General features: G+C 43.0%; 2 protein-coding genes across 2 annotated transcripts; one reads left to right on the forward strand and one right to left on the reverse strand.

Moving 5' to 3' along the window:
* Positions 1-18,459: 18,459 nt before the first annotated feature.
* Positions 18,460-23,118, reverse strand: LOC120707079. Its single transcript, XM_039991857.1, has 2 exons — positions 20,208-23,118; positions 18,460-19,906 (listed from the first exon to the last, which is right to left on the reverse strand). The coding sequence occupies exon 1, from the start codon at positions 22,559-22,561 to the stop codon at positions 20,903-20,905; it is 1,659 nt and encodes a 552-aa protein (XP_039847791.1). The 5' UTR covers positions 22,562-23,118; the 3' UTR covers positions 18,460-19,906; positions 20,208-20,902.
* A 6,089-nt stretch (positions 23,119-29,207) lies between these two features.
* Positions 29,208-31,014, forward strand: LOC120707080. Its single transcript, XM_039991858.1, has 2 exons — positions 29,208-29,643; positions 29,961-31,014. Exon 2 carries the CDS (start codon positions 29,963-29,965, stop codon positions 30,797-30,799), a length of 837 nt encoding a protein of 278 aa, XP_039847792.1. The 5' UTR covers positions 29,208-29,643; positions 29,961-29,962; the 3' UTR covers positions 30,800-31,014.
* Positions 31,015-72,089: the final 41,075 nt, after the last annotated feature.

Below are 72,089 nucleotides of genomic sequence, written 5' to 3' on the forward strand. Positions count from 1 at the left end.
CTCCAAGAGGGGGATCCATCCAAGATAGCTCTTATCAGGGGCAGATCTGGATGACAAATAGGAAAGCGCGCTTGTCAGCTTTCTACAGGAGAACCGAGACATTTTCGCTTGGAAACCAGTAGATATGCTAGGAGTACCCAGGGAACTGATCGAGCACACCCTAAAAGTCAATCCTAAAGCTTCCCCAAAGAAGCAACTCCTCTGACAATTCGCCCAAGACAAATGAGAGGCAATCAAAAAAGAACTCGCTAAACTACTCGCAGCAGGCTTCATCAAAAAAGTATACCACCAGAGTGGCTAGCCAACCCCGTCTTGGTCAAAAAGAAAAATAGCAATGAATGGAGAATGTGCATTGACTATACAGATCTAAACAAACATTGCCCAAAAGATCCTTTTGGGCTACCACGTATAGATCAAGTCATTGACTCGACAGCCGGGTGCACACTACTCTCATTCCTTGACTACTACTTGGGGTACTATCAGATCACCCTCAAGAAGGAAGATCAAATCAAGACAGCTTTCATCACACCCTATGGGGCCTACTACTACAAGACCATGTCATTTGGTCTAAAGAATGTAGGGGCAACCTACCAAAGGGCAATACAACTATGCTTCACCAATCAGTTGCACCACAATGTTGAAGCTTACATGGACGACGTGGTTGTCAAGACCAGAAATCCCCATGACTTCATCAAAGACATGGAAGAAACTTTTGAAAGTTTGAGTAGATTCTGATGGAAGCTCAACCCCACCTAATGTGTCTTCAGTGTCCCATCAGGGAAACTACTCGGTTTCATCATTAGCAACCAAGGCATCAAGGCTAACCCAAAAAAAGTGACAGCCATCACTCAAATGGGACCACCAACCAGCATCAAGGATGTCCAAAAACTCACTGGCTGCATGGCAGCACTAAATAGATTCATCTCAAGGATGGGCGAATGAGGTCAACCATTCTTCAAACTACTAAAAGGACAAGAAAAATTCATGTGGACAGAAGAAGCCAATGCCACCCTAGAAGACCTCAAGCACCACTTGGAGTCTCCACCAATACTCACAGCTCCAACAGAAGGCAAGAATCTATTTCTCTACATCGCCACTACAACCCACGTGGTCAGCACCGCCATCGTCGTAGAACACCCTCAGGAAGGACACGCATACCCGGTACAAAGGCCAGTCTACTACATCAGCGAAGTACTTTCCGACTCCAAGGTCCATTACCTCGCAGTCCATAAATTATGATATGCCATCCTAATGACTTCAAGAAAGCTCCGGCACTACTTCGAAGCATATCAAGTGTCGGTGGTCACCGAATTCCCGTTGGCGGATATACTCCACAACTCGGAGGCCACCGGTAGAATAGCCAAATGGGCAATGGAACTCGGAGCGCTCCACCTCAACTTCAAACCAAGAACCGCCATCAAGTCACAAGCTCTAGTCGACTTCATGCCAGAATGGAGGGAAAATTAGATCCCCACTCCAGCAAACAAGTTGAAACACTGGACGATGTACTTCGATGGCTCCCTAAAACTAGACGGAGGAGGAGCAGGTGTCCTTTTCATCTCCCCTAAGGGAGACTAGCTTAAGTACATCCTACAAATCCTTTTTGAAGTCTCCAGTAATGAAGCCGAATACGAGGCGTTATTGTACGGGCTCCGCCTGAAAATCTCCCTGTTGACGTTCGCTAATGACTCATTTCAAGCGCCATATTGAGCCTAAAATCATGAGAATAAAAGTCTCATAACTGCTGATGTTATCCAGAAAGAGCCAATTCCATGTTTCCTCTTAGAAATATTGCTATATTGGAATTCGGGCAGAAATACAAGTAAAACAGGCTTCAAGCGTCAGGATACAAACTCGACAATCAGAACAAGCTATTAGCTCCTGCATGAGCGTATGAAAGACGAGTGTCAACACTAGTGGTAGGAGTTATTGCTAACAAATTTCACAAAGTGTTAGTGTACATTTATGTGCAGGTTGCTTATGCTTGGAAATGAGAGGAGAATGCAGCCCAAAAGCAAGGTGACACATTGTCAATCCGAGGCAAAATCTTCTCGACGAATCAGACGCGTTCACGAGGATCTACGAGCCCACCAGAGCTACCAAACCGACTCAAGACAAGCCATGACCCACATACATAACATGAGGGCCCACCTAGCAGCCTTCAGACCAAGAACCGGGCCAAACGGGCTCGGCCCATGGCCGGTCGACCATCATGGTCGGCCGACCATGTGGTGGCAGCCCACGGGTCCCACCGACTCTCAGCTAACATGTGGCGTCTTGTGGTTGGCCCTCCATGGCGGTTTGGCTCAATCCCCGGGTGAATGGCAGGTGGTTCCCTCCTATAAATATGAAGGGAGGGGCTCCAAATGAAGACACATGTCACACCATCAACAATTCACTCTTCTCTTGAGTTCTCACTTGAGTGAGAGTTGTCTTAGGGAGTTTAGGGGTAGAGGTACTCAAGAGGGGCGCTAGTAACGGCACTCTTCTCCAATTTGTACCTCTACAAGAGAGTGAGGGGGAGTCGGTGGAAGTGCCGGGTCTGTCGGCACTCTTCTCCGCTTGTACCTCGACGGATGCTTATTCGGTTGTAAGTGTTTGAGACTTTCTTATTTAGAATTAGAGTTTCCTTGCAAGTTATTTCTTCTGCCTTATATAAGTTGAGTGTATGCTTAGAGTAGCATTTGATCCTAGCTTAAGACTCCGGATAGAAAAGGATAGTCTTGATCGGGGTTAGGATTAGTAGGGAATAGCGTAGATGTGGTGTCTAGGCTAGACTATACCACTCAGTTGTATGATAGTCCCACGGTTTGTAGAGGTAGCCGGCAGGTGGTGACAGCCCTGTTCGAGCCCTAGTAACCCTCCTCGTCCGGATATTGGATAGAGCATTATTACCGGAGCTATCGGCTTGTTTAAGCAGGTCAAAACCGGTAGCTCGAAGTATAACGGCGAAGTATCTCTTCCTCTAAACATAGATTCTAAATCTTAGGAAGTCCTCTCTATCCTATACCTCCTACACCAGTGTGTGTGTCCTTGGATGAGCCTGAACCCGTAGATAGTGTACTCACGTTCCTCAGTGGATACGATACCCTGGAATACTCTTGGGTGAAAGCTACAGTGGTATCCATGCGCCTGCGAATTTTATTTGTGACATTACAAAATACCAACACTCCCTCAGAATCAAAAGACTACTCGTCTTTGGTGACTCCAGACTAGTCGTCCAACAAGTCAACAAGGAATAGGATCGAAACAACGAGAGAATGGATGACTATGTTGCAGAAGTCCGCAAGCTGGAAAACAAATTCACCTGATTGGAAATTCATCATGTCATACGTGATAACAACATAGGGGCAGATATCCTCTCTAAACTTGGATCAACTCGAGCCCAAGTCCCCTCCAGCATATTTGCCCAAGAGTTGCATCATCCATCCATCAAGAAAACTGAATCCATTGACCAAGTCCCTGAGGACCAAGGTCGAGAGGTGATAATGATCGATGAAGATTGGAGAGCCAAAATCATCGACTACATCACCGACAAAAAACTTCCAATAGACAAGACAAAGGCGATAACAATCGCCACAAGAAGCAAAGGTTATGTCCTAGTTGGAAGTAAGCTCTACAAGAGAGGTTCCTACTCAGGAGTACTCATGAAGTGCATCCCTCGGGAAGAAGGCAAAGAACTACTCGAAGAAATCCACTTTGTGGTTTGTAGTAATCATGTAGCATCTAAAACCCTAGTGGGGAAAGTTTTCTGAGCAGGGTTCTATTGGCCTACGGCACTCAAAGATGCTGAAATTCTTGTAAAACAATGCACAAAATGCCAGTTCTTTGGCAAACAAGCAAAAGTACCAGCCTACAACTTGATCACCATACCACCTTCATGGCCCTTTGCATGCTGGGGGCTCGACATGATTGGACCCCTCGCCAAAGCCCCAGGAGGATTCACCTACGTTCTGGTCGCAATAGACAAGTTCACAAAGTGGATTGAGTACAAGCCCGTCACCACTCAAAGTGCTGACAGAGTTGTCGATTTCATCTGCGACATCCTATATAGATTCGGATTACCAAATACCATCATCACATATCTGGGATCTAACTTTACTTCAGACGCCTTCTGGGACTTCTGCGAGCGAAGCGCCATCAACATCAAATACGTCTCCGTAGTCCACCCACGGGCTAATGGACAAGTGGAACGTGCAAATGGTATGATCCTAGAAGGCTTGAAGAACAAACTCTACGAGGCCAACAGCAAGAAAGGAGGCAAGTGGCTATCAGAAATTCCTCACGTCATCTGGGGGCTCAGAACTCAACCGTGCAAGTCAACGGGGCAAACTCCATTCTTTCTAGTTTACGGATCGGAAGCAATCCTCCCGGCAGACATAATGTGGCAGTCCGCCAGACTAGAAGCATATGAAGAAGAAGCCAAAGAAGCCAGACAACTAGAACTAGATTCAGTTGAGGAAGCCAGATGCAATGCACTAGTACAAATCGCCCGGTATCTGCATGGAGTGCGTCGCTACCACGATCAAAACGTACAAGAAAGATCCTTCAACATCGGAGATATGGTCCTGCGCCAAATCCAGAACAAAGAAGGCCTCCACAAGCTTAACTCAAGGTGGGAAGGACCATTCATCGTTTCCATGGTGACAAGGCCAGGATCCTATCGGCTACAACAAAACTATAAGAGCGCGTTGCCAGCAGAATAAAGATTTCTTACTGTGACATCATTGATGTAGGAGAGAGTTTTATTGTTTGTAATGATCTGCAAATGATTGTCTTTCTTCTATAATATATAGTTGGTGGAGCTGTTTAAACTGTGTCGTGATTTGATTCTATATGATTCAAGGCATACAGAAATTTCTTGGTTGGCCTTCTCTTCTTTGACTACATGGTCAAATATGAAATATTCTTGATCACTTCATATATAGTAAAAGAGAAGAAATGTAGTTATGAGAAGCCACGTACAATATGAAATGACTAGCTATACACTTCTTTACTTGTTATATTGGTTGGCATCATCACATCATATCATAATTCTTTTTCCTTCTCCTATAATTTTCTTATAAATTCTATGGCTCCACAGTTTTCATTAGGCATATCTCATGCTGTGTTCTTTAATATTCTTCTAATATGAAGTTAGGTTCTCAAAAATTTCTTTGTGGTCATAAAAATAATAGTGATATTGTCTAAGAGGAAAGGTTGCAATAGATCAGCCACATAAAAGGAATAGGAGCTGATTAGTTATCCATTACATTTTTTTAGATATCTTTAAGTCCCATTTTAATTTTCATACATGCATATGCCCTATTTGTCGCCTACAAGTTTCATGCTGAACTGTGTTCCCTTTTACATGATTTTCTCAAATCAAGAATGATTTAGCATTGATTTGTATGCAAGTCCTATATATCCGTAATATGATACTATATTGTCTTTGGACACCCCCATGAGTTTTGCCAGATATGAAAATTAACAAACCATATTTTTAGGGATGGCAGAAAATTAAACTAGCAATAATCAGCTGTCAGTATAGGTTATTATTAACAGTTTGCCTTGTCCCACACCTTAGCTTACTCAGCTTTTGCAGTTTTAGCTTTTCCACGTTTCCTTGTGCCACTGGGTTCTCGCTCCTTGGTCTACAGCAGCCAAAATTTCTAAACGGACGGGCACGGGATCGTGCCTATTTCATTGATAAAGTAGGAGTACAAAGCCGGTTAACTGGCAAAGAATTATTTACAATTATTCTCGCACTAATAAATTCGCAAGTGGCCGCTTACAGAGATATGTAATGATTTGGCACTATCTTGGAGAGGGAAATATTCTACAACTATTAATTGATGATTTCTATCACGGGGTCCGAATATATTATTTTCACAGTTTGTGACTTGATCGCTAAACTTGAACATGCTTTTCCATTCACTACTACAAAAACGTTGATTTGTCCCGGTTGGGAAACTGCTGTTGTCCTGGTTTCCCAACCGGGAACGCCTGTCCGGGACAAAAGGGGGTGCCCTTTTGTCCCGGGTGTGGCAACCGGGACAAAAGATGACCTTTTGTCCCGGCTGGTAACACCAACCGGGACAAAAGGTGCAGCCAGCGCCCACGTGGCTGGCGCACCCTTTTGTCCCGGTTGGTGTTACCAACCGGGACAAAAGGTCTCTTTTTTTTCATGTTTTTTTTTCTCAATTCTTTTTCTATTTCAATTATACTTTTGTATTTCAATTAAACTTATGTATTGGAATTCAGTGTGTATGATCTCCACTAATATATACATATATATATAGTTACTTATATAATATTTGTCCTAGATAGTTTTCATATATAAATTAATTCACTTATATATATATATGTATACACATATCTATACATGTGAATTCCTTTACATATGAAAATGTCTAGGACCAATATTATATAAATATATATATACACATATATATTATTGGAGTGCTTATATATATAATACATACATACTCCATCATATTTGCATAGGTATATTCGTTCTTAATTACATAGTAGAATTTGCCTTTTGGAAATTTAATACATACATACTCATAAATAGAAATTTAATACATAGACACACATATATATTTACATAGTTATATTCGTTCTTAATTACATATATACGCGTATATTGTCATATTTACTGTGATTGTCAATATTAGATATTCCATCATAGTAGAATTCGCCTTTTGGATCGAGGACTTGCTCAATAATAAATCCGGAGAATTGTTCTTGAATCGCCATAATCTTTTCCTCCGGTATGAGTTTATCGCGCATCTCCCCGACCTATGGAAAAAGGGGATAATTAATTTCGACTAATTAAAATACGAATTCAAATATTAACAAGTTTTTTTACTTACTTCCTCCTCCCAATCTGTCCAGCCCTTTGGAGGACCTACCAGACCATGGATGTTCTCGTATACATAGTATGCGCACAATACAATGCCTGGTTTCTGCCTCATACACTTTAAGAGAGAAGAAATTATCAGGTATTTACATGAATATATAATAAAACTAATGAATCGTGCAACGAATCATCCAAGCGCGTACCGTAAAATCTGTCTTGATCTTCAATTCCTTGTCAAATTTGCCTGGATGATTTTTAGCGAATTCTTTCCAAACCCTGTGCATGATTAGAACAATTATAGTCAAGTAACAAAGTGATTCAAATTATCGGTCATGGACGGAGTAGTGGTAGAATTACTTTTTCATCATGTTAAGAAGATTTTCGTATTGTTCTGGAGGTCTCATCAATGAGTCCATAACCACGAGTAGGCTCTTCTCGGGAATTATGACAATTAGGACAAAGTGTTCACTGCAAGATTATACGGAGGCAGTTCTTGGTAGTTAAGGTTTAAACAATTCGATTATAGAATAGAAAGAGTTAGACGGAAGGAATCACTCACGCAAAGTTGTAAGGAAACAATATCATTTGCTTGTTGTGATGAACGCTTATGTACTTGAACAAGTTTTGGAATATGTCATCGGGATTGTCCCGTAAAAGCCTCCAATTACAAGTAATTGGGTCGATGAAGCCGAGGTGAGAGTATCCCTTTCTTCTGCAAGTATGTATCTCCATTCTACATGATACCGAATAAATCAAGAGATCAGTATGTTGAGATCATGCAAAACAATACGTAAGGAGAGTAAAATACTTACAGAACCCACAAGCCGACCATAGAGATGTCGAGGGCCTCCTGATGGAATAGTTGGTAAATTTCTTCCCAGTTTATCCATATAATGGCCTCCCCCCGTAAGAAATCGTCATCTTTAATCTTTGCGCCCTGCATGAAGATGCAATCGGCCATTGCACGCATGTAGTGCTGGTGCAGCTTATACATTTGCGTTGGAAGCACAGACACTACTTTGGGGGGTACAAGAGTTTTGCCGATCTCAAACGTCCATTTGACGACCACATCGGCCTTTGGAATATCTTCTCCCCTTGCAATCTGAGCAGGCCGTCAGGTTTGATTCTTTCAGAAATGTAACAAAGTCTTGTTCTTGCGTCGTCTGTCCCACTACGAGAGGCTCTATTGATTGTTTCTTTTGGGCTCCGAGCTGTGGAACGTCGGACGACGACTGACTTTGATTGTCTCTTCTTTTTCTCAGTAGTTTTGATAATTGTGCATTCGTAGTCTGAAGGGGGGTCTCTTGGAATGAATTTTCTCTTATTTGCTTCGCACATTCCCTTAAAAAATTTCAAATCTATCGGATTTATGACTTTCTCGGGCTCCGGCTTCGGCTTCGGCTTGAAGTGCTCTTTAACTCTTTCTTGAGTTATCCGATCGCATTCTTCAAGGCTCATGTCCCAGGGTTTAATAGGAGCCTCCTTGGTTTTCTTCTTCTTTTCCTTCTTCTTTGGAGGCTCCCTAGCCGGTGCAGCTACCTTCTTTGCCGGCGGCCGTTTCTGCTTCTTTGCCGGCGGCGGAGGGGGTGACCATGGAGGCGACGGTGACGCTTGAGTGTTCATCGGTGCATGAGATGATGGTGATGGAGAATGTGCCGGTGAACCTTGCCGAGACAGTGCTGCCCTTGGGGAGTTTTGCAGAGATGCCGGTCTTGGAGAGGCATGCTGAGATGCCGGTCTTGGTGTTTGATCATCCGACTTTAGGACAATGTAGCGCTTATCCCATAGGATGTAGCCATGAATGGCTTCTGCTAGTGTCCTCTCCCCATCGCCTCCAGGAATATCAAGCTCGAGCGTCTCCCAACCCTGGCACACCTGCTCCACGCCAACTCTTGTGTATCTAGGCGGAATTTGCTGCCCGTGGTACACGTCGCCTGGTTCGGTTGGCATGGCGGTACCGTACGCAACAGTGAACATTAAGTTTATAATGGCAGTCTGCAGGTCACAAGGTGTCCGGTGGGTGATCTCATCCACTGGAAATCGCTGCGGGGCCGACGCTTCAACTGCGGCCTGGATCCCCGTGGGCTCGGCGGCGGCGACGTCTGTGGAAGCGCAGCTGCTTTTCCGCTGAGACAGGTGATCGGCTGCGACACTAGGCTCTGGAGGCAACATTTGCGCTTGCTGCTGCTGGCTCATTGCTACGGCCACTTGGCGTTGAACCTCTTCCTCCAGTCTTTGATCGTGTGACATGAGCCGTTCCTCTAGCCTTCGCAGGTGCTCCCGCTCATCATTCTTTCTTCTTTGCCGGCTTCTATATGATTTGTAAATATACCTTTATTTACACAATAAATTATGATTTCACTCTTAACAACAAATTATGATTTCACTCTAAATAACATGAACTCTAAATTATGATTTCAAATTATGAGCATGTCCCAAAGTTACATGAGTGTAGCTTCCTAGCTACTGAAAATGAGCCATAATTGGTCGACGATGTCGATCTCAGTGCTGCAAACACTCGATACACTCTGAAAACTAAAAATTAAAGAACATTGGGGAACTATACAGAGGCAGGAGCTTCCCAACGTAGCGAGAGGTTCTGGGGTTCAATGGAATGGAGAAGGTGTTGAGGGGCTCTCGTAGTAGGACGATCTTTTAGGAGATGAAACCTCGGTGTCAAATGCAGTGGGATTTGGCCTTTCTCCAGTATGATTCCATCTATTTTTAGGTACAGGCAGCTTTAGTAGTTTATGTACCAGGCTGCTGCATTACTTTTACCTTTTAGGTATAACAAATGTATTGTTGAATGATTGATCGCTCTTATACTAGTTTACCATGCTTCTTAGTACACAATTCTCGTAATTTTCTAGACCTTCATTGATCCTGTACAATGCTAAATTAACCATATAATTTGCTACTTTCTTTGAATTGTGCCGATTTCATCAGGTTCTTTTGTTGTGGTTGATTTTATGGACTTAGGTCTAAGTAGCACGAAACTAAAAGTTTTTTTATTAGTAAATGTTATAGAAAATTTATGGATCCATGTTACTTACTTGCCAAGAGTTTTCTTTCTAGTAAATCGAAGTCAGCAATTTACGTCAATTAAGTTGGACCCTGAATGTTATTATAGTAAATTCATAGATTCATGTCAATTACTTATCAATAATTTTTCTCTCATGCAGATCATAATTAGAAAGTTATGTTAGTCATTGTTGTGGTACTGTAAGTTTGACAGATGATTTACACGGTGCATTTGTGTCGATCCGTGAGCTTACTTCCTTCCATTTCCTATTTGTGACAGATGATTTAAGTCAGATTCAGGGTGAACACTATAATAGTTTTGTGAAGCCTCATATCAATGCACCTACATTTGAGAGCAGCAGAGACAAGCATGCATGGTGATTCTGTTAGTGTTGGAGGGGACGAGATCGAGCTCTACCTTTGGGTACGCGGCGTGGGCTGGGATGGCCTGTAGCGGCGGGTCGACGGCGAACAGGGGATGGTGGCGAGGGCGTTACGGCGGCGGCGGTGGCTCTGGGCGGCGGCGTGAGGTCGGGGCGGGCTCTGGGCGGCGGCGATGTCGATGGCGGTGGTGCTCGGCTCGCGCGGTGGGGGGAGCAGGACGGCGGCGGCGGTGGCTCTGGGCGGCGGCGTGAGGTCGGGGCTCTGGGCGGCGGCGACGTCGATGGCGGCGGTGCTCGGATCGCGCGGTGGGGGGAGCAGGATGGGCGCAGATGAGAAGTGTTAGGAGAAGGGCGAAGGAGGAAGGAAATATATGGGGGGGGGGCCTTTTGTCCCTGGTGAAGCCACGACCCGGGACAAAAGGACCTTTTGTCCCGGGTGGTGGCTTCACCCGGGACAAAAGGGGTTTTTGGGCGGGCCGGGAAAATTCCCAGCCCGCGGCCCACTTTTAGTCCCGGGTGGATCTACCACCCGGGACAAAAGGGGCCCGTTTTCCCTCGTTCCCGCCTAATGTTATGTTTGTTTTTGTTTCTTTTTTACTTCACTTTTAAAATTGGCTTTCATTTGTTAATTCAGTTAATAAAATTATGATTCCAAAAATTATGGAACAAAATTTCTTATCTCTATATAAACTTGATACACGCAACAAAAATAATTAATTTTCATTCAAGTGATTGGGTCAATGAAATATCTAACTTTTTTGAAATCATATTTGTTATTTTGACCATGCAAAAATATATTAGGTGAATTTTTTTCAAACTGTTGCTTTTCGATAGAAAGTGGATTCTATCACGATATTAACATTTAAAAAGTGAATTTTAGATAAAATTAAGCAATTTCATGATATTAATGAGTAGTGTGTGAGTTTGAGAGATAGTGTGTGTTAGTGAGAGAGTATAGTGTGTTAATGTGAATGTAATTTCATGAAATAAATAAAATTAGTTGAGTAATCCATTATTGAATGAAAATTATAATTGAGTCTAGTAATTAAGTGAAAAATATATAAAATAATATAAATAACACATAAAGTATAATTGTACAGTACATATATAATAAAAGTATTCGAATTGCGATTATGTTTTTATACAATAATATAAAATGATTCAAGTACATGAAGGATTAGCGGTAACAGACTTTCTCTTCACAAATGTCCCTTGATTATGATCACGGCGCAAGTATGGAGCATCATCATTGGCTAGCAGGATGCATGGATCAGCATTTACTTCGAAAGGTGGAATGGCAACAAAATTATTATATTCTTCTGAAAAGTCTGTCTTGTCCTCCACTCCAACGATGTTTCTCTTTCCTGATAGAACTTTGTGTCGCTTAGGCTCATCCTTTTGCTTGTTGATCCCCTTCTTTGGCTTGCTGGACATGTCCTTAATGTAGAAAACCTGAGCGACATCCTGGGCTAGGACAAATGGCTCGTCTCTATACCCAAGATTGTTGAGATCAACTATTGTCATCCCATACTCATCTTTTGTTACCCCTCCTCCAGATAGCTTAACCCATTGGCAACGAAATAGAGGCACCTTGAAATTGGGACCGTAATCCAGCTCTCATATCTCTTCAATGTAGCCGTAATATGTGTCTTTTTTTCCATTATTGTCCGTGGCATCCATACAAACACCTGCTGTTTTGGTTGGTACTCTTTTTATCTTGGGCTATCGTATAAAATGTGTTTCCATTTATCTCGTACCCTTGGTATGTTAAGATATTCCAAGATGGTCCCCTAGCCAATAAGAACAGTTGTTCACTTATATCCATGTTATGCATTAGATGCTTCCGCAACCAGCTGCAGAAAGTGTTCATGTGCTCACGTGTAATCCATGCCTCAGACTTTTCCGGGAAATTGGAGAGCAGAATTTTCTTGTGTTCCTCGATATATGGGTCAACCAAGGATGATTGTTGAAGAACCGTATAATGCGCTTTCTTGAATGAGAAATCATCTGTGCAGACATAAGATTTCTTTCCTAATGTACCCTTTCCAGTTAGTCTCCCCTCATATCGCGATTCAGGGACTCCAATCGGTTTAAGGTCATCAATAAAGTCAACACAAAAGTCAATGACCTCCTCAGTTCCGTAGGCACTGGCGATGCTTCCTTCTGGACGAGCTCTATTACGAACACATTTCTTGAGTACCCCCATGAACCTTTCGAATGGGAACATGTTGTGTAGAAATACTGGTCCGAGAATATCAATCTTTTTGACAAGGTGCACTAGAAGATGTGTCATGATGTTGAAGAAAGATGGTGGAAATATCATCTCAAAGCCAACACATCGTTTTGCAGCTTTATCAAATTCTCCGGGTCAATTATCTTCTGAGAAACTGCGTTGAGGAAGGCACATATCTTCACGATGGTTAACCGGACGTTATCAGGCAAAATCCCCCGCAGCACAACCGGAAGAAGTTCGGTCATAAGCACATGGCAGTCATGGGACTTGAGATTTGTAAATTTCTTCTCTGCCAAATTTAAGATTCCTTTTATATTGGATGAGTATCCAGATGGACCCTTTATACTGCTCAAGCAGTCAAACATGGTTTCTTTCTCTTCCTTGCTAAGAGTATAGCTGGCAGGACTTAAGTATTGTCGTCCATTATCTCGCTGTTGTGGATGTAAGGCATCTCGTTCTTCCATACGTTGCAATTCTTGACGTGCTTCTACTGTATCTTTTGTCTTTCCGTACACTCCCAAGAATGCTATCAGGTTGACGCAAAAATTCTTCGTGAGGTGCATCACATCAATTGCATGACGAACATCTAAGACTTCCCAATATGGTAGCTCCCAAAATATAGATTTCTTCTTCCACATGGGCGCCATTCCGTTTTCGTTCGGAACAAGTTGGCTACCAGATCCCTTTCCAAAAACAACTTCTAGATCTTTTACCATGTTGAAGACGTCTTTACCACTACGGTGCATCGATTTTGTTCGGTGGTCTGCTTGGCCTTTGAAATGCTTGCCCTTCTTTCGTACCGCATGCCTGATGGGAAGAAACCGACGATGACCCATGTATACAACCTTCTTACAGTGAGTCAACCATATATTATCGGTATCATCTAAACAGTGTGTGCATGCTTTGTATCCCTTGTTCGAATGTCCTGACAAGTTACTAAGAGCAGGCCAGTCATTGATCGTTACGAACAGCAATGCTCGTAGGTTGAAGTTTTCCTGTTTGTATTCATCCCACATCCGTACACCTTCATCGCCCCAGAGCAATAAGAGTTCTTCGACCAATGGTCTTAGGTACACATCAATGTCATTTCCGGGCTGCTTTGGACCCGGGATAAGCACTGGCATCATGATGAACTTTCGTTTCATGCAGAGCCATGGTGGAAGATTGTACAGACAAAGAGTCACAGGCCAAGTGCTATGACCACTGCTCATCTCACCAAAAGGATTCATGCCATCCGTACTCAAACCGAACCTTATGTTTCTCGCATCCAAATCAAATTTAGGGTACGTTCTATCTATTTTTCTCCACTGCGACCCATCAGCGGGGTGTCTCAACATCGAGTCTTTCTTGCGTTCCTCTTTGTGCCATCGCATCAACTTAGCATTATCTTTATTTCTAAACAGACGCTTCAAACGTGGTATTATAGGCAAATACCACATGACCTTCGCAGGAACTCTCTTTCGGGGAGGCTCCCCCTCGACATCTCCAGGATCATCTTTTCTAATCTTGTAACGCAATGCACTGCATACGGGACATGCATCCAAATTCTCGTACTCGCCTCGGTAGAGGATGCAGTCGTTGGGGCATGCATGTATCTTTTGCACTTCCAGTCCCAAAGGGCAAACAAGTTGTTTGGCTTCATACGTTGTGGCAGGCAATTCATTGTCCTTAGGAAGCATTTTTTTAACAAGTTTGAGTAATTCACCAAATCCCTTGTCAGATACACCATTTGTCGCCTTCCATTGCAGCAACTCCAAGGTGGTGCCAAGTTTCTTAAATCCATTTTGACAATCTGGGTATAACAACTTATGGTGGTCCTCTAACAACTTCTGGAACTTCAACCTCTCCGTTTCACTCTCACAGTCTGCCTGCACATTGTGCAATGCTTGCCCCAGATCGTCGCTGGGATCATTTTCTGCTACATCTACTTCGGGCTCTTCCATGGGAATATCGTCATCGAATGCACCGATTCCAGCATTCCCGGGAAAGTGGTCGTCAAAATCTTCTTCTTCATTGTCTTCCATGGTAACCCCCTGTTCTCCGTGCTTCGTCCAACAAACATACTTTTTCATGAAACCATTTGCGAAAATGTGGCTGTGTAGGATTCTTGAAGATGAGTAATCCTTGTTATTGTTGCAATGAACACACGGGCAGCACATAAAACCATTCTGCTTGTTTGCCTCACCCACAGACAAAAAATAATGCAGGCCATCAATGAATTCTTTTGAACGTCGGTCAGCATTGTACATCCATTGCCGGTCCATCTGCATTTTAAATAAATCGATTTGAATTCTTTACACGTATCGAATAAATAAAATATATCAAACCTAAATTAAACTAAATGTAACATAACATGAATAATTAAAAGATATGCAATATTCATCATACATCTTGATTAATTAAAAGGGGTACTTAATCCATTACAGAACTTAACAAAGGAGTACTATACATGAAATTTAAAAATTCGGTCAACAACACATAGGTTTTCAACCGTCCTTGCGTTGGAACGCAGAATGTTCTAACGGATTTCTTGCTAGCGCAGAAGAAGATGGCGGAGCTGAAACCTCCGAGTTTGGTGGTGACGAACCGTAACGCCGCAATAAATCCTCAAGATCAAACGGAGGTTCCTCGCCCCTTGCCATGCATTCTCTATATTCTTTTTCCAAATAACGGAGCGCTGCCCTATGAAAAGCACTAGGTTTTTTGGACCGACGACCTACTCGAGTTGTGCCCTTCTCTCCAGAAGGACAACGATCACCCCCACCGGCGCCACTCCCTCCAGCTGCTGAAGCCATATTTTACTGAAAAATACCTTTATTTTCCACAAAATTATAAATTCTTACCATTACAAAGCAAAAATTATTTACTATTACAATTACAATGATCAGATTAATAACTCTTGCAAATAACAATGAAATTATATAAAAAAGATGAAATGTATCATTAATCCTCAAGAAATCTCTAATTAATTGAAAGAAATCTCTATAACTTCTAATTACTTTGACACCCTTCAGTTCCAGGAGTACACTCTTTTCAATATCCAGAAACCCTCTAGAAGAAAAATAAACCTTTATTTCTGAAAATGTATATGTCAGTAACCTCAACCCTGCGGTGATGACACTGCCTTTCGGGGGGACACGGTGCGGTACAAGGATGTCACCAATCGGCTAGTCGCAGCACCAACATTTACGATTAATAGGCACAGCACTTGGCACAGGTAGCATGCTCGTTGATATGCTCTCAGTACAACAACGGGCATGCTGACTGCGTCAAATGCTGTCTTCTTATCAATCGGAAGTGCTGGTGATGCGACCAACCGATTTGCGACGTCCTTATAGCGCATCGTGTATCCCTGAAAGGTAGTGCCATCACCGTTGGATGGAGATTAACGACGTATACTTGTTTCGAAATAAAGATTTTTTTAGCTTCTAGATGGTTTCAATGTGAGCCTGATTAAATACATCACTAGAGTGTCAAAATAATCCATTCATAATACAAAAAATTCTATAATATACTCATTTCATTAATTCATTCACGAATAAAAAAATCAACTATCCACAATATGGTCATATATACAAGTACATCACATGAAGTATCTACACTCATTCTAAAAATTTCTACTATCCATATACTCATCTAAATCTAAAAGAAAATTACACCTACATATATATGCAATCTAGCTAGCTAAATGTCCAAGAAATGAGCTAGCTACACATTTTCTCTATTTCTAAAGTATGAAATGAGCTATACAAGCCAAGGAAGAAGAGAAAAACAAGTCCCAAACCTTTAGAGCAGATGGATGGACGGGGAATCAAAGATCTTCACAAATGTGGTGAAGAAATGAGCAAGAACTCCTCTATCCCGAGCCAAGAACATCAAGAAAACAAGTGAGCTGAATGGCTCGGGCGGGGGGAGAGGGAAGGGGATAAGGGGCGCAAGGCCTTTTGTCCCGGTTGGAGGCACGAACCGGGACAAAAGGGGGGACTTTTGTCCCGGTTGGTGGTTCCAACCGGGACAAAAGGCTACGCGGGCCTTTTGTCCCGGTTGGAACTACCAACCGGGACAAAAGGCTCCCATTTTGTCCCGGTTGGTGTCTCCAACCGGGACAAAAGGCCCCCGTCCCCCCCCCCCCCCCCCCCCCCGCTGGCCCGGCTAGCCGTTGGACCCGGGACAAAAGCCACCTATTGTCCCGGGCCCAAAGGCTACCGGGACAAATGGCCAGAAACAAAGGCCTGTTTTGTAATAGTGATTGGACCATTGAACTGATCATTGCAATACTGTATCTTTAACTTTGCCATTGGAATTGTTATGAACAGAACGTATATGTTTTCCAACACTATTCTCAAATCAAACAGTCCCCTCCACCTGATTGTGTAAAATCTTGATTATATATCTGTCTGCATTGAAAATATAGTTTTTGAATTTTTATCTATGTACTACTTATATAAGGTTCTTGTCGAATACTGATCAGGCATTCAAAGTTAAACTGCTGAATGTTAATTGTGCATTTTCAGTTAATTAGGTCCTCCTCTGAGAATATTTAGTTAGTTTTTTTTATTTTTGATATCTTCTATTTTGGGAGAGTGTGTTTCCCCCTGCTGGTATCACAGGTTATTCCACATAGTGCATTCCTGATGCAAAATTCATGAGATCATACGATGCACGATTAATTACCGATCTTCAACACCAGGAAGAAGAATATGTTAAACATTTGTTCTCGCACTGCCCTTTGTTTAGGATTGATGGAATGTCAATGCACCACAAGTATATATACTTATGCTATATATTAGATCCACTTTAAATTATTCTTTAAATTTCCTCTGGCCTTCGGCATGCAGATAGTCTTGATGGAGTGGAACATTTGGACAGTGGGAAATGGTAGGATTTTCAAACAAGTGCGTGGCACCTACTGTAGGAGCACGCAAAAGGTCAATTACAATGTGAATTCGCCATAGTTCGTTATCAATTGCATGAAATCAAGATGCCTTCCAGAAATCAATATCCATGTTAATCAGTACGGTCACCCCACTTTTATTTTCATAAATATCAATACCCAGCTAGATTAAAAGGGAGCACATATTGTACTCTAAAAAATACCACAAATTCCCTTAAATTTAAATTTTAATAACCTCAGCTCTGATACCAGTAGTACAAAAGAACACGGGGATTCGAAATTCAAATTCAAAATCACGAGTTACTATTCACGACACTATTCAAATTCAGCCGTTACTATTCAAATTCGTGGCACTATTCAAAATATCAGATACTATTCAAATTCCGAATATGAATAGCGCTCGAGCACTTCAACTGAGTGGCTCAGGCACCCAAATTCACTCACTATTCGATGCACTATGCAGAGCACTTTTTGTGATTATGCAAATTATATGGCACTTGATTATGATGAGTGGATGCAGTATGGGTGTGCGATGCTATTCAACGATAGCGACCTTCGTGGATGGTGGATGAGTGCATGATTCTTATGCAGGTGATTAGCAGAGTAAAAATTCAAGGCTAATGAGGCAGCAGCTATTGGGTGATAGCGACGTATGCGGATAGTGCGTGATTAGTGATTGCAGAGTATGGGTAATGTGTGATTCTCAGGATCTTGGCAGGTTGGCGAAACCAAAATTTCAGCCGGTGGAGTGTCTTATGCTTGTGTAAGTCCTACTCGGTACTCACCGCATGCATCGCTAGCTTGCTTTAGAACCAGGCCTACCCGGTCTTCTCCCGAACTAACCCCGGCCACGCGTACACAGGACTCAGGCCCTACCGTCTCCCCAGGCAGTTCCACCCGAAGGGAACACTTCTCTGCGGACACAGGCTCTCTCAGACGCCTCTCCATGGGCTAAACGAGAGCAACTCAACGCAGAGGTTTCTCCTCTAGGGTCCCTAGCGTAGAGACATCACCCCGTGTGCACGAGCTCAAAGGAAAGCAGGGAAATTCACACGAAAGCTTAATCCATTTCCACAGAGCAAACTTACATACGGCTTTCCCTTTCGGGAAACCCCAAGCACTTACACAACCGTGGATTACCTTACAGGCGAAGGGCGACTACAGCAGCTCCCTTATTTCTATATTACAATGGGAGTGAGATGGCTACTAATTAGGTGGAGTGGTGGTGGATGCGCTCTGAGTATTAGGCTCGGTGTCTTCTCTCCTCTTCTTTGTCCGGCCCATGGTCCGTTGCATGCGTCTGGCTTCTCCTTTTATAGACGGGAGGAGCCTTCAGGCTTAAGGAAGCGCTGGACACCCGGTGTCTTCAATTATCCTTCTTTACTGTTGCCTGGACAGCTGGACGATAACGCTGCCTTCAATAATTGTACTGGCTACAGTAGAACTCACTGTTGATATTACTGTTTATTCCTTTTGCATTGTCCACTTCCTTCACGTGATATTCTCTAGATATATTCGGGAATATATTCGGTGTATAGTCTTCCACGCCCGAATGATTGATGTCGCAGACATCAAGCAAACACTCTGGCATGCTTATCCTTATCCCACGGTGAAATTGTTGATAACTCCTTATCAACACAGATAGGTATCTTAAGTATTAACACATATTTAATTTTCATAATATATAATTCTTAATACTCTTGTTGCTGCCCATGACCACGAATATCCAGCATATCATCATCAGATATTGGCATATTCATTTTTGATTCATAATCCTTCTTTATATTTTCTTCATAGTCCTTCTTTATGGCATCAAAATTTTCCTTTATATCATGCTTCACTTCTTGCCATATTTCTTCTTTTATATCTTTCTTCAATTGAGGAATTATTGAATCTAGCCTTTCTTTGATCTTCTTTTCAACATATTCTTCATTTGATGCTTCTTTTTTTACAGCATCCTTATATGTGGGTATTCTTGAAGGTCCATCTTCTCTTATATTTATTCCAGGCAAGTTTGTCTTTACCTCATTTGCCTTTCTGTATTTTTGAATATATTCTTTTGCTGCAGGCTCTAGGAAATAATTTATTCCTAAAATATTTCTTGCATATGATAGGGCTTGATCAATATCTAGATATTTTTTTCCATGATATTCCTCCATCTTTTTCTCTTTCTATTTGCTGGGCTATAACTTCTTCAAAAGTTACATATATTCCTGGTGTCTTTCCCCTATATATGACATATATGAGTTTCTTTTCTATATTGCTAGATGGATCTTTTGGCTGTATCTTCCCGTTGATCATATGAAAATATTCAGCTAAACTATTTAATATTGCAAGCATATAACCTCTATCATCTCTCTTATTATTATATTGGAACAAAAAATTATCTAAAACACATTCTTGTATTTCATCTAAGACAATATGGTCTTTAGGCTTAAATTTATAAGTATTTGGTGGAAAGATTCTTAATCTGTTTTCAGTTCCAAAGCTGAAACTTTCACCACCAGTAGGACTCATTCCTCTCTTCATTCCTGCAAAATAGATGATCGTGAAAATATATCAGGCAAGGTATTATCTTTACCTTTTATATGCTCGAAGATTACTTTATAACCATTTCCTGTAATGATATCTTCAAATAAAACCCATCTCCTAGTTGAACTTTTCTTACTATTGATTTTATTATAATATTTACATATAGCTTCAAAGTCTGTTCTTACTGTGAACTCTTTGAATCCTAAATATAATCTAAAAGCATTTATTGCATTTATTATAGCTAATATTTCTCTATCAGTGTTATTTATAGCCTTTAACTTATATTTCCCTGAAGCGTACCTACATATTCTTTCTTCTGTTTTTGGAGAATACTTGTTCGGCTTTTGCTTTAATATAGCTCCCCATCCTATTTCAGATGCATCTGTCTCTATTATAAAATAATAGTCATCTAAAGGTAATTCTAAAGGTTTTAGTTCTTTGACCTTTTCTTTTATAACTCTTACTAATCTTATATCTTCAGAATTAAAATGCTTCTGCCCATTTTTTCTTAACTTTGCATACAATGGTCCAGCCAACTTGGCTAAGTTTTCAATATAATTTCTAGCATAATTTACTATTCCTAAAAACTGTTGCAATGTCTTCTTGTCATTCATAACATCAGGAAACTGTAAAATTTTCTTTGCAATATGATCTTGTAAATAAATTTTTCCTTCCCCAATTTCATGACCTAAAAAATTTATCTTTTCTTTGCATATTTCCATTTTCTTTTTAGAAAGTATTAATCCATGCTGCTCTACCTTTCTAAAAAATGTTTCTAAATGAGCTATATGTTCTTTATAGGATTTTGAAAAGATTAACAAATCATCAATGTAGACCAGTATAAATTCTTGGTTTTCATTAAAGATATTCTGCATCTTTCTTTGAAATAAAGCAGGGGCATTTTTTAATCCTAAAGGCATAACAAGCCACTCAAAATGGCCTTGAGGACACGTAAAAGCTGTCCACTCTATTGATTCTTCTGCCATCTTTACTTGCTAAAACCCAGCTTTTAAATCAAACTTTGAGAAATATTTACTTCCTTGTATTCTATTAATCCATTCTTGCTTATTAGGGATGTTATAACCATCATCTATAGTGTTATCATTCAATCTTTTATAATTAATAACCATTCTTGATTTTCCTCTAACTATTTCTGCATGATTTCTTACTATAAATGCAGCTGACCTATGAGGGCTTTTGCTTTCTCTTATGGCTCTTAATTTTAGTAGCTCTTCAATATGCATCTTGAATTCTTCTATATCCTTAGGTGTAGCTTCAATAGGACTTGTCTTAATTATATAGTTAGGATTTATTATATTAATTTTACACACAATACCATTCTTTTCCCAATATTTCATTGGTATTTCTCCAATTATTTGAATATCTTCTAATCTTTGCACAATTTTATCTATATCTTTTTTAGATTTTATATCTCTATACCAATTGGGTGCAAAAGATTGTAAACTAATACATTCTATACATGAGTTTGCCATATGAAACTCTTCTATATTTTCACCTAACTCCTCGTCTGTATGATCATCAAGGTCATTATCATCAGCTCCTTGGAGTTCTAAATTGGACTTTCCGGTATTGGTACTTATAGTCTTACGTACTTCTGTTATGTATGGGATATTATCTTGATAAGGAATAAATGTAATTCCTTGCTCATGTATGATCGTTGTTTGCAACGAGAATTGTAAAAACCTTAGTCCTAAGATCATATCATCATGTATCATAGATAGGTCTCTTATTGTAATCTCATCCATAATATATTTAGTATTATTTATTTGTACCTCAATATTGTAGGCTAACTGATTATGAAGCTTCTTTATTCCAGACATGTCAGTGGATATATCTGCCTTTTCTTGATCTATTGTATGAACTATTTCTGGGCATCTCGCAAAATATTTATCATGCATAATATTTTTAGTACAGCCAGTATCAACTAATGCTAAAATTTTATAAGTGATAGTAGGTGTTAATTTTACCTTCACAGGTATTCTTATTCCTACAATTTCTTTAAATGGCAATTTGACTATATATTTGCTACCAAAGTTTATTATAGCATCCTTTAACTGTATGGTACTATTATCTTTGTTGTTTGACTGTATTGCACTATTATCCTTGTTGCTTATTATCGTCTGGTCCTTTAACTCAATATTCTTATCAGCCTTTTCTTCAGCCTTTTGTACCTCACTGAATTCTAACTTACTTCTTAGTTCTTCTAGTTCCACTTCTAAACTATTTATTCTATTCTCTAAATTTCTAACTCTTCTTGTTAATAATTTATCTTCTTCTTCTAATTCTACTTCCTGTCTCCATCTTTGATTTCCAGCTTTTAAACATGAAGCACATGCTTGCTTTAAGCATATACTACAAGTAAATCTATTTTCTTGACTAGGATAATAAATGCAAAAAGCACATTTAATATTATAGTCACCTCTTCCTTGAATCCAATCATGATCGCAATTTCCTTGATCCATTAATTCAGTTTTAACCTCCTCTAAGGTATTAATTCTTTCACTATTTATTTCTAATGCATCCATAGCATTATCCAGATTATATAAACTTTCATCATCTAGAGAGTCTATAAAGTCTCCGTATTGTTGGGTATTATTTTCTTCGTCTTCATAACTTTCTAAAAGCTTAATCATCAACTCTGGTTGTCTGTCCTCTTTTAACACATTATCTATAATATTACCTTTATGAGTGTCTGGATCCCTTTTGGCTTTATGATTCTGCACATCTTTTGGGGTTGACTCATCTTCCCACTTCTTTTATCACAACTGACGCTTTATATTTCTTATCATTTAGCTCTCTTTCTTTAGATATCTTTTTTAAATAAGCTATCTTTCTAATGAAATAAATTTCTTTTTCTCTAATAGCAGACCATTCACATAACATAGAAGTATTATATTCATCAAGAATTTTACTTAGTTTAAATTCGTACTGCTTAATTTCATTTTCTAAAGCTTCCATTTTAAGCACAACTGAGATATTCTACTGATTTTTGTACTCTAAAAAATACCACAAATTCCCTTAAATTTAAATTTTAATAACCTCGGCTCTGATACTAGTAGTACAAAAGGAAACGGGGATTCAAAATTCAAATTCAAAATCACGAGTTACTATTCACGACACTATTCAAATTCGTGGCACTATTTAAAATATCAGGTACTATTCAAATTCCGAATATGAATAGCGCTCGAGCACTTCAACTGAGTGGCTCAGGCACCCAAATTCACTCACTATTCGATGCACTATGCAGAGCACTTCTTGTGATTATGCAAATTATATGGCACTTGATTATGATGAGTGGATGCAGTATGGGTGTGCGATGCTATTCAATGATAGCGACCTTCGTGGATGGTGGATGAGTGCGTGATTCTTATGCAGGTGATTAGCAGAGTAAAAATTCAAGGCTAATGAGGCAGCAGCTATTGGGTGATAGCGACGTATGCGGATAGTGCGTGATTAGTGATTGCAGAGTATGGGTAATGCGTGATTCTCAGGATCTTGGCAGGTTGGCGAAACCAAAATTTCAGCCGGTGGAGTGTCTTATGCTTGTGTAAGTCCTACTCGGTACTCACCGCATGCATCGCTAGCTTGCTTTAGAACCAGGCCTACCCGGCCTTCTCCCGAACTAACCCCGGCCACGCGTACACAGGACTCAGGCCCTACCGTCTCCCCAGGCAGTTCCACCCGAAGGGAACACTTCTCTGCGGACACAGGCTCTCTCAGACGCCTCTCCATGGGCTAAACGAGAGCAACTCAACGCAGAGGTTTCTCCTCTAGGGTCCCTAGCGTAGAGACATCACCCCGTGTGCACGAGCTCAAAGGAAAGCAGGGAAATTCACAGGAAAGCTTAATCCATTTCCACAAAGCAAACTTACATACGGCTTTCCCTTTCGGGAAACCCCAAGCACTTACACAACCGTGGATTACCTTACAGGCGAAGGGCGATTATAGCAGCTCCCTTATTTCTATATTACAATGGGAGTGAGATGGCTACTAATTAGGTGGAGTGGTGGCGGATGCACTCTGAGTATTAGGCTCGGTGTCTTCTCTCCTCTTCTCTGTCCGGCCCATGGTCCGTTGCATGCGTCTGGCTTCTCCTTTTATAGACGGGAGGAGCCTTCAGGCTTAAGGAAGCGCTGGACACCCGGTGTCTTCAATTATCCTTCTTTACTGTTGCCTGGACAGCTGGACGATAACGCTGCCTTCAATAATTGTACTGGCTACAGTAGAACTCACTGTTGATATTACTGTTTATTCCTTTTGCATTGTCCACTTCCTTCACGTGATATTCTCTGGATATATTCGGTGTATAGTCTTCCACGCCCGAATGATTGATGTCGCAGACATCAAGCAAACACTCTGGCATGCTTATCCTTATCCCACGGCGAAATTGTTGATAACACCTTATCAACATTCTAGAAACATTAATATTAATCTTGCTGATATTCTTCTTGTAATATTTCTTCCACTTCAGTATCAGCATCTTCTGGCTGCCATATTTCATACCATGCCAACAATTCTCGATATTCCTTTCTTAGTTCACATTCTGTACCATAATTAGGCTTTATCAATCTTCCCACTTCTCTTTGTATGATACTATTTTTGCCATAATTTTCTCGTAGGAATATTTTTGTTATCTTATTTTGATACATCATGTAATATTCAGGATCAAATTTTGTATTTCCTTCTATTTCTCTTGCTTCAGTAAATATCCTCCACTTGTCATGATTTGTATTATTGGCAAATAACTCTTCATAATTCTGCCATATATCAGAAGAACAAGTAGTAGGAAATTTATATGATCCTTTTGTAATATAAATATCATGGCTTGCTGGTCTTATAGGTTGTGTAAATTTTAGTGGATTAGAGCAGAATCTAATTCTATATCTACCTTGGACACAAGCTAATTTTTTAGCTGCTTCTTTAATAGCCATTCTAAGATCTGATTGACATAATTCTCCAAGTGTTCCATATATATCATGAGCTAAACCATGGTCTATAATAGTTTGTAAAGAGATATCATTACCAGTATTTCTTTGTATACTTCTGAAGTATTTTAAATTTATATCAGCCTTGAATATTATAAATTTATGACGAGGCTTGACAATTAATTTATCATCAATATGGAGTAAAGGAAAGATATTTGCTTTGGCAATTATTCCTAGTTGCCTTTCTTTTCCTTGATATAATTTTATAAAATAATTTTGTATATCAAGAAAGGTTTTGTATTGTCTTTCAGCATATTTTGTCCATATTAGATCTATGATATCCTGCGTGAAACATGACAGGACTTGCTCAGTCTTAAAACTTATTCTAGGAACTAAAAACTCTTGTGGAGTATTGCCTAAATATTTGTACTCCTTCTTATCTTTCTCTAAACTAACTTCTTCTACTAATTCTAACTTATTTTCCACTTTCTCATTATTTTTCTGCTCTAGACATGCCATACAGGCTTGTCTTAAACAAAGACTACATGTTGCTCTTTCTCCTGGGTCTTGATAATATATGCAATATACACATTTTATGCTAGACGTACCTTCTTTATAATCACATTCATGATTGCAAATCACTTGATCCATCATTTCTATTTTTAGACCAGCTAAATCATCAATTAAATCTAATTCTTCCTCACTTGATTCATTTTCTTCATCATATTCTACTTCATCTGTCTCTATTATAGAATATATTGACTCATCGTCCATTATATCATCATCACAAACTAAAATATTCTCATTCACACTATCTATTATTAACACCTTTTCATGTTCTTCTTGCTTACTAGAATACCTTTTCTTATCTTTATTAGGGCAAGTTTTACTTAAATGATCTGGTGAGTTGCATATAAAACACCTACATGTGCTATCATAATTCTTTCTAGGATTATATCTTCGTACATTTCTTTTATGAAGGAAAGGAGCTCTATTATCTGATCTCCTCAGAAAATATCTCTTCTTTGTTTTTACATTTCCCATCTTGTAATTCTTTGGATACCTTTTATTTCTAGATCTCTCTTCTCCATATGTCAATGGTATTTGAACTATCTTGTTGCAAAAATTATAATCTGATTGTTTCATTGACCTTTGGGCTTGTATATTTGTGCATATCTTTCTAAGCTGCTTAAAAACAAATGTTATAGTTTGAGAAATATTATATTCTTTGCATTCCTTTTTATATTCTTCGAATATCATAGACCCTAAAGGGTCTGGCAACTTATTAAAGTATCTTTCGACTATTCCTTTATTATATCCTTGCTTAGCAGTTGTAGCATTATACAAGTAGTGCTGAGAGAATTCCTTTATTCCTTTCCAATTTGTTAAAGTTAACTTTTCTATTTCTTTTAATCTTTCATTCTGCAAAGTAGTATATCCTAATTCAGGATCTTCTCCTATAACAATGCTTGAAATAATATTTGCAAAATTATATGGATTACTACCAGCTCTTTTTAACTCTTCATAATAATTAGGAAATGCTTCTATCCATTGTTCCCATAAAACCTTAGCTGATTCTCCTAAAAATGTTTCTAAATATGTAAGCATATCTTCTACTCTATTTCCAATATTATGCTGATTTTGTATGTATTTTTGCACTATCAATCCTTTCCATATACTGATTATATTCGGCCAATCTATAGGGTCATGTGCTGCTAAGTTTAATATAGCGCCATCACTTCTAGAATTTTGAAATTGAACTGTCTTTTCAAATTGTCTTCCTTTTGAACCCATATATTTATATTGTCCAGGTATATAGCTATATGAAGGTTCTTCCTTTTCTGGTGGCCAAGTTCTTGACATTCTAGAATGTCTTTCTTTTTCTTCTTCAGTTTTTATTTCTGGACCTCGTCTTCTTTTAGATGAACTAGAGTCAAGATCCATTGCTTCTATAGCATTATCTTTGTCTTGTAAAGACATATGTATTTCTAAATCGTTGCTATATGACTCATTCATATCTTCATCCTTTTCCTCATAACTTTCTAATAAATACTTGTTATTAATTTCCCACTGTTCATCTTCACTAATAACATCTTCTTCTGTATTCTTTATCTTTACTTCATTTTCCTTTTGCAACTTTAGTTCTTTATTATCTATCATAACATTACCTTTATGAGTGTCTAGATCACTTTTGGCTTTATGATTCTGCACGTCTTTTGGGTATGACTCATCTTTCCACTTCTTTATAACAACTGACGCTTTATATTTCTTATCATTTAGCTCTCTTTCTTTTTTAATTTTGTTAAGCCTATAAATTTCTCATCTAAAGTAAATCTCCTTTTCTCTTATAGCAGACCATTCACATAACATAGAAGTATTATATTCATCAGGAATTTTACTTAGCTTTTGCTCATAATGTTTTATTTCATTATCAATGTCTAATTTTTCCATAAATTCACATACACTATGTCTTCTATTTTCTTCTATATTTGATTCAGAACTAGATGCTTCTAAATCATCCAGACTTTTTTCTTTATAATCTACAAACCTAATACAAGTTTGCCCTTTTCTATTTTCATAGCTTATGTAATCTTCAGGCTGTTTTAAAGTCTTTGATTCTATTAAAGCAGCAATATTCCATTCTTCTCCTGCTCTTTCTTCAGAGCTGATTTTAAGAGGACTCCTAAAATTTATTCCTTTGGATTGCATACTTTCTATTACATTATTCACATTTACTTTATATCGAGTTCCACTTCTATTGGTTAGTCTTCCAATGAATTCTATGCTTACTAATAAATTGGTACCTTTAAAGTCTTCATAACCTTTGGTCTGAAAAGCAAATACCATTTTGTCTATAAATTCTTTTATTGGCATTATTAAATCTGGAGCTATATATGTTATTAGCATATTTTCATTCATGTCTCCTTCTAAGAATCCTAATGATGCCTTGTGTACTGATTCCCATCTTTTATCTAATAGAGTGACTAAAACTTTTGTTCCTAATTTCTTCCTTGTCATTCCTTTAATTCCTATAATATACATCCCTTGATGTATGTATTTATATCCTGTATATTTCAATCTTTTCTCAATTTGCTTACTAACAATTCTTAGCTGAACAGGTTCTGTTAAAACACTTAATTCAACTTCTCTAGATATTCTGTATAATCCACTTTTATACTCAAACCAACCCATTTGATATAATTGTTGAGGTCTTATTTTCCTTAAAGTGTCCTTCTGGTATCTTTCAAGGTCACTTTCTACATCTATCATTTCTTCTAAGGTTTCAATTTCGTCACATCCTCCTTTTAATTTATCCATTAGGCTTAAAGGCCTAGTATCTTTTTGCACTACCTGGAGACACTGGTCTCCTCTAGTGAGGCTGTCAGATACTTCCATTTATCCGAATTTAATGATCTAGTAACCTCTAGTATTCCAGATGATGACAACACAATTTCTTTACTATGCTCAGTAATATTAGTACTTTCTAGTTTATTGAATAAATAAGATATATCCCTTTTAATATAATCACTATTTTGACTAATCTTTCCCAGAAATATTTTGCTTTCTTCCAAAGCTTGCAAAGCTAATTCTAATTTTTTATTTGCTACCAAATATTGCTCTTCTAGATGCTTATGTTCTTTCTGTAATTTTTCAAATTTTAATTCTAAATCGTCTTGTCTTTTACCCCAAGTTATGTAAAAGTAATGAATTAAATCAACTATTAAATTTATCTGACCGTGAGAGGTATGCCATGTATGCTCTTCAGAACCATTTATCCTGCACCTAATATTTATATTTTCTTTATTACTAACAGCCTTTCCGGTATTGACCTCTAAATTCAAATAATGTAGCTTTTCAATTTTGACAACGTATTGAAATTCCCTTAAATTCAAATTTTAATAACCTCGGCTCTGATACCAGTAATACAAAAGGAAACGCGAATTCAAATTTCAAATTCAAAATCACGAGTTACTATTCACGACACTATTCAAATTCAGCAGTTGCTACTCAAATTCGTGGCACTATTCAAAATATCAGGTACTATTCAAATTCCGAATATGAATAGCGCTCGAGCACTTCAACCGAGTGGCTCAGGCACCCAAATTCACTCACTATTCGATGCACTATGCAGAGCATTTCTTGTGATTATGCAAATTATATGGCACTTGATTATGATGAGTGGATGCAGTATGGGTGTGCGATGCTATTCAACGATAGCGACCTTCGTGGATGGTGGATGAGTGCGTGATTCTTATGCAGGTGATTAGCAGAGTAAAAATTCAAGGCTAATGAGGCAGCAGCTATTGGGTGATAGCGACGTATGCGGATAGTGCGTGATTAGTGATTTTAATACTTTCTAAAAAGAAAATGGAAATATGCAAAGAAAAGATAAATTTTTTAGGTCATGAAATTGGGGAAGGAAAAATTTATTTACAAGATCATATTGCAAAGAAAATTTTACAGTTTCCTGATGTTATGAATGACAAGAAGACATTGCAACAGTTTTTAGGAATAGTAAATTATGCTAGAAATTATATTGAAAACTTAGCCAAGTTGGCTGGACCATTGTATGCAAAGTTAAGAAAAAATGGGCAGAAGCATTTTAATTCTGAAGATATAAGATTAGTAAGAGTTATAAAAGAAAAGGTCAAAGAACTAAAACCTTTAGAATTACCTTTAGATGACTATTATTTTATAATAGAGACAGATGCATCTGAAATAGGATGGGGAGCTATATTAAAGCAAAAGCCGAACAAGTATTCTCCAAAAACAGAAGAAAGAATATGTAGGTACGCTTCAGGGAAATATAAGTTAAAGGCTATAATAACGTTAAACGGTAAACTAACACTGATAGAGAATATTAGCTGTAATAAATGCAATAAATGCTTTTAGATTATATTTAGGATTCAAAGAGTTCACAGTAAGAACAGACTTTGAAGCTATATGTAAATATTATAATAAAATCAATAGTAAGAAAAGTTCAACTAGGAGATGGGTTTTATTTGAAGATATCATTACAGGAAATGGTTATAAAGTAATCTTCGAGCATATAAAAGGTAAAGATAATACCTTGCCTGATATATTTTCACGATCATCTATTTTGCAGGAATGAAGAGAGGAATGAGTCCTACTGGTGGTGAAAGTTTCAGCTTTGGAACTGAAAACAGATTAAGAATCTTTCCACCAAATACTTATAAATTTAAGCCTAAAGACCATATTGTCTTAGATGAAATACAAGAATGTGTTTTAGATAATTTTTGGTTCCAATATAATAATAAGAGAGATGATAGAGGTTATATGCTTGCAATATTAAATAGTTTAGCTGAATATTTTCATATGATCAACGGGAAGATACAGCCAAAAGATCCATCTAGCAATATAGAAAAGAAACTCATATATGTCATATATAGGGGAAAGACACCAGGAATATATGTAACTTTTGAAGAAGTTATAGCCCAGCAAATAGAAAGAGAAAAAGATGGAGGAATATCATGGAAAAAATATCTAGATATTGATCAAGCCCTATCATATGCAAGAAATATTTTAGGAATAAATTATTTCCTAGAGCCTGCAGCAAAAGAATATATTCAAAAATACAGAAAGGCAAATGAGGTAAAGACAAACTTGCCTGGAATAAATATAAGAGAAGATGGACCTTCAAGAATACCCACATATAAGGATGCTGTAAAAAAAGAAGCATCAAATGAAGAATATGTTGAAAAGAAGATCAAAGAAAGGCTAGATTCAATAATTCCTCAATTGAAGAAAGATATAAAAGAAGAAATATGGCAAGAAGTGAAGCATGATATAAAGGAAAATTTTGATGCCATAAAGAAGGACTATGAAGAAAATAAAAAGAAGGATTATGAATCAAAAATGAATATGCCAATATCTGATGATGATATGCTGGATATTCGTGGTCATGGGCAGCAACAAGAGTATTAAGAATTATATATTATGAAAATTAAATATGTGTTAATACTTAAGATACCTATCTGTGTTGATAAGGAGTTATCAACAATTTCACCGTGGGATAAGGATAAGCATGCCAGAGTGTTTGCTTGATGTCTGCGACATCAATCATTCGGGCGTGGAAGACTATACACCGAATATATTCCCGAATATATCCAGAGAATATCACGTGAAGGAAGTGGACAATGCAAAAGGAATAAACAGTATAATCAACAGTGAGTTCTACTGTAGCCAGTACAATTATTGAAGGCAGCGTTATCGTCCAGCTGTCCAGGCAACAGTAAAGAAGGATAATTGAAGACACCGGGTGTCCAGCGCTTCCTTAAGCTTGAAGGTTCCTCCCGTCTATAAAAGGAGAAGCCAGACGCATGCAACGGACCATGGGCCGGACAGAGAAGAGGAGAGAAGACACCGAGCCTAATACTCAGAGCGCATCCGCCACCACTCCACCTAATTAGTAGCCATCTCACTCCCATTGTAATATAGAAATAAGGGAGCTGCGGTAATTGCCCTTCGCCTGTAAGGTAATCCACGGTTGTGTAAGTGCTTGGGGTTTCCCGAAAGGGAAAGCCATATGTAAGTTTGCTCTGTGGAAATGGATTAAGCTTTCCTGTGAATTTCCCTGCTTTCCTTTGAGCTCGTGCACACGGGGTGATGTCTTTACGCTAGGGACCCTAGAGGAGAAACCTCTGCGTTGAGTTGCTCTCGTTTAGCCCATGGAGAGGCGTCTGAGAGAGCCTGTGTCCGCAGAGAAGTGTTCCCTTCGGGTGGAACTGCCTGGGGAGATGGTAGGGCCTGAGTCCTATGTACGCGTGGCCGGGGTTAGTTCGGGAGAAGACCGGGTAGGCCTGGTTCTGAAGCAAGCTAGCGATGCATGCGGTGAGTACCGAGTAGGACTTACACAAGCATAAGACACTCCACCGGCTGAAATTTTGCAGACTATACACCGAATATATCCAGAGAATATCATGTGAAGGAAGTGGACTATGCAAAAGGAATAAACAGTAATATCAACAGTGAGTTCTACTGTAGCCAGTACAATTATTGAAGGCAGCGTTATCGTCCAGCTTTCCAGGCAACAGTAAAGAAGGATAATTGAAGACACCGGGTGTCCAGCGCTTCCTTAAGCCTGAAGGCTCCTCCCGTCTATAAAAGGAGAAGCCAGACGCATGCAACGGACCATGGGCCGGACAGAGAAGAGGAGAGAAGACACCGAGCCTAATACTCAGAGTGCATCCGCCACCACTCCACCTAATTAGTAGCCATCTCACTCCCATTGTAATATAGAAATAAGGGAGCTGCTGTAATCGCCCTTCGCCTGTAAGGTAATCCACGGTTGTGTAAGTGCTTGGGGTTTCCCGAAAGGGAAAGCCGTATGTAAGTTTGCTATGTGGAAATGGATTAAGCTTTCCTGTGAATTTCCCTGCTTTCCTTTGAGCTCGTGCACACGGGGTGATGTCTCTACGCTATGGACCCTAGAGGAGAAACCTCTGCGTTGAGTTGCTCTCGTTTAGCCCATGGAGAGGCGTCTGAGAGAGCCTGTGTCCGCAGAGAAGTGTTCCCTTCGGGTGGAACTGCCTGGGGAGACGGTAGGGCCTGAGTCCTGTGTACGCGTGGCCGGGGTTAGTTCGGGAGAAGACCGGGTAGGCCTGGTTCTGAAGCAAGCTAGCGATGCATGCGGTGAGTACCGAGTAGGACTTACACAAGCATAAGACACTCCTCCGGCTGAAATTTTGGTTTCGCCAACCTGCCAAGATCCTGAGAATCACGCATTACCCATACTCTGCAATCACTAATCACGCACTATCCGCATACGTCGCTATCACCCAATAGCTGCTGCCTCATTAGCCTTGAATTTTTACTCTGCTAATCACCTGCATAAGAATCACGCACTCATCCACCATCCACGAAGGTCGCTATCGTTGAATAGCATCGCACACCCATACTGCATCCACTCATCATAATCAAGTGCCATATAATTTGCATAATCACAAGAAGTGCTCTGCATAGTGCATCGAATAGTGAGTGAATTTGGGTGCCTGAGCCACTCAGTTGAAGTGCTCGAGCGCTATTCATATTCGGAATTTGAATAGTACCTGATATTTTGAATAGTGCCACGAATTTGAATAGTAACTGCTGAATTTGAATAGTGTCGTGAATAGTAACTCGTGATTTTGAATTTGATTATTGTTTTTATTTCACAAATGACCAATATGTTGATGTGGTTTAGTTAAATACTTCCTGGAAGATAAGACCTGAATCTTGTCTGAAAAATATACAGGCTTAAGGAGGAGAGATGGATCATATTTTTGAGAAAAAAAAGAAAACTCTATGAACTAGTGTGCACGTATTCTTACCTGTGTACAATTTGGACTAAACTCCAGTACTATACCAGAGTACGTCATACAAAATCCTAATATAAATTACGCATGAATGTAACTAACCTCCAAAATAGCTTGCTTACAGCCATTACAAGAAAATCTAGCAGGAACATTAATCTTAAGTGAACCTTCTCTAAACGTTTTAATAATTTGCATAACACAATAGGCTATTACAAATTCCAGATAGTGAGCAAGCAAGTGCCTTTTTCAGTGAAGGAAAAATATATAAAATTCTGCCTCCCCTAACTATAGATAGGGATATGCACACAACCATTGAACTCCCAGCATCTAATAAATAAGTGTAGATCAGGTTTAGAACCGTAATCACTACAGGACACAGACGCTTTGCCGAGTGCCCAAAACACTCGGCAAAAGCCCTTATGCACTCGGCAAAGGCTTTACTGAGTGCAGCACTCGGCAAACAGAACATGGAAAAAAAGTGACAGCGAAGCCATCTTTGCCGAGTGCCTTTTCTCGGGCACTCAGCAAAGTTCTGCCGTGTGCCAAACCGCCCTCGGCAAAGAAAAGTAAAAACGCTGGGGAAGTGTCCGTTAACGGATGCTTTGCCGAGTGCTAGACGGAAGACACTCGGCAAAAACGGGGACTTTGCCGAGTGCCAGATCTTTGGCACTCGGCAAACTAGGTGACTTTGCCGAGTGCCAAAGATCTGTCACTCGGCAAAGTCCCCGTTTTTGCCGAGTGCCATTGCCTTTACACTCGGAAAGACAGGGCACTTTGCCGAGTGTATTTACCCTGGCACTCGGCAAAGTCCTGTCCCAGGAACCTGGGAATGGTGACTTTGCCGAGTGTCAGGGTAAATGCACTCGGCAAAGTGTTCATTTTTTTTATTTTTCCTATTTTCTCGCGTATATGAGCCCCACTCATTCAAAATCAAACATAGCACAATATATACATCACAGGCATTTAATATATGATATTGGCATGGCACATACATCACAAACATCGCATGTATAGCACAAATATCTCATAATGTTTTAATTTAGTCCACAAATCTGAGTCGAACATCCACAAGCACAAGTCCAACATCCACAAGTCTAACATCGACAAGTCCAACATCCACAAGTCTAACAACCACAAGTCTAACATCCAATAGTCCATAGTCCAACACGCACAAGTCTAACAACCGAACAATACCTTAATCGATCATCTCTGGTCAGATCCCATAGCTGGCCACTGCGACGCCGGCGAGTGCTCGTCCGAATGCTCATTCGATGCCACCTCCGATTGATTATGCAAAAAGGAGGAGGGATAAGATTACATTCCTGAGTCAATATTTAATGCAGGTGGTTGCAAGCAAATACATTCATACTCACGGGAGTGACTGCAGGAAGAAATACCATCGGTGTAAAGGGCAACTGTGGTGGAGGTGGAGCTGGCAGAGGCCACGACACCATTGGCGGCGGTTGATAGTTTACAGATGCGCTCAGACCTTCAATGTAGGTGAACGTGGTCTGCATCTGTTGTTGCGAGGCATCATACCTCTGCCGCTCAACATCCATCATCCTCTTCCACTCCTCTGCAAACCTCTGCTCCTGCTCCTCCCTCAGCTTTCGCTCCTGCTCCAACCTCTCCTCGATCTCCTGCCACTTTCTCTTCTCTTCGTCCAGCTGGGCCTACAAGATTTGACCCTAATGTCACAATGCGAAACAAAAGTACGTAAACAACAACAACCGATGAATGAAACAGAAATAACCTGGATTGCATGCATACTGGCCACAGAAGTCTCAGGTCATGGGTGTATGGGCGGGGTCGAGTCGGTGGTCCTTGCCCGAAGCTGGGAGAGAGAAGGCGTACTGGCCATGTCGACTACACTGTCACCGAGCCAAAACCGGTCGTGCTTCTTCCCTCCTTCCGCCCTAATGATGGCTTCTCCAGAAAGGGGCGCAGTGGCCGGATCCCATGTTTCCTCATGGAGTACCCTTCCTATCTCCGTGTACCGAGTGATGCGGGTGTGGATGTTCGGGTTGCTATAGGCCTCGGGCGGAGCCGCCGGGTTGAAGGAGACATCGGACGTCGCCTTCCCCATGTGAGCCATAGCATATGCCGTGAACTTGTTGCAAGGCTGCCCCTCATGTGATGCTGACTGCAATGAAAAAAACAAGATGATTAGTAAGCATGCAGGATTTAGCGTTACAAAGAATGAAGAAGTGAATTCACGTACCCAAACCTCCTGATACTCGGGAAGGCTATAGCTGGCTTGATGGTGCGCTGCATCTGGCATCATCAAGTGGCGCTCCCGGCATAAGCTGTGCCGCCGGGCCCACTCCTCACTCATCCACTTGTCGACCATCATAGCCCAGCACGTGGCCTTCCCGGCGCACCAGTTCAAATGCACCTACACGTAATCAGGTGTATGTCATATTGGAAGATCAAATTCACAAGAAATGAGTAGAGATGTTCCACATTTACCTTCATGTATTGATCCGCATGAGATAGAGATTCCTTGCGGGTCCTTTCTTGATCGACCTTTTCTCATAATTGGCGCAGCATTGGATATTGGCCTGAACGCGCGCCTCGTAGTGCATGTCCTTCACCAATTTGTAATAGGATTTGTGAGCCACTTGATTTGCCCTAGCCTCATGACCTGCTTCGCACCTGTAGAAATCCTGCATATAGGCCCGATACTTGCATTTACTATTCCAAGAATTTAAGACCAATGTAGTGCGACGATGACTTATCCACAATTCCCCGACCACCCGCCTCGCCTTGGTACCAAAATTCCTCCCTTCCCGATCATTTGCATCTGCGACGGCCATGTAGTGGTCCCACGTGTAGGCCGGCTTCAGGACCCCGGCATGCTCCACAAGCCCAGGAAAGTGCTCCCTGCACAGAGCACCCAGGATGCCATTGGGCTTCCGGTTGTGGGCACCTCCCGACACCATCACCCAATTCCCGCAAAAGTGTTTAAGATAAAGTATTAGTTTCTATTATGATTTTGAACATATCAAATGAAAAATAATTGATAACATCTAAAGTTACTTACCGAGGCCCTGCGGGTCGAATCATCGGCCTTCTCGCTAGAGGTATCGCTCGTGGCGGGAGTTGCAACGGTCCTTGCAACCACACCTGCCGCGTACCCCCTGCCGCACCCTCCTCCTCCTCACCCCCCTCCTCCTCCCTCTCCTCCCTCTCCTCCTCCTCCTCCTCCTCCTCCTCTGGCTCCTGTACAGGAGAAGGTGTCCTCCCCCACCACCTCCTCCTCATCCCCCCTTTCCTCCTCCACCACCTGTCCTACTACCCACTCCTCCTCCCCTCCTTCTCCCTCCCCCTCCTCCACCACCTCTCCCTCTTCCACCACGGCTCCCGGATGCCTCTAGTGCATTGGACCCCTCAGGACGCCGTCCACCTTGATTCCCGTACAAAGAGCTCAAGAAAGTCATCTTGCCACCACTTCGCATCTCGATTCAATTACCTGCAATCAAGAAGAGTGAACGAATCAACAAAGATAAACATAGTAATAAATAGTGCGGATAACTAGAAAAAGATGCAAAATAGACAAAACATAACTAGAAAAAGATGCAAAGATACGTACTTAGAAAAATAAAAACATTACTAGAAATTACCATAGTATTAAATACTGCAGATCATACATGATTTAGAAATAGTCGTCACGATCGGGATTAGCTGGATCATAATCCTCATCATCACTATCAGCCATGTCAACATAACCAGCAGTATCCGAAGGAGGAATGTCGTCTTCACTGTCTATGCCTAAACGCAGTCGCTCAAGTAATTCTAAGTCATGAACATTTTTGACCTCATCTCTGGCTTCCTCATGGACAACCCTTTCATTGTCTACTTCCATTGCATGAGTGCTGTATGTGTGAGTGGTGATGTGTGTGCGGTGGAGGGTGTTGCCGAGTGCCCCGATCTGGCACTCGGCAAAGCCCCCCGCCCCCACCAACCCACTTTTTTTTCCTTTCATTTCCCAAACAAGTTTTACTAAATTTTTTTAAAAAGTAAATTCAAAATACCATCTCAAATAACTCAACAATTTCTATTTCATGCTTATGTGGTATAAAATTTATTATTTCATGCAGTTATACCTTAATTAAATTCATGGTACAAAATTCATGCTTATGTGGTATAAATTAATTACTCTTATCTAATAAGTGTTCAAGTAAATTCGAATTATATTTGAAATTACTTTTCCTAATACACTCACTAGTTCATATTAGACGCGTCAACTATAGAAATCCCATTATTTCATGCAGTATAAGTTCAAATTCAAATTACATCAACTTCAATAGTGTAGTAGTAAAAAACATTTAATATTATCTTGGGTCAACCTATGGTGTACCGGTTGTTATGCCAATAGCAACGCCGGGCATCTAAGTTGGTATGGAAGAACTGCTGCGCCGCAGGAAATCCTTCTCTATACAAGTTCTCGTACGAGGTTTTTGAACAGAACTTCGATAGGCAAGAGGTGTAAGGACCACGAGGTGTGAAGCAATCTCGTACTAAATGAATTGAACTTTCCAACCTTCGAGAAAAGGTCCCATCCTTGAATATCATGATTGGGTCAACCAGGCCAGATCATAAGTGAAATAGTTTGATTGGCTCGACCAGGTCAGGCCCGATCATGAGAATCTCAAAAAATAACTAAAATTTAACATAAAACAATCCATCATGACCATTGCCTATACAAAAAGTTTTGAAGTCAAATCTCAATTCAATCATCACATTGGCGCAAAATTTTAACGAATCATTCACAACTCTCTGGAACTTCTTTGGAGATGCTTCGTCTTGTAACCAACATATGTGACAACTTTTGCAAAATCTTCTCAATTTTTTACCACAGCCTCCACTTATGATATGATGATATTATGACAAATTTCATAATTTTCAGACTTCATTTGAGTTTTATAGAATTTAAAATTTATTCAGCCACACATTCGTGCTCATGTTTCGTGAATAAGATGTTCAAATTTTTCTTTGAATTCTTCGACAATGCCTCAAATTGGACTCAACAACATGAATATCATTTTTCCATTCATTATACTACATTTTGGAGTTCAAATTTGAATTATCCCCAAAATATTCTTTTAATGAAATAAATTAACTAAATATAGTAAACATAATGATAAATGTACCAAATTTTAATATCCATCCCTTCGTATAGTATAATAGCAGAGCAAAAAGTTTGGAGGACAGAAGAGGAAGTTTTTTTATTATTTTGTCGAGAGCCATCAAAGACACTCGGCAAAGGCACCTTAATGCCGAGTGCAAAAGAGTTGGCACTCGGCAAAGGTACCTTAATGCTGAGTGCAAAAGAGTTGGCACTCGGTAAAGGCACCTTAATGCTGAGTGCCTCTAATGGGCACTTGGCAAATACTAACGGCCGTGACGGCCACCTAACGGCAATGGCGCGTGCCGTGCACGTGGCCACGGTTTTTTAAGCTTCGGGTGATTGTCGGCACACAGCGTGAACAAATGGAGGTTCTGTCAAATAAGGTGCAAGAAGGAGAACAAGCAAGGATCAGGGACCAAGAGGAGATGAAGAAGAAGCAAGTTGAGACTGATGCTAAACTTGACCTTGTGCTAAGTCAGATACGGGGAGGTTAGGCTCTCGGGGTAAGATTGTCTTGGAAACATGGTCTGCATGAAGCTATGGCATCTTTTGCTGGAAACAATCTTTTGGTGCATGCATTCTGTTTATGCAAGCCTTTTGCTGTTAGTATCTAGTACTGGATTGGGTGAAGTGACATGGCGCACTATTTAGAGATGTTAGGCTGATTTGAACCTTAAGTAGCTTGTAATTTGAGGTCAATCTATTCTACCTCTTTACTGTATGTATGTGATGTGTTCATGAGATGTACTCTCTATTATGGGCATTGGCTGGTTTATATGATTCCATCCGAGATGTACCCAATGGATTATTTATTAGATTTGGGTTTTATTTTTCCTGGGTTCGATTCCATATGGGCCATATTTTAAATGGGCCAGGTTCAAAATGGGCTTCACTTTGTTATCAGGAAGAAAATCCAGTCCTCAGTTCAAATGGGTTGAAAACTAAATCAGCAAAACTGGCCCAAACCAGCCCAAATGCTTATCGCCACATCAGCATCTACATCAAATCCATGCTGGAAGCCACGTCATGTACTGGTGACGTGGAGGTTCATTTTATGACAAATATAAATCCTACATGGCGATAGTCAATGACGTTTACATTCGTCACGAATGTCTGGGCTTGTGCTGGGCTTGGATTAGGATATCGGGCTTGCGGCTACTCTGTGACGGATAAAGAATGTCACAGATCCGATCATCTGTTACGAATTACATTGTTTCGTCACGCAGGTCAATCTATGACGCGAAGTACATGACGAAACAACATTTCGTCACAGATTCCATTTTATGACGGTTTTTCAATGATTTGTGACGTATTATAGGCGTCATGGATTGAAGCATTTCTTGTAGTGATGGCACTCGGCAAAGAATTGATTCGCCGAGTGTCTGTGAGTCGGTACTTGGCAAAAATATTGTTCGCCGAGTGTCGACGAGACGCCACTCGGCAAAGACGATGTTCACCGAGTGTCCACGTTTAGCCGAGTTCTTTTTAGGTTGCACTCGGCAAAGCGGCTCTTTGCCGAGTGCTCGATATTGTGCACTCGACAAAGCCGCAGGCACTCAGCATATGTGTGATTTCCAGTAGTGAATTATGGGTGTGAAGCTAGTTATCATGCAGCCATGACTCTAAACATCCATCTAGAGTGCCTTCTATTGTGTTATCTCTATTGAACTTGTGTGTGATATGGCTTCACATGTCCACCAAGTGTGGTCCTATAATATTGATATAAGAGCAATAAGCTGTAAGTATCTATATCTTCGTCTAGTCAAGTCAAGTATACGATTTAAAATCTGTTTCTAGCTAAAAGCTGCCATCACCTTGCTCACACGGACTCGCAAAGTTGCATGCGGTAGCAGACCCTGATCCTATGGTTTTTCTCTCCAAACAAGATTCTTTTTTTTTTGTGAAACTACACCCTCTTTTCCACTCGCTTATTTTCTTTTTCCCCTCCAGCGTGACCCACCACACTACTAGTTGTTGACACTCAAAATTGGCACGATTTAGGTTTTCTGAACAATCTGGGCAAACCAGTCAGACCTCTTATATAAACCGGTCAGACTGGTCAAGAAAAGTTTGTCAAATTGTCAATTGGACTACACCATTGTGTAGATCTCGTCGAGATGATCAAAATGCATATATGGAACGTCCAATTTGGAGTCCGGATGAGGAAGTTATGCATCCTGGAAGACCTGCACCCCGGTCTGACCGGTCAGACAGGTCCGGAGACCGGTCTGACCGGTCCGGAATGCCCAATCCAAGTTAGGAGTTGTGTTTTGACACGGGATTTGTTAGGGTTTCGACTCCTAATGGTTACAGACCTCCCCACCCTATATATATGAAGGGCCACGGCCGATTGAGTGTAATCCCAATCGATTCAACAACTCGTACCTTACTTTTTATCCTCAAACCCTAACTTTTCCAACCCCATCTGTTGTTCTTCGCTCGTCTCTAAGGCGTTCGATGGCGTTCTGAGTGGCCTGCCGATCTCAGAGCAACCTTAGATCCACGAGCTCCGATGGGGTCCCTCCTGAGCTCGAGGTTTTAGGTCTTCGCGGCATTCTCTATAGAACCGGTCTGACCGGTTGCCCTAACCGGTCTGACCGGTCAGCGCGCAGGGAGCCCGTTGGTGAAGATCGTATCGACGATCAACACGCATCCTAGCACATTCGAGTGTGTGACCAGATTTTGCGTCAACACACTTTTTGGCGACTCCGCTGGGGAATGATTAATCTGATTGTTCAAAATAGATCTAATCTACTCCCTAAAAAAAGATGGGCGTCATCACCGACCTCGATGAGAACAATATCATCGCCACATCCATCGAGGAACACAGCGAGTAGGAGCGCCAAGATTACTTGGTGGCCAGGGAGCACCTCAAGGCACAATTCTTGAAGGGATTCAAGAAAGACGAAAAAGGCCAAGTCACTAAGGTTCAAGACTTCATGATACCCTCCTTCACACTTAAAGATGAGCAAGTCGAGGTAATAAGCGATACAAGTATTTCATCTTCCGACTTGTTTAACCAATTATCATCTATTATGGATCAGAAAATTGCCAATATGTATAAACCCACGAATAATTTGCTTGGTGATTTAAAGGGTCAAGTAGAAATTATGAAAAAAGGCAAATCTGTAGATGATAATTGTGCTTTTCAAACTCCAAGCTTATCGGCTACGCCAGCATATTCTCAGCAATCACAACACGGCATGCCGATGGACTATTTTGCAGGGAAAACAACACCTCCTTTGGTGGTCAGTGTGTTGATTGTGTCAACTCCTTGTTCGGCAGCTCCTAGCCGAATAAACGAGTTGACAAATTCTGTACTGCCTTTTCTTTCACAAGAATCTGGTTCTCCACATGAACTGATTTTTGATAATGCGCATAGAAATTCTTTGGGGCGTGCACCAATGAATTCGGTTCAGATGATGGAACAAGATGATCCCATAGCACATCATCTTAATTCCGCAGCACAAGCATCCACGAGTGGTAGATGCGAAGCTGATCTTGCTAGGATAAAAGAAGATCTGGCTAATGCCATGAAAACCAAACTTGGTGTGGATATGAGTAATTCTAAATTATATCAAAAGCCATATCCTGCTGAATTTGATTTGGTTTCTTTTCTTGTTGGTTGGTGTGTTCCAGATTTTGTGAAATTCAGTGGTGATGATAATAAACCTCCTTGGGAACACATTAGCCATTATAATTTTCAATTAGGAAAAGCTGGTTTTCATAACGCTTTGCGTGTTCGCTTATTTTCATTATCTTTGACTGGAACCGCTCTTTCTTGGTTTTCTTCATTGGCTTCGAATTCTATTCAATCTTGGAATCAGTTGGAACGTAAGTTTCGTGATCATTTCTTTAATGGGCACAATGAAGATAACTTGTCAAATTTAACATCGGTTAAGCAAAGCCGAGATGAGTCAGTCTTGGATTATTTCCAGAGATTTAAAGCTATAAAAACCGATAATTTAATTTGACAATTTCTAAAAAAAACTTGGCAGATTTGGCTTATAATGGTTTACGTTCTTATTTAAAGGAAAAATTTGAAGGCTTTGAATTTCTCACCGTTAATCATTTGCAAATGAGGGCCATTGGTTTGGAATTTAAATTTAAGAATGCAAAAGATACTTTCGAGACTCATTAGTCCATACATGTTGAATGTAAATCTGATTCAGACGATGAGAAAAAGGAAGTTGCTGAGTTCATAAGCCGATTCCAAAGAATCGGCAAGAATAAGCTTGTTTCACTTTTGATGTTTCTAAGTGTGATTGCATATTTGATGAATTGCATAGAAGCAGAAACTTCAAGTGTTCTCATGCCATACCACCGCTTGAGGAGCTAAAGCGGCATGCATATTGCAAGTGGCATAATACTTTTTCTCATGCAACTAATGACTATAATGTATTTGGTCGAAAAGTCCAATCGGCCGTTAATGAAGGACGATTGGCAATGCATGAGATGCAAGTTGACAAGGCGTCATCCCCAGTTTATACCATTGATCTAGATAACGCCAAGGTGCTCATTCGGCCAGAACAAGCCGAAGGAGCTAAAGGAAAAAATGTTATCATTGGTGAGCCAAGGCCGAAGAATGTTAATGACAAGATTCTGGCCAGGGAAGTAACATTGGAGAAGACTCCTGATGGTAAGGAGTCATTAAAAATTACTGTCAAAGCTTCAAGACCCCGGGGGCTGGAGAGTTCCTCGCAAGACACGAGTCGGCGTGCTGCCCTAGCACGACCGGTCAGACCGGTCAGGTATAGAGACGACCCAGGACTGTCAAGCCTAAGCATCCAGAAGTGGGTACTTGGAAAGTCAATGAGTCAAAGGTGCAAGAGAAATTAGAGAAGCAGAAGCCCACCTTTGATCAATTACTGAACAAGTACACGAAGGCCGTTCCAAAAGATTGACCACTAAAAAAAGAACCAAGTTCATCTCCGCGTCAAGGCAAGCGTTCTTCTCCTAGGGGAGAATCCAGCAAGCGTAGGGGTGATAGCACTATAGTGTTCCCTCCTCAGAAGGTGTATGCTATTACGCCGTGGGCACCACCGGCAACGGGTTTTTCTTGTCCTGCATGGGAGCATGAAGGGATTTGGATGTATTGTTATCCTACCACACCCACCATCCTACCACATGGAGGAGGATCAAAGAAGGCCTATGTTCAGTAGGGTGACACGACCAGTGCACGACCGATTGGAACCCCACCAATCAGGTCAGAGGTGGCAGCCTGCACCGGTCAGACCAGTCATAGCTGACCGGTCAGACCGGTCTCATCAGAGGCTGGGCAAAGCTCATTCTCCAAGGCAAGAATATCGCATCAAGAAGAAGATGAAAGAGGAGAAGACCATGAAGGTTGGTCCTGAGAAGACCATAGCCGATGATGTTGTGCAGATCGGCGATGTCAAGATGGTCGTTAATGATGGGAGTAAAAGACCGATGGTTTGTGGTAAATCGGTCAATCCTTATGTCCAAAGGCCGATCATGGCTAATGATCATGAGGCCAGCAGTAGTAATTCAACATCAAAGTACTTTCAACCAAGGTGGTGTCCTCCAGGGTTGACTCGTACTCAAAAGAGGAAGCTGCAGCGCTTGCGCTTTCAAGAGAAGAAGGAGCAGGAGATCAAGAAGTTGAGGGGCGAACAATTCAATCAGAGCAGACTCATGGTCCCTCAGGGCAAGGTATGGAGGGTCAAAATAGCTGACCAGCTGTTATCGCCATAAATTAACAGGGTTAATTTATGGGTCGAAAGCAAGATGGGCTTAAAGCAGAAGATTAAGGAAGGCTTGTAAATCGGCTCCTGCGTGAGCATATGGGCCACATTGGCCGTGTATCCTTAGATTTAGTTTACGATTAGAGATAGAGTCCAACCGGGACAAGATTAGTTTAGATTATTTCCCAAGTCTCCGGACTATAAATATGTACCCTTTGTTATTCATGCAGGAGAGCGTCATCACGACTTGCAAACAACAACTCTCGGCGCATCGCCACCCCTAAATCCTAGGGTTTCATCCAAGTAAGTGCCATGCTGCCCTGATCGCTTCTTGCAATCAGGGCAGTATTGTTCTTGCTTCTACCTTGGTATTACTCGTACTGAAGCGTTTTTGATGGCGAGTAGTACTAGTTATCTTGATATTCGTAGCATGGCTATTAGTAGATCCATTGTGCTTTGTTGCTTATCATCTATGAATATCATGTTGTCTCTGTGCAATCACGTTCCGATCTCATGCTAGTTCTTATTGCATAGAATTAGTCGCACAGGGACAACACCCTGCTTCTTTCATGTTTAGTAGATCTGATCTGTTATGGTTTGCTCTTATCTTAAGAGTTGGCATAATATCTGCTAGGTTAGGCCTTGCAAACGGATTGGATGATCCGGTGGCGTAGTAGATGCTTTATCTTAGCCTTGATAGGGATTGTTCCGGGAATCGGCTCTTGCTAGTTCTTAGGCCTCTGTTTTAGGTTATGGTTTAGTTGTTTGTTACGTTCGCTAGGCCTAGTCACGTGTAGGATGTTCCGATCTAGCAGTGAAGCTGTTACCATTGTGGATTAGATCAACTAGATTTGACAGAAGCAGTTTTATGGTAATTTGCTCTATTTATCATATCCGGATACAATCAGATCCCGTCTGACACCGGGACTCGATCGGCTCTTCAAAGCCGATGCAAGAGTCATCCCGGGGAGCCGACCACGGCTCGGACTTACGTTTACACGTGTCTTCGTATGCAGGAAACTGTTCGGAGCACGTCTACACCCTCCTGATCGGGTATAGGTCACGTGGCACGCCCGGTTTTCCACAAAACCTCCGGGCGCGTGACGGAAATTGCAGGCCGTCGACGAGGGAGCAGTGCCTCTAGCGCCCTAGCAACCTCCCGGCTCTTCGTGTTGCCCGTCGTTGCTCGCCGGTGGGTTTCGGTCGACAACACATTCTGGCACGCCCGGTGGGACCTTCAGCAACAATATCCACCGCAATGATGACCGGAGCTCAAGATCAAGAACCCGCTCCCAAGCCCGTCACATATGATGAGCTTCCTCCTGAACACAAGAAGAAGTACGATGAGATTAAAGCTCTGCTGGAAGCCGATCTCATCGGCTCTTTTGAGAGGACTCGCAACCATGGCATCAAGTGGAAGGGGTTCTCACCAGAAGGTGCTCTGGACAATGTAGATCTGTCTGTACCATCTGAAGAACGCACCAGAGCCCTGCGTCAGGAGATGAACTACATGGTGGCCCATGCGCTTCATCGGCACTCTCAGAGCTTGATGAACGAGCTTGAGCGTATGGCGCACCACGTCATCCAGGAGATAATCAAGAACCAGTACTCTCCGTCGAGGCCAACACTGGGGAGTCACACAGAGGAAGCTGCACTGCATTCTAGGTCGCAACTGCCATTCTCATTTGCAGCTCCCAGACCGCAGAGCTCGCCGATCTACGTCGTCCACAAGATCGGCGGTGATCCTGGAGAAGGCCAATTCCTCACCGAGCCACCCAAGGAGATCCCGCACGGCTACACATGCGCCTACATCCCAGACAGCGTCAGTCCAGCACGCTCGGTGCAGATGGTGAATCCAGGAGCTTCTGGAGCAGACGCAGAGAAACAAGCGTGGCTGGCAAAGTATGCTACTGGGCCGAGTGCTGAGCCATCGGCCCTAGGAGTTCTTAGTGTGGAGCAGGTCAGTGCAATACTCAGAGACCAGTTTGGCATCCTGCCCAAGAGGAAAGCGATCGGCTATTCCAAGCCGTATCCAAGCGACTATGACTTGATCCCACTGCCACCCAAGTATCGGCTTCCTGAGTTCACCAAGTTCAACGGATCTGAGGGAGCCAGCTCCATCGAACATGTGAGCCGATACTTAACGCAACTTGGGATGATCTCGGTGTCGGATCCATTGAGGGTCTGGTTCTTCGGCCAATCCCTTACAGGTCCAGCCTTTGGATGGTACGCGTCGCTAGCTCCGGATTCGATTCGGACATGGAGGCAGCTTGAAGATCAATTCCATACCCAGTACCACTCGGAAGCTGCAGAAGCCGGAATTGCCGACCTTGCCCAAGTCAGGCAGAAGCGAGGAGAGACCGTGTCAGAGTACATACAGCGCTTCAGGGAGGTCAAGAACCGATGCTACTCGTCACGCATCACAGAGAAAGAGGCAGTCGATCTGGCTGTCCTGGGACTTGCTAAGCCGATCAAGGATGCGACTTTCTAGTTGGAGTTCACATCTCTGGCTCACCTTGTGCAAAAGCTTACCGCATATGAGCATTATCATCCTGAGCTGTACCAGGACAAGTTCAAGCACCATGTAAACATGGCACAAGCTGAAGAATCTGACGACTCGAGTGAAGAGCAAGAAGTGGCCGTGGCAGAGTGGACTCGGGGGGCAAATCATGTCCCATGCAAGTGGATCAAGCAGCAGGGGCTTGTGAAGGGCTTCGACTTCGACATAACCAAAACAGAGCAGATATTCGACCTGCTCCTCAAAGAAAAACAGTTGAAGCTCCCAGAACATCACAAGCTGCCGACGGCACAAGAGCTGCAGGGAAGGCTGTACTGCAAGTGGCACCACTCGTTTACTCATGCCACGGGTGAATGCAAGCAGCTGCGTCTTCAGATCCAATCGGCTATCGAGCAAGGCCGATTAATCCTAGCTCAACACACTATGAAGGTGGACACAAAGCCCTTCCCACAAGCTAACATGGTGGAGCTGTCAGACTTCGGATCCGAAAGCCAGGATCTACCATTCCAGATCAACATGGTGGGACCTATGCGCCGCCATGACAAGCAGAGGAGAGAGGCCGCTTCTGGCAAGCGGCCGTAGAATGAACACGGGTTGGAACAACAGCATGTGACTGAAGAGCAAGTACGTCTCATCTGCAATCAGCTTCCAGCTTCTAATCGGCTCCTGGAAAAATATCAGTACCAGTACAACCTGCGCCGCCGACGCGAATCGGAAGAAGACGAGTACGAGCACCGCACGGGAAGGACGTTGGGAAGGCGCCAGGCTATACGCGACCACTGGCATTGCCCGTTCTTCAGGTACTGTTGGAATTCTGGCATGAGCCGATTACCTACTATAGATGATTCCTTGGAGTGCAGGCCTCGAGGGCACCAACAGGACAAGACATCGGTGTTCCGGCGTCTGGGGCCCAGAACTCGTCAGGACGACCATGTGGGGCTCCCATCCGGAGGTGATGCAGAGCTAGAGGAAGAAGATAGGTACCATCGCCCACGGTGGTGTCCTGACGGGCTCAATCGGTCGCAGAAGCACAGAGTACAGCGCTTGCGCAACCTCGAAGACGCAGAAGCAAAGTATCTTGACGTGCTGAGGAAAGCGCGTCCGGATCTCGCGGAGCAAGTTAGGCGACCGCAGAGGAAAGAGAGGCGCCCACCGAGGATGGAGTGGTGCCCCAAGCAGACAAAAGCCGATGAGAAGCCTTCGGCTGACGTGAACATGGTGTTCGTGCTCCCGTCAGAGTTTCGAGCACCCCAACCGGAGGAATTGGCCATCGCGCAGCTGGATCTCGGACCACGGCCAATCGTTTTTGAGAAGCCCAAGGAGAAGAGCTACAAACACTTGAAGGGGTTATATCTCAAGGGCTTCATTGACGGCAAACCTGTGAACAGGATGTTGGTCGACACTGGTGCTGCAGTTAACCTGATGCCATACTCTGTGCTGCGCCTATTGGGTCGCTCTTCTGCCGATTTGATCAAGACCAATGTGATGCTCAATGACTTCAATGGACAGCCATCAGAGGCGATGGGAGTTCTTAATGTGGAACTGACAGTGGGCCGCAAGACTGTACCAACATCGTTCTTCATCGTCAACAGCAAGAGCACATACACGGTGCTGCTTGGAACAGACTGGATTCATGCCAACTGTTGTATCCCTTCCACAATGCACCAGTACCTCGTCCAATGGGATGGCGATGAAGTAGAAGTGGTCCCTGCAGATGATTCCAGCGAGGTCTCGGTCGCAGATATGAACGCCTGGGATGCGGAAGGACAAGAGCCGATTTCTGGGATCTTTCTGGAAGACTGTGATCGGATTGAGGCGACAAAAAACGGACTGAGGCTGGTCTTATCCACTGGCCTCACAGAATAGATGCACTATTGCTAGCTACGGGATGTAAGGAAAATAGAGAGGCCAATCTCGGCGATCGGCCCCGAAAAATAGAAAAATTCTGTTTTTGGTCGGAATTGTTACGTCATGTACACATGATGGCCTCCTCTAGCAGTTGGCTATCTATTGACTACTTGGCTCAGAGAAATGATAGAAGTATAGAAGCGGCCAGCCCGTGCGGTTGGCCAAATAATTTTTCTTGTCATCTCCCTGTGTTTGCTGCTGACATTGTGGATAGTGAAGACTCGCTCGCATTCGCGGTCGATTTTTTAGATGACGGCAAACTCGGATACGGATTCACATCAGCTGATGATTTGGAAGAGGTTGACATCGGTCCTGGGGACAAGCCACGGCCGACATTTATCAGCAGTAAGTTGGATCCGGCTTTGCGGGAGGAGATGATCACACTGCTAAAAGAATACCGGGATTGCTTTGCATGGGACTACACGGAGATGCCTGGATTGGATAGAAGCATAGTCGAGCATCGGCTCCCACTCAAGAAAGGGTTTCGGCCGTTTCAGCAACGGGCACGTCAGATGAAGGCCGAAGTCCTAGAAGAATTTAAGAAAGAGGTGGAGATGATGCTGGATGCTGGGTTCATCAGGCCGTGCCGGTATGCAGAATGGATCTCCAGTGTGGTGCCGGTACAAAAGAAAGATGGCCGATGGCGTGTCTGCGTCGATTTTAGAGATCTCAACAGGGCAACTCCAAAGGATGAATACCCAATGCCTATTGCAGAGACGTTGATCAACGCCGCTGCTGGCCACAAAATGATGAGTTTTATGGATGGCAACACCGGTTACGACCAGATCTTCATGGCCCCAGAGGACGTGAACAAGACTGCGTTCAGAGTACCAGGTGTAGTTGGCTTGTTTGAGTACTTGGTTATGACCTTCGGATTGAAAAATGCCGGTGCAACGTACCAACGTGCTATGAATTACATTTTCCATGATCTCATCGGCAAGCTGGTAGAGATTTATATTGATGACGTTGTGGTCAAGTCCAAGTCAGTTGCGGGGCATTTAGAAGATCTGCGTCAAGTTTTGGAGCGGACTCGAAGGTTTGGACTCAAAATGAACCCAAAGAAGTGTGCCTTCGGTGTATCGGCCGGTCAGTTTCTGGGATTCCTAGTGCATGAAAGGGGAATCGAGATCGGCCTAAAAAGTCAAAAAGCCGTGAAGATGATGAAGCCACCTACTACAAAGAATGAGTTACAGAAACTCATCGGTAAAATTAACTTTGTCAGGCGGTTTATTTCTAATCTGTCCGGATGCATTGAGCTGTTTATGGGCTTAGTAAAGATCAAATCTGATGATGAGTTTCGCTGGGGGGCAGAACAGCAGCAAGCTTTCGATGAAATCAAAGAATATTTGTCAAAGCCTCCAGTGTTGGTTCCTCCTCAGCAAGATAGGCCGTTCTATGTGTACCTATCTGTTGGTGACACTTCCATTGCTTCGGTGCTAGTCCAGAAGCATGACAGCCAAGAAAGGGTGGTTTTCTACCTCAGCAGACGCATGTTAGATGCCGAGACCAGGTATCCTGAAATCGAGAAGCTTTGTCTTTGCTTATACTTTACATGTACAAAGCTTCGCCATATTTTGCTCTCGGCGGAAACAATTGTCATATGTAAATCAGATGTCACAAAACATATGCTGTCGGCTCCTGTCCTGAAAGGCCGACTTGGAAAATGGATGTTTGCATTGTCAGAGTTTGATATCCGATACCAGCCTGCAAAAGCAGTCAAGGGACAAGCACTGGCGGATCTTGTTGCGGACAGGATCAGCACTGATATTGCTGCAGTATTTATTCGTGCTTGGGCTATGTTCTTTGATGGATCAGCTTGCGATGATGGGTGCAGTGTGGGAATTCTGTTGGTCTCACCTCGTGGGGCGACATATTCTTTTTCCATCAGAATGACTGCCTCATGCACCAATAATTTGGTGGAATATGAAGCCGTTCGCAAAGGGATGGAACTTCTCCTTGAAGCTGGTGTAGAAGCAGTGGAAATTTTTAATGATTCGAAGCTGGTGATTTCTCAGCTCACATAGGAATATAGGTGTGAGAGCGAGGCTCTTTTCCCGATATGGATGCAATGCCGTGAGCTGATGTCACAATTTAGATACATCAATTTCCACTGGATACGCAGGACTCTGAACAATGAAGCCAATGATTTGGCACAGATGGCTTCCGGGTACAGAGAGACAGCCGATGGAGTCGAGGTGGAAGTCCAGTTTCTAGAATCCGGAGACTGGAGAGCCGATATCTTCAATTACTTGAAGGATTCGGCTCGGGGGCACCCAGAAGGATAAGACTCAAGGCCATGAAGTACGTTTTGATAGGGGATGAAATGTTCTACAGGACCTTGGAAGGACTATTACTTAAATGCCTGGGACCCCCAGAGCCAAATCGGCTCTTGCATGAGGTACATGAAGGAGCCTGTGGTACTCACCAATCGGCTCACAAGATGAAATGGCTGATTAGGCGATCGGGTTATTACTGGCCCACTATGCTTGAAGATTGTTTCAAATATTACAAGGGATATCAAGCATGTCAGAGGTTTGGCAAAATTCAGATAGTGCCAGCATCAGTGATGAATCCTATCATCAAACCCTGGCCATTCAGAGGATGGGGCATGGACATGATTGGACAGATCAACCCGTCGTCTAGCAAGGGTCACCAATGGGTCTTAGCTGCCACAGATTATTTCACAAAGTGGGTAGAGGCAGTGCCTATGAGGTCAGTAGCATCGAGAGATGTGATCAGCTTTGTCAAAGAACACATCATTCATAGATTTGGGATCCCTCAGACCATTACGACCGATGGAGGATCGGTCTTTATATCAGAGGAGTTCAGAAAGTTTGCCGATGACATGGGGATTAAGCTGATCAGATCATCTCCGTATTATGCCCAAGCTAATGGACAAGCTGAAGCATCCAACCAGAGCCTTATCAAGCTCATAAAAAGAAAGATTGATGAATACCCTAGGCGCTGGCATGAGGTATTATCAGAAGCTTTGTGGGCATATCGTACTTCGTGTCATGGGTCCACCAAGACGTCACCGTACCATCTAGTCTACGGCCAGGATGCTGTGCTACCATGGGAAATCACGGCTGGATCAAGGCGTGTTGAGTTTCAGAATGATCTATCTACTGAACAGTATGCAGCCTTGATGAACGATAATGTGGAGGACCTGACAGAGCTAAGGCTTTGGTCGCTGGAAAAAATCAAAGAGAACAAAGCTAAAGTCGCCCGTGCATACAACAAGAAGGGCAAGCCTAAAGATTTCCGAGTTGGAGATTTGGTTTGGGAGGCGGTATTGCCATTGGGAACTAAAGACAAAAAGTTTGGTAAATGGTCTCCGACTTGGCATGGGCCGTATAAGGTTGATCAGGTTTTACCTGGGAATGCATACATGCTCGAAGAATTGGATGGCGTCAAGTTTCCTGTTGCTGTCAATGGTCAGCATCTCAAGAAGTATTTCCCGAGCATGTGGGAAGGCGAGTAGCGAAAAGCCAATGAGATCCATCTGGCTGCAGTGTAATAGGCCAACACGTTGAGTTGGCCGTGCAAAAAAAAAAGAGAAAAGAGTCATGAAAGGCCAACACGTTGAGTTGGCCAGTAAAAAAAAAAGGAAAATCATGACAGGCCAACACTTTGAGTTGGCTAGTGAAATATATGAAAGTGAACAGCCGATGTGTGACCATCGACTTAAGATGTTTTTAGAGGACAGTTACGGGTTTCAAGTTAACAGGCAATACTAATTCTCTCTTGAGCCAATCTATTGGTTCAGGAACTCTTCTATGGCATGGATGGCTTCAGTACGGACGGCGTCTGCTCGTGCTACAATCGCTTCGTCATCCTTGTCATCGCCTGTAACTATCTGCCGACTCAAGGTGCTGATCTCTGCAAACTCTGTTTGTATCTACTTGGATATTTCCTGGGTTTCTTGCTTGGAGTTTGCGATGGAGGTTTCCTCGGCCTGGATGAGTTCTTTGGTGGTACGGACCTTTTCTTCGAGTTCCGCCAATTCTTTCTTCAGGAGATTGAGTCGGTTCGTGTTGGCAGACACGTCAGCTTTGATATCTAGAGTTGCTTTCTTCTAGTTCAGAGCCTTGCACTTTTGGGTAATGTCAGCTTTCAGAGAAGCTTGAGAACGACGTGCTTCCATCCTTTGTTGTGCTTTACTGACTTCTATCCAAAAGAATGGGAGGTTGCTGGCTGACCAGAGCTTGATTTGCAATGGCTCCGGGAGTTGGGGTTCTATTTGCTCAAAGATGTTCTTTATGTTGCTGGAATCATCAACCAGAGCGGTGATTGAAGCAGATAGAAAATCCTTGATGAGTCGAAGCTGATGTGATAAGTTAGCCGATTGCTGCAGAGGTAATGCTTTTGCTCCAGGGACAATCAGACCCATTGATGCTGGGTCGAAAGAAAGTAAACCTGAAATGTCAAAGCTCTATGGACATCTCTGGAGTTAGAACAATATACATTTATGAAGCTATCGGCTGGTTCGAAATTGGTTTCATGATGTTACCTGTTCTGAAGAAGAAGTGTTGGTCAGTTCGGGAGTAATCATCCTATCAGAGCTGGTGTTAGCGTCAAGAGCCTCGACTGTATCAGTTTGTTCTTCGCTTGTATCCATCAGTGCATTGGGAGTTGCAGCCGTCTCATGTTGATTCAGGCCTTCTACATTGGAGGTTTCTTCAGCTGCATCCTGGAAATAGAATTATAGTCAACCAGAGCATATATGTCTAAAATAAAGAAGAAGGTTTTGAAAGATGAGTTACCTGGTTGGTGTTGAAATCTAATGGACTCGAAGATGCTGGTGCTGGTTTCTTGATCACTCGCCTTGTGATCATCTTCCTTTTCTTGGTCAAGACTCGGGGGGGCAACTACTGCAGAGGCTTGTTGTCGCTTGGAAGCCGACTGAAGTGAGTCTGGCTGAACAGACATTATCACTTTCTTCATTGGTGGTGATCCTTTGCAGAAAAGTACATTAGGAGCAGTTGGAAGAAAGTGAAAAGGTTCTCCAGTACTGGTCGTGGGTTCTGGACCATCTTGTTGCTGCTGACAGGATGAGCAGGTTAAGCCAAGAGAAGGGAGTAGAGGACTTGGGAGGAACAAAATGCATAAATTTAGTACCTCTTCCTCGAGGATTACATGTTCAGGATCGATTTGCTGCAGTCGAGGACCTAGAGCTTTTCTGAAAACATGAGTTTTCCACATGTTCCACCAAGTATCGAAGCCGATTGATGAGGAGGTGAAAGACAAATCGGCTGGTATTGAAATGTGGAGATTGTCAAACATGCTGTAGCATCTCGAGCTGGTGAGACCATCAGGCAGATCGGCTCTGCTCTCCACCAAGTGGTAAATATGGAAGTGGGGAGGGAACTGTCCTAGGCCAAATTGCCGAGCTGCTATGACTGGCTGGTAAGATTCATAGCCTGGCTTGATAATTCTGTTAGAAGTGCTGATGCCAACGGGGAGGAAGCCAGGTCGAATCATTAAAGAATATAGATGCCGAGTGTTGTTGTCATCGGCAAAGTTATCTAATCTGAAGGCAGTTGGGTTCTCAAAGGATTCAGATTCAGTAAAAGGGAAGTAGAGGGGATTATCTAATCCTTTGTAGAAGACCCTAAACCAGTTTACTACATCTGCCGAATTCAGTTTACTGCCAGGGAGACTGAATAAAGCTTGGCCATAACTAGTACATCTGATTGGTTTGCCATTTTCATCAGGAAAGGAGTTCTTGGTTAGGTTTTGGAAGTTGGGAATATGGTGCTGGAAGTACAGTTGTGCCCACAACTGGATAAACCACCAAGGGCCTCCAGTTCTCAGTTTCTTGTGGTTGAGCAAGTTAGATGTCATCAGATGGAGATATCTGTATGTTTCTCCAAGGAAAAGTTTGCCTAGGCCGGTGTGATTACCGTGGGCCAGGTGATAGGCCAAGGGGAGATAGTTCTTAGTTGGAGCTAAGGAAGGGCCACAGAAGATGAAGTGTTCTAGCCAAAGATTTAAGAAGGCTGTGTGTTCCTTCTCAGTCACTGGACCTTTTGTTTTCATGTGCTGACTCATGTAAGTACCCCAATTTGTGCAGTTGACTTTGGAAGAAAGTTTAAAGGGGACTTCTGCCATTTTGTGAGCAGCAGGATTGGGAGAGCTAATGTCTAGTCCAGTGATCATGGTGACATCCAGCAGAGTAGGGGTCATGGGTCCATGACAAAAGAGGAAACAATTCAGAGCATCAGACCAGAAATAGCCGATGGTTTTCAGAAGATTTTCATCTTTGTCAAGGGGTGACAGTGATAAGCTAAGTGCATCGGCTATGTTCAAATCCTGCCATAAGGGCATGTGAGCTTTTGCTACTCTGTTGTACCATGTAGTCCAGCTCTCAGGTGGATTAGGCCAGGCTCTTAAGCAGTCGGCCCAGAGGTTCAAATCAATGTTTTGACTCACAAAAGGGATCCTATTTGCTTCACAAGAGATCAAATCTGTGGGGTTTTCATGAGTTTGTGGGCCAAGACAAAAAGATTTTGGATTAGAGGGATGCGGCAAGAGGATGTCTAACACCTGAAGTTCAGAAGTTCAGAAATATGCATATGGTGTCATGTTTCAGAGTTTCAGTTTCAGAAACTTCGTAAGCTGAAGAAAATTAAAAGGTTCAGGCCGAATATTACCTTCAGGCCGCAGGTTGCCGTATCATCGGTTACAGAGCTTGTCGTCCGAGTTGCAGAATCTGCCATGGTACAGATCTGTTGGCTTAGGGTTTGCTTGTTGTGGGCTCTGATTCGAATTCTGGCTGCTTGGGGAGATCTTGTTCAGATTTGTAGAGCTTGGTTTTCGAATTGCACTCGAATTTGAGGGTTCGTCGAGTTCGGTTCAGGCTGGAAGTATTATTCTTCTGCGGGTTGCTTCTAGTTTGAATTTTGTCGGCTCTTGGATATTTATGGAAGCCTGATGCGTTGCCATCGGCTTTTTGGAAGGTAAATGAAGACACGAAATTGGGGAAACTCGATTTCATTAAAAGGAAAGTTCATTACAAGGAAAGCCGATTTTTACAAAGGAATCAATCCTTCGGCTTTGAGGTCCTATTCCTACGATACTACTACTACTGTTCGTAGGTACCTAGTACCTATGACGCTTGGGGCTTCGGGCTGGCACATCCCCGTTGCCGTCGTCGTCGCTGCCGTCGTCGTCATCCTCGTCGCTGCTGAAGGCGCTGCTGCCGCCTTCAGACCCGGAGTCGCTCCAACCGTCGCCGTCGCCGCTGTTCTCCTCCTCGCTATCCTCCTCGGAGGACCCGAGGAACCGGAAGGGCTATCCGCCCATCGGCTCGTCGTCATCGGAGGGGGAGTCGATCTCCTCTTCCGAGGAAGAGTCGACTCCGTCCGAAGAGGGTCTTCTTCTTCGTTCTTCTCCGACTCCTCTTGGAACAGGAGCCGGAGGTCTTCTCCTTCAGTCATGGGCTCGTCCTCCTCGGAGGCGACCCCGAAATCGAACTCCTCTGCATCCCAGTGCAGAGGAGCCAGGGCCTCATAGGCTGCTGTCGGGTCCCACTCGGGGGTCGGCTCTCGGCTCTCTGGGATAGAGTCGATGGAGGAGGTCGAGAGGGAAGAAGAAAGAGGAGAAGAGGAGGAAGAGGAAGAAACTCCAAAAGAGTTGGAGCCAGAAGAAGAAGAAATCGCCATTGCTGGTGCTGGAGGATTGGTTTTCTGCGCTACTGGTTTCGGGAAGAAGATGGAGTTTTGCTGTGAATAAGAGCCGATGCAGAGGGAGGTTAAATAGTTAAAAGGTAGAAGACGGATCGGCAGTTTCACATTCTACGAGGAGCCAGTTGCAGAGACGTTGCGTCTTCCTTGGTGGTTGCAATGTAGTTAATGAACATTAACGGGAAGATGAAGCGACGGATTGGTTTTGGAACTATCATTGCCAAAACCAGGGGGGCATGTGTTATCGCCATAAATTAACAGGGTTAATTTATGGGCCGAAAGCAAGATGGGCTTAAAGCAGAAGATTAAGGAAGGCTTGTAAATCGGCTCCTGCGTGAGCATATGGGCCACATTGGCCGTGTATCCTTAGATTTAGTTTACGATTAGAGATAGAGTCCAACCGGGACAAGATTAGTTTAGATTATTTCCCAAGTCTCCGGACTATAAATATGTACCCTTTGTTATTCATGAAGGAGAGCGTCATCACGACTCGCAAACAACAACTCTCGGCGCATCGCCACCCCTAAATCCTAGGGTTTCATCCAAGTAAGTGCCATGCTGCCCTGATCGCTTCTTGCAATCAGGGCAGTATTGTTCTTGCTTCTACCTTGGTATTACTCGTACTGAAGCTTTTTGATGGCGAGTAGTACTAGTTATCTTGATATTCGTAGCATGGCTATTAGTAGATCCATTGTGCTTTGTTGCTTATCATCTACGAATATCATGTTGTCTCTGTGCAATCACGTTCCGATCTCATGCTAGTTCTTATTGCATAGAATTAGTCGCACAGGGACAACACCCTGCTTCTTTCATGTTTAGTAGATCCGATCTGTTATGGCTTGCTCTTATCTTAAGAGTTGGCATAATATCTGCTAGGTTAGGCCTTGCAAACGGATTGGATGATCCGGTGGCGTAGTAGATGCTTTATCTTAGCCTTGATAGGGATTGTTCCGTGAATCGGCTCTTGCTAGTTCTTAGGCCTTTGTTTTAGGTTATGGTTTAGTTGTTTGTTACGTTCGCTAGGCCTAGTCACATGTAGGATGTTCCGATCTAGTAGTGAAGCTGTTACCATCGTGGATTAGATCAACTAGATTTGACAGAAGCAGTTTTATGGTAATTTGCTCTATTTATCATATCCGGATACAATCAGATCCCGTCTGACACCGGGACTCGATCGGCTCCTCAAAGCCGATGCAAGAGTCGTCCCGGGGAGCCGACCACGGCTCGGACTTACGTTTACACGTGTCTTCGTATGCAGGAAACTGTTCGGAGCACGTCTACACCCTCCTGATCGGGTATAGGTCAGGTGGCACGCCCGGTTTTCCACAAAACCTCCGGGCGCGTGACGGAAATTGCGGGCCGTCGACGAGGGAGCAGTGCCTCTAGCGCCCTAGCAACCTCCCGGCTCTTCGTGTTGCCCGTCGTTGCTCGCCGGTGGGTTTCGGTCGACAACACCAGCCAGCACGACCGGTCGAGATGCCTCAGGTAACCTGTCAGACCGGTTGACCCGTCAGTTCAGCAGAAAGCCGAATCAGCAATACCTATTTCGGCTCCTTGCGATGGAGAAACACCACTATCATTCTCGGTACAAGGTGATGAGGAGCTAGTGGATCATGAGGTTACACCAAAAATGCAACAATATGGAGCTCAACGACATTTAAGTGTCGGGGGGGGGCAAAATATTGGCAGGTGATAATTTACCTCATGAACTTTTTATTCAGTAAGTCAGTTTGCAAAGGGCGCTCAAGATTTTGATTATGCTTTGTTTCAAAATCTTGAGCTGACTGAAAAATTTCACATCAGTAAATAAAGTCGAATTAGAAGTTTTTTCAATTCGAGCTAGAAAATTGGCAAACTGTTAGTAATGAGGCATATTGATGCTCGTACTCCTATTCTTCGATTAAAGAATGAAGCCGAATTTACTTGGGGGGCAAAACAGCAAGAAGCATTTGAAAAGATTAAGCAATATTTATCTTCACCACCGGTTCTCAAGGCGCCTAGGAGAGGGGTTCCTTTTAGGCTTTATGTGGCAGCGGAAGACAAAGTTATTGGGGCTATTTTGACTCAAGAAATTGAAGGCAAGGAGTATGTTATCACTTATATAAGCCGACGACTTATTGATACAGAGACAAGGTATATTTTTATTGAGAAATTATGTTTGTCTCTCTATTATGCTTGAACCAAATTGAGGCATTATTTACTATCTAGTACTTGCATAGTAGTGTGTCAAACCGATGTGATCAAATGTATGTCGCAAAACCTGATTTTGAGTGGTAGAATCGGCAAATGGGCATATGCTTTAGTTCAATACAATTTGGCTTGTGAATCCTTAAAATCTATGAGAGGTCAAATTGTAGCGGATTTCATTGTTGAGCATCGGATTAATGAAAGCATGATTTGAAAGTCGGCTATATTACTTGCACACCATGGAAGTTATATTTCGATGGATCGGTTTGTAATAATAGTCAAGGATTTGGTGCTGTCTTGATTTCTCCAAGTGGTGCTATCTTTGAGTTCTCAAACCGATTGAAAGAGGATTGCACAAATAATCAAGTTGAGTATGAAGCCCTTTTATTTGGCTTCAAATTTCTGCAATCTATGGGCGTGAAACATGTTGAAGCCTTTGGTGATTTACTTCTGATGGTGCAGCAAGTATCTAAGGTATGCTAATATTACAATGGATCTTTAAATACATATCTTGACAAGTGCCTCGATATTATTTCTTCCTTTGATGAATTTGTTATAAGACATATACCAAGGAAAGAGAATGGATAGGCTAACACTCTAGCTCAGTAAGCATCTAGCTACGCAAGTGTGAAGAAATATTTTCACATTCGAAAGCTGATGTAAGCAAAAGCCGAGTTGCGGGTTCTGGACAAACCGGTCCGACCGGTCAACGCAACCGGTCTGACCGCCCAGACCGGTCTGACCGGTATGACCGCCTAGAATACTGGAGACACCAATTCGGCTATGAAAGATGATTCAATCACTAAAGCCGAAGATCAGGTTTGGATGGTTCCTATAATCTCTTATTTAATGATCCTGGTCGCAGTACAGAAAGGAATATTCGGCGTATGGCACTTAAATGTGTTTTGATCATCGATGAACTCTATCTTTGAACCGCCGAATATTTATTTCTCAAGTGTTTAGACTCGGATCAAGCCAGAGTTATCATGGGCGAAGTTCATAAAGGCATCTATGATACGCACCCATCGGCTCTCAAGATGAAGTGGTTGCTTAGAGGAGCTAGTTTTTATTGGCCTTCCATGATATCGGATTGTTTTAGATATTACAAAGGATGTGAAGAATGTCTGCAGTTTGGTGATTTATAGTTGGTGCCCGCTGTGTTGATGCATCCTATTATTAAACTATAGCCGTTCCGAGGTTGAGGATTAGAGTTCATTGGTCAGATTAATCTTCTATCTTCAAAGGCAAATTGCTTCGTGTTAGTTGCTACAGATTATTTTACTATATGGACCGAAGCAGTTCTTTTGAAGAGCATGATTTACAGCCGAGGTAATGTATACTCATACTTGTTTCACTTACACAAGATGACATGGCCGATATACAAATATCGCCCTTGAAAAGACATGATTGGTGCGTAGGTGCTTCGCATTGTTTCAGTGGAGTTTTGGGTTTTGAGAGATGTTTCTTGGTACACAAGCTTTACCAAGAAACAGGGAGGCATATGTTGACACTCAAAATTGGCACGATTCAGGTTTTCTGGACAATCTGGGCAGACTAGTCAGACCTCTTATATAAACCAGTCAGACCGATCAAGAAAAGTTTGTCAAATTGTCAATTGGACTGCACCATTGCGTAGATCTCGTCGAGACGATCAAAATGCATATATGGAACGTCCAATTTGGAGTTCGGATGAGGAAGTTATGCCTCCCGGAAGACCTGCACCCCGGTCTGACTGGTCAGACCGGTCCAGGGCTGTCAGACCGGTCCGGAGACCGGTCAGACCGGTCCGGAACGCCCAATCTGAGTTAGGAGTTGTGTTTCGATCCGGGATTTGTTAGGGTTTCGACTCCTAATGGGTACAGACCTCCCCACCCTATATATATATGAAGGGCCACGGCCGATTGAGGTTAATCACAATCGATTCAACAACTCGTACCTTACTTTTTATCCTCAAACCCTAACTCTTCCAACCCCATCTGCTGTTCTTCGTTCGTCTCTACAGCGTTCAATGGCGTTCTGAGTGGCCTGCCGACCTCAGAGCAACCCTAGATCCACAAGCTGCGACGGGGTCCCTCCAGAGCTCGAGGTTTTAGGTCTTCGAGGCATTCTCTATAGAACCGGTCTGACCGGTTGCCCTAACCGATCTGACCGGTCAGCGTGCAGGGAGCCCATTGGTGAAGATCGTATCGACGATCAACGCGCATCCTAGCGCATTCAATTGTGTGACCAGATTTTGCGTCAACACTAGTCTCCCATTTTTATTTTTTATTTTTGCAAAACATGCATACACCAATTGGTTGTTTTAGAAAACTGCAAAATCAGCTTGTAAGTTAGAGTTTCAAGCACATATACGAGTGACTTCCTTATTATAGTTTAACACATGCAAAAAAAATTTGTATCTAAATTCTCCTACTCACATTAATTTGACCGACGACTGAAATATGATGTGCCTTTTGGCCCGGCCAGGGTCACACGACTCGTCTGGAGGTGCCAGATATGCTCCATGATTAAGCTACATCCGCACTGGCTTATTCAACCAAAAAGTTTAAATTGATGGAGAAAATACAAGCAATGTTAAGGTGAATTTTGATCAGTTGCGGTTTGTGCATCCTTGATGCATGGTGAATTTTGGAAGTATGAAACTTTATAATCACTTTACCTTTTGTATTTCACCTAGGTTAAGGTGGTAATTCTAAATTTACATCTAGCTCACGAGCCTAACAAGCTAGCTCGAGCTATTAACGAGCCGAGCCGAGCTGCTATTTTTGCTTGTTTTGTTAATGAGCCGAGCCGAGCTGGCTCGGGGTCCAGCCCTACCTGTATACAATTTGGACCAAACTCCAGTACTATACCAGAGTACGTCAAACAAAATTCTAATATAAATTACGCAAGAATGTAACTAACCTCCAAAATAGCTTGCTTACAGTCATTACAAGAAAATCTAGCAGGAACATTTTAATCTTAAGTGAACCTTCTCTAAAGGGTTTAATAATTTGCATAACACAATAGGCACTGCTGGAGAAAGCCTTATCAGTGCCGGTCACAGGACGGCTTAGTGCCAGTCACAGGACGGCTTAGTGCCGGTCCCTGTGGCCGGCACTAATGTGACACATGTTAGTGTCGGCACCTCTGGCCGGCACTAACGTGCTCAGGTTAGTGCCGGCCCGAAATACCAGTTGGCACCAATGTGCGCGCCCCCGCCCGGTGCTAGGCAGCAAGTTTAGTGCCGGCTAGTATCACTCACCGGCACTAAATATTTTTTTCTTTTTTATGTTTCTTTTCTTTTTGTTTTTATACATATTGCTATGCGTATTTGTACCGTATGTGACTACGTACTCGTGTTCTTTGCATTGCACACTAATATTAGGACCACATATCACACTAATATTACATATATATAATTATATTATATATACATACATATGGAATTCATATATGGAACACTTCAGAGTTCAAAAGTACTTGAGATATTATAAATTAAGCATCAACTATAGTAACGTATCGGCTTCCTCGTCGGATTTTCTTTGGCGACGCTTTTTCCGAGATCGCCATGAAATTCGCCCTTAGGATTCATGACTTCATCGAGCAGGAATCTGCACATAGCTTCTTGAATCGCCCTGACCCGAGCCATTTCAATGAGTTCTTCTTTCATCCTCAACACTGTCATATTTTCAGATAAAAACATGAGAATGAAAAATAATGAATTAAAATAATAAGCAGATATGATTGTGCTCACGTACATTGAATGCCTCCTGTGTCATTTGCCCTTTTTCACTTGCATAGTTGTCGATCCACTCACATATGTAGTATCCACATAAGTTGTTTCCTCGCTCATGTCTTCAACACTATAGGCAAATGTGGGTTACAATATAGAATTTTCCTGATATTTATTATGAATGACACTAGTAGCGAGAATATATTCATACCGAAAAATCAGTCAGCCAACGAAGAGGCTCGATTTCACCTTTCAAGCCTATGTGTTTGCGGAGGTAGCGACTCCATGTAATATTTATCACCTCGATGAGGTCTTGGTACTTTGATTTATCTTGCCTTAACAAGTCGTCCACCCAGACATTGTGTTCCTCAATCCGAATACAAAGCAATATCCAATGGAAGCTGTGCATATACATATACAAAACCAATTAATGTTGATTATAATAGTTATTAATTAGTATTATTAATATGAAGGGATTGAAAAAGAGGCTAACGAAGGACGACTCACTGATGATTGTATGGCAAGAGAATGAAGGGACACATGCTATTCTTACGCAACCCCTTGTACATAACATCAACTACATCTTCAGGCTTGCGGGCTACCGATTCCTCGTGTATAACATCGGGGTCCAAGAAGCCGACGTTTTGGAAGTTCTTCTTTCGGCAAATTTGAATTTCTGACCTACATGACACAACAAAAGCGGGGATCAGTCAACACACAAGGCTAAAATAATGAAACGAGAGAAAATACTTACATGCACCATACACTCATGAGGCACTTGTGAAGGGCATCTTGATGGTATAAATCGTAAAGTGCCGCAAACTCGACATATACATCATCTGCCCCCCCCCCCCCCCGCCAGAAATGGTCATCTTTAATCCGAGCCGGGAACATCTCTAATCCATTAGCTTTAGATTGCATGGCATACTATTTGTGAAACTCGGCCATTCTCGTTGGTAGGAAACTTAGCAACTCTGGCCATATCAAAGGTTCACCAACTACAAACTTTTTCTTGCCGCGGGCATTCTGTAGGGCCTGCCCAAGCAATTGAGCCCTCGATAGATCAGTTTGCAATATCATCCCAGCCATGGTCTCCGGATCTCTTGATTCATCGGGACATTCTTCACATGGCACTATCAACGGAGGGATCGATTGTTTAGACTGCTCTCCGAGCTGGGGAACGGTCTTTGCATTAATCAGCCGATTCTTGGGGTTGCTGTAGCACTTTCTGATCTGCCGATCATAATCCGATTCCTTCGGTTTGGTGGTCTCTTTAATGAAGTGTTTAATGAAGTGTGCCTTCTCAACCGGATCTATTTCTGGCTTCTTATTCGCAGCCTCCCTCTTTAGCTTGAGATTCAGCAAGAAGGTTTTAAATGAATCTTCTGGCACTACATCTTCTGGAGCCTTCGCTTTCTTCTTTCTCTGCTGCTTATGAGATGGCTGGACCGAAGGTACCGTGTATGCCCTCTGTCACTTACTCTGAGTCTATTGTGCGGCTGGTGATGATGCCGGACTGGGCTCGCTTTGTGCGGCTGGTGATGGCGGATCCGTGCTGGGTCCCGTGCAGGCGGTGGAGAAGGTGGACCAACACTAGGATTTCTGTCTGTTGGCGTTGGTGATCTTTGCCTTGAGCACCGAGTGGAATCTGTGGCTGCTTGCACCAATCTTATGTCGTTCTTTGGCCAAGCGATCCATGTGTGTACGGCATGTTGTAGTTCTGTTTCTTCAGGACCTATAGGGATCGGGAGGCCCAGGTCTTCCTAGCATTCTTCAGTAATTCGGTCAACAAAGACTCTGGCGTATCCTTTAGGAATCGCCTGCCAATGTATTGTCCTGCCTTCTTCTTGGACTTCCGCATAACCCTCAGCACAAATTTTGAGCTTTTTCCCATAAAGAACTAGAAGCTCACATTGGGTCCTAAGGGTGATGTCGTCAATGGGGTCCCTCGGGTTTTTGGCACCCAAACTAGGGTGCTCCGTGGAAGCAACACTTCTACGACACTGAGAGGGGGGCTGATCTCCACATTGGCAGCAGGTTGTTCCGAGCGTTGCCTAACTGTTGCCTCAAGTGACATTATCCGGTCTTCTAGGGTACGGATCTTCTCTGCCACTATTGCCTTGCTTCTGCATCAGCTTCGGTAGGTTTCGAGATCTCCGGCAAAGCCATGTTTCCATGGAACTACGCCCACGTCTCGGGTCCGTCCAGAGTGTTCCGCATTCCCAAGAGCGTAAGTGATTAAGACTGATTCCATGAGGTGATTATGTGCAACGAACTAATGGCTGCGAACTGAAAAGGTATTCTGGGTAATACTCTCAGATTATTATGAGGTTACAAAGCATCTATAAGTGAATCTGCAATAGAAAAGAGTTTTTTTTCTGAATTGTACAAACTGCATATAACTACAACTACTATGTACTTAGTTGGCTAAAAAATTAGTGAGTTGATCATAACGGAAGTTCAAATCTCTCAAATGACAGGCATATTCAAATGACAGGCATAAATAACGGAAGTAGAATGGTGTGTCATTTATGTGAATTTTGCATGGAATTTCGTGTGCTAGAGAATCACGGTTCGAGATTCGGAATTCAGGGAAAGTGGCTCTGGTCACTTTTCCTGCTCCCCAATCTGGTCTTTTCCTCATTTTGCATCTTCCAAGGATTAAAACATCAACAGCTTTTTTTTTGTTCTAACAAAAGAACAGTAAGATCAAATGTTCTAGAAATATAGATTATAAACTAGTAGTAGCTTCTAGTAGCAGCTGTATGTGAAGATCTTCCGATCAGTAAAGAAAAACATACAGCTAACTTCTACACGCGATTGAAAAAGAAAAATACAGTAGTAGAGATAGGATCTCGACTAAGCTAGTATTATTTTGCCCAAAACAACTAGGCCTATTTATCTTAAGCTCAACTGCTTATTGCTGTCTTGCAAACCCTATTCTTCTCATTTTTCTGCAAGATGCATTCTTTTAGATGATCATACACACGTATATAAAAATGTGTCTGCATGCTTAACTATTAAATTTTGATTAAGAGCATATGATCACTGGCGCTTGTTGCTTATTCATGTTTCATTTGATGTTTGATATGCAGGAAAAACTAGGCAAGGAAGGTGGTCTGCATCCCAGCACCTGCGCCGACGTTGACGGGACGACGAGGCACGGCGGCGCAGACCGGCGAGGTCGACGATGAGGCGCGCGGCAGCACGGGCCTGGACGACGACGAGGCGCGCAGCGGCGCGGGCAAGGATGGCGAGGTCGAGGCGGCAAGGACGGCGAGGTCGAGGGGCGGCGGCGCGTTCCGGGCGAGGTCGAGGCGGGCGAGGCCGGCGAGGTCGAGGGGCGGCAGCGCGTTCCGGGCGAGGACGATGAGGTCAAGGCGGCGGGGGCAGGGTGGCGTGAGGGCGGCCGCCAGGGACGATGAGGACATGCCGTGGCGGGGGACGCGAGGACGACGAGGCGCGCGGCAGCGCAGACCTGGACAATGACGAGGCGCACGGCGGCGCGGGCGTGGACAGCAAGGTTGAGGCGGGCGAGAATGGCGAGGTCGAGGGTCGGGGCGGCGGCGCGTTCTGGGCGAGGTCGAGGCGGGCGAGGACGGCGAGGTCGTGGGGTGGCGGCGCGTTCCGGGCGAGAACGACGAGGTCGGGGCGGCGGGGGCAGGGCGGCGTGAGGGCGGCCGCCGGCGACGACGAGGTCGCGCCGGCGCGGTGGGGGACGCGAGAACGACGAGGCGCGCGGCAGCGCGGACCTGGACGACGATGCGACGCCAAAATATGCTCCATGATATGCTCGTCTGGAGGTGCCAGATATGCTCCATGATTAATAAGCTACATGCGCATTGTGGCTTATTCAACCAAAAAGTTTAAATTCATGGAGGAAATACAAGCAATTGATCTACTACATTTTGACACTTCCTGTTATATGTGTGCAGACCCCTTGGGCCTCAAACATGCAGACGAGAAGTTGGCTACATATATTTTATTTGATTGTGCCCACCACCCACACACACAGGCGCGTAGAAAAGCTTAGGCTCAAACATAAAAAAAAAATAAGTCGTTTGAAGCTATTTTATGTATATATGCAAAATCTCATTCGATCGAGTTTGAGAATCGCACATATGAAAATATGGCACCCGACTCGATTAAAATGGGATCAGTCTCAACGGTGGACTCAAAAACTCTGATAAAACTCCATCGCTTAAAGAGGTGTGGATGCATCCCAGACCGAGAGATTTTGTGGAAGACGGTGGCGCAGCATGGTCGGAGTCGATCATGCGCAGGAAGAAGCTGACGCGCTAGCTCACCCTGTTTATTGCTCCACCAGTACGCGAATGCTTCACTCCAAGTCTCCAACTGGCAAGTGGGGTCATTTTCTATTCTGCAGTGGAGCAGACCACACTGTCAGCCCAAGCAAATGACGGCTGGGCCCAGGCATCAAAGGCCCATTCAAGCAATGGTTACATAACATCACCGCAGATCCAGGGCAGTTATTTCTTTTTTATATTTAAAAAAAAATTAAAATTTCAAAAATATATGTCCGTTTTGGAAAATTTCAAAAATATACCCCGGTCGCCCTATGGTGGGCGACAGGGCTCAAATGTAATTTTTTTCTTCTTCAAATTTGCAACAAAGTCCCTAGAGAAAAAAAAAGAGGGGCATGTCGCCCCCCCAACGGGCGACAGGCCCCTGTCGCCCACCCCAGGGACGACCGACTAGTGGGCCCAGCCTACAGGCGCCAGGGGGGCCGGTCGCCCCTCCCGCGGGCGACAGGGGGCCTGTCCCCCCCCCCCCCCCCCCCGGGCAACCGGGTCAGCCCTCCCTATATAAGGCCTCCCCCTCATTCCCTCCTCATTTGACCTCAAAAAATCCACCAAAAATCCAGAAAAAAGATAGGGGTGAGGAGAAGGGAAGCGGCGAAGCTCTGCCGAATTCCGCACTTGTGATCTACCGGTAACTTTCGTATAAATTCGTTGATATTGTATAACAAATTAATTTAATTAGCAGATTAGTTGAATTAGATTTGGTGCTTTCGAACACTGGTTTAGTATTACAATTTGAGTACTATTACAGACTTTTTCAAATAAAATAATTATACATTAGAATAGAATTATGACAGTACCTTATTGATATTGCAGTATAAGACAATAGAATTATGACAGTACCTATATTTTCACGCATCGATTTGGTATATGATATGTGCATTGCTTAAATCATTGTTTGTTATTTGGCGCACCACACTATAGCGCCAATGTCTTCGTCAGGATCAACCTACATTCCGTGGAGCAAGTGTAAAGCCACCGTACCCGAAGAAATTGATGTGCCAATGTGCTTCTGCGGTTCGTTATGCAAGTTCATGCAATCTGAGGTTTTAGGAGATGACTACGGCATGAGGTTCTTTATGTGTGAGAACTACGAATATGATCCACCTAAGCGATACAGCAAAGACCGGGCCAAGGTAGCAGGAGAACATACGCTATTTTTCTCTGTGACCTAACATTGAGTTATGATTCTAACTTGTGTTGGACAAAGTCTCCTCCGCCTCTTTGTGATTTTATGCAGTGGTTCGACACCGTGCAGTCGCAGCAGGCAAAGGACATTGTGGAACAAAAAGCTAAGGTGGGCTGCAGAATGTTGGCGCCGAATGAAGCACGAGGAACAGCAAGAGGAGAAGCGCAAGAAAGAGCAAGAAGAGATCCGCAAGAGGATGGAGGAGGTGGATCGTAAGGCGGCGGCCGAACGTGAAGCTGACAGGGAGAGAAAGCGAGAGAGGGCACGCCGTGCGAAGGAAGCCGGGGCCGAAGCAATTAGGAAAGGCAAATATCCTAGGTGCACTCAGTAGAGTAGTACCATATAATCCCGGCATTTTACATTCCATAAGGCATGGTAGGTTTAGATGCAATAAGAAATTATCTTGTCGCGTGCACATGCCACTGCAATTAGTTGTTTATGTTTTAAGTTGAGAGCTTAACTCTGTGTGTTGTAGCCTTTACCATTAATTTGCAGTTGTAGCCGGGAGTCTATGAAATCTTTGAACTTGTCCTTAATATTTTCGGAGCTTTTCATGTCACTAGAATACTAAAAACACATATTTTATTAATATAACGATAAGAATTAAGAACTAAGAAATACATCGGGGTCTGCTGCTAAAAAGCACACATTTTCATGTCACTAGAATACTAAAAAGCATCCGGAGACCTCACCCGCCGACGATGATGACGACTACACACTCGAATAGCTCAAAATAGGAACCATAGTGTATCTAGCTGCGAGTACGAGATCACAGGTTGCCACTGCTCAGCACGGCGATCACGGGTTTCCCAAATGTCGCATTCTTTGCCCAGACATACGTGACAAAAGACGACAACCCAATAGCAGTGCTCTTCCACCATTTCAAATAGATGTGACAAGACGGCAACCACACCAGCTCACCTTCAAAGCAGTCTCTCTGGCGAGGACGACGGACCTGTCATTCTACAGCGAAGGTCTGTGGCGTGTAGTGGGGAAGGCGGCATCTAGGCGCGATCGACCGAGCGGCAGCAATGCAGTGCTGTGAGTCTGCATGCACAGAGATGCATCGAGTAGTCATTTCGAGCATCGAATCTAGCCTTTTCAGTGTTAGGTCAGCTAGCCTCTTCACTATGTTGTCATGTAGGTATTTTAGGTGCATTTACACTCCACACTCCGGGTATCAGACCTTTGTGCACCTATAAATACTCCCAAGTTTGTGAACTCCCAGCACAACTCAAACACCAAACCTCATTGTATACCCAATGTCTGGAGGTGGGTCTAGCGGGAAGAATTACTATGGTTTTGGGAAAGAAAAAGGGGGAAGAAAGGGAGACCCCATAATATGGGAGGGGCCTCTTGGACCTGATTCCTTTCCGGAACCAGTGTTTGAGTTTCCGCCACAGCACAAGAGTGAATTTACCAATGAAACTCCTCTTCGACAATACGATAACCGTAGAGAACCGTGGCCAAAATACAGACATGGTGCGGACTGCTTAGTGCAGATGTGCACCGACGGGATGGATGGCGGTCGGCGTTTCTTTAAATGTCCACACGCATGGGTAATACTCGGTTGTTTCATTTCTTTATCTTCAAGGAGACACCTTACATGAAATTTGTTTTGCAGTCTTCCGATGCTCCAGAAAACTGTGGTTTTACTAGGTGGGTAGATCCTGCACCAATTGATTCTGTTCAGGAGTTCATCGAGTACCTCCAGATAAAGATCTTTGATCTGGAATGCAAGGTGAACCATTATGAGGAAGTGAGCGAGGGTAACAAAGACGACGAAGTTGATGATACCAGCAATGCAGCCGATTCACAGGATGAACCATGCACTATTCCTTATTGCAACTGCCCTTGTCACAAGAAGAAGGGCCCTGCGCTTCCGGCACCACCGCCTGCACCACCTGCAATGGGTGGATACTGCGGAGAAGGCTCAACGCAGTTTGCTACGTGGGGGTACGGCTACAAGGACTACCCTAGTGCTAGTGACATGCTGCATCGTTGTGTTTGTTCTGTTTTTTTTTAAATTACCTAAGGCATGTTAGGTTAGTCCGGAATCTGTTTACCGTAGTTTGTAACGGGTTCTGACATGCCACTGCATGTGTGATGTGTTTTTCATTATCGTTGTATTATGATGTAAAATTTGGTGGTTCACATTACGTAATGCATTTCTTAGTTCTTATTTCTTATCGTTATATTTATTACATGTCTGCTTTTTAGTATTCTAGTGACATGAAAAGCTCCGACGCCATAGGGGTGGTTAGATATATCTGATGTTTGTATCTCTGATGTTTATTTGTAATGAGATAGCTGTGGACCGCTTATTTATACACTTCAACGTTCGTCACTGATCACTCTCGTATTTTCCATTACATACAATAGATGGTATATTTATACTTCGATGCTCCATTACGACTAAGTACGATTCAAACTCGACATTATGTACATGTCCAGTGAATGCAAGTTAGGTACGAGACATACATACAAGCATAATACAACATTAACAATACTAAATGCGAATACATCTTAAACCGATGGACATCATATGTTATAGATCATGTCATGAAATCATCTAGGTCGTCATCCCAGTTGACAGATGGTGGTGCTGCAGGTGGTGTAGTATGGCTCGACGAAACTCTTGGCTTTCCCTTTCTCTCTTTTCTGGATCTACGTTCATGTACAGGGGGAGGAACATCATGTGTTGGAGGCCATGGTTTGGGGGCATGAAGTCATCCATGTCGTCATCCCAGTTAACACAAGTTTGTGCTGCAGATGGTGCAACATGACTTGACGAACCTCTTGCCTTTCCCTTTGTCTCCTTTCTGATTCTAGGTTCATGTACAGGGGGAGAAACATCATGTGTTGGAGGCCATGGTTTGGGGGGCATGAAGTCATCCATGTCGTCATCCCAGTTAACACAAATTGGTGGTTGAGGTGCTGAAGCATGACTCGACGAACCTCCGGGCATCTGTTCTTGCGCAGTCCAAGTACTATCACCCGAAGATCTTATCCGCCTCCTTCGTCTAGTTTGCGGCATAAGCCCACCGAAGATACATACCAATTTACAGAAATTTGGTATCGTTTTGTTAATCAACTCCGTGTCCTCGGGGTAATCCTAGCATATAATTAAAAAACAATGTTACTGTTTCATAAATATGGATTCGAAATGACGGACGAGATTAGAACTGAATGAGAGTTACCTTAATGTGCATCTCATACACCTCTGGCCGCATCCATATCTTACAAGAACTTTGTAAGAATCCAATGATATTAGGATGATTTGCTAGTTCACATACTCTCATGTATATCTTCCGACGTTCTAGCAGGTGTCCCTTTACATCTTGCGTCGTAATACCTCGAAATAATGTGAAATCTTTAAACTCTACTACTTTGGACAACACCATCTCTATCGTACCATCCGCTAACGGATCCAACTTCTTACTGATAACAAGATGGGTCATGATATCAAGTATTATACTAGATTTTTCTTCGGTCCATGAAAATCCTCCACAATTTGAGGCAGCCATTGCCTTATGCTGCAATATCAATAAGGTACTGTCATAATTCTATTCTAATGTATAATTATTTTATTTGAAAAAGTCTGTAATAGTACTCAAATTGTAATCCTAAACCAGTGTTCTAAAGCACCAAATCTAATTCAGCTAATCCACTAATTAAATTAAATTGTTATATAATATCAATGGATTCATACGGAAGTTACCTGTAGATCAGGAAGTACGCAATTCGGCAGAGCTTCGCCGCTTTTCTTCTCCTCACCCCTCTCTTTTTTCCTGAATTTTTAGGCTCAAATGACAAAAGGAATGGCGGCGAATGGCGGCTAGAGCTTAAATAGAGGGAAGGCCCCTGTCGCCCCCCCAACGGGCGACAGACCCCTGTCGCCCCTGGGGTGGGCGACATGGGCCTGTCGCCCGTTGAGGGGGCGACAGGCCCCCTCTTTTTTTTTCTCCAGGGACTTTGTTGCAAATTTGAAGAAGAAAAAAATTATATTTGAGCCCTGTCGCCCCCATAGGGCGACCGGGGTATATTTTTGAAATTTTCCAAAACAGACCTATATTTTTGAAATTTTAATTTTTTTTAAATATAAAAAAGAAATAAACGCAGATCCAGGGCTCCATTCCCCAATGGTGCCACCTGCTCATCCCCTCTCCCGTCCCCATTCCCCAATGGTGCCACCACCGGCGGCTGCGGCCCGGCGCTCCTTGTCCCTGGACCACGAGATGTTTCTCGATTTCCTTGTGCTCGTCCTCTCCTGCCTTCCCTGCGTCGCCGACCGTGAAAGCTTCGCTTCCGTCTGCACACTCTGGAGGCGTGCTGCGGGTCTCTCCGACGCGCCGCCGCTGCCTGGTCAGCTCCCGTGGGCCATATTCCCGTCGGCAACCGCCGTGTCCACCGTGTTCAGCATCCTTTCCGCCTCCAGTCGCCGGATCTACCTCCCAACTGAGCTCGTCGGCGCGCGCTTCTGCGGATCCCACCCCGGCGCCTGGGTGGCCGCCACCGGAGCCGGACACGCCCCCGGCGGCGGGAACGTGGCCGTCAATAT

The sequence above is a fragment of the Panicum virgatum genome, chromosome 5K, assembly GCF_016808335.1.
Source record: "Panicum virgatum strain AP13 chromosome 5K, P.virgatum_v5, whole genome shotgun sequence".
In the NCBI taxonomy this organism is placed as follows: Eukaryota; Viridiplantae; Streptophyta; class Magnoliopsida; order Poales; family Poaceae; genus Panicum; species Panicum virgatum.

What these genes read in the sequence shown, in the direction of transcription:
- LOC120707080 (XM_039991858.1), top strand. Translation starts at nt 29,963, where the DNA reads ATGAAGAGAGGAATGAGTCCTACTGGTGGTGAAAGTTTCAGCTTTGGA.
- LOC120707079 (XM_039991857.1), bottom strand. Translation starts at nt 22,561, where the DNA reads ATGATTAAGCTTTTAGAAAGTTATGAAGACGAAGAAAATAATACCCAA.